Source organism: Primulina tabacum, chromosome 13, assembly GCF_025594145.1.
Source record: "Primulina tabacum isolate GXHZ01 chromosome 13, ASM2559414v2, whole genome shotgun sequence".
NCBI lineage: Eukaryota > Viridiplantae > Streptophyta > Magnoliopsida > Lamiales > Gesneriaceae > Primulina > Primulina tabacum.
Window position 1 is genome coordinate 22520784 of NC_134562.1, and position 72089 is coordinate 22592872.

At 38.3% G+C, this 72089-nt stretch overlaps 2 protein-coding genes and 1 long non-coding RNA gene across 4 annotated transcripts; 2 read left to right on the forward strand and 1 right to left on the reverse strand.

Moving 5' to 3' along the window:
• The first annotated feature begins 11955 nt into the window (after nucleotides 1-11955).
• On the forward strand, nucleotides 11956-14147 carry LOC142523098 (uncharacterized). 2 transcript variants are annotated; one of them, XR_012814580.1, is made up of 4 exons: nucleotides 11956-12504; nucleotides 12604-12725; nucleotides 13882-13965; nucleotides 14075-14147. It is a non-coding gene; the product is annotated as an uncharacterized LOC142523098 (long non-coding RNA). The 2 variants fall into 2 exon arrangements; XR_012814581.1 differs by lacking the exons at nucleotides 11956-12504; nucleotides 12604-12725 and adding an exon at nucleotides 13416-13737.
• Nucleotides 14148-14194: 47 nt separating this feature from the next.
• Nucleotides 14195-28016, reverse strand: LOC142521918 (uncharacterized). The gene is made up of 8 exons (XM_075625092.1): nucleotides 27901-28016; nucleotides 27403-27487; nucleotides 23685-23977; nucleotides 23491-23553; nucleotides 22413-22742; nucleotides 21191-21260; nucleotides 19035-19695; nucleotides 14195-19000 (listed from the first exon to the last, which is right to left on the reverse strand). Exons 1-7 carry the CDS (start codon nucleotides 28014-28016, stop codon nucleotides 19651-19653), a joined length of 1002 nt encoding a protein of 333 aa, XP_075481207.1. The 3' UTR covers nucleotides 14195-19000; nucleotides 19035-19650.
• A 4904-nt stretch (nucleotides 28017-32920) lies between these two features.
• On the forward strand, nucleotides 32921-34015 carry LOC142522988 (inositol-tetrakisphosphate 1-kinase 3-like). The gene is made up of 4 exons (XM_075626615.1): nucleotides 32921-33117; nucleotides 33294-33399; nucleotides 33497-33675; nucleotides 33900-34015. The coding sequence occupies exons 1-4, from the start codon at nucleotides 32985-32987 to the stop codon at nucleotides 33995-33997; spliced, it is 516 nt and encodes a 171-aa protein (XP_075482730.1). The 5' UTR covers nucleotides 32921-32984; the 3' UTR covers nucleotides 33998-34015.
• The last annotated feature ends 38074 nt before the right edge of the window (nucleotides 34016-72089 follow it).

Here is a 72089-nt window from a genome sequence, read left to right on the forward strand (position 1 = left end):
GATCTAGAATCCTTACTGTGGAATCTCTACTCAACCATATCTGGTTTGAATCTTATACTCTCCTGAAAGGAATCTATAATAATTATGTACTTGTTCAGCATATTAATATCAATAATGCAGTCAAATCAGAAAACACAAGTACATCAAAATTTAACTCGATATCATTCTTCTCTTACCGTAGTATAAAATATTTTACAGAAATCTCTGATATTAACATCTCCCCCAAAAGGTAAGGATATCAATACTACAGTATAAACAGACCCAACAGATACAGCATATCTCCATGCAACTTAGTCAAAAATAATCGTAGAGAATGCATTAGTATATATCAATACATATGCAATCTAATCATAAAAGAACAGTACCTGTCACTATATCATCAAGTGCCTCTTGGGTCGGTTCCTCGGTCACTACCACCAGAGGATCCTGGTCCCTGAAATCTTCGGGAATCTCTCTGTGGACAAACTCTAGCAAAGTGCCCTGGCTGTCTACATATATTGCAAATACCAGTCACTCCCTGGCATTGCTCTGTAGGATGTCTTCCTCCACAAGCTCTGCAATATACGCCAGTATAACTCGGGCTGGAAACACTGGAGCTGAATGAACCACTCGGTCCACTTCCCAACTTCTTCGACTGTTTCTTTCGAGCTTTCAGCAAATCTTGCTTTCCACTCGTACTGCCTTTATCAAATCTGAGAGGGAGTTGCTGTGTCGGGAGTTGAATCATATCTAACCTTTCTCGTTGTCGAATCAAACTCACCTCAGCTCTCTTTGCCCTACTCAAAGTATCATCAAAATGGTAAGGTCGGTGCATATTTATCAATGCAACTATCTCCGAATTCAATCCTTTGATGAACTGCTCAGCTACAACTTCATCATTCCCAGCTATCTGAGGAACATAACGCAGTAAAATAGAGAATTTAGCAACATATTCTTAAATATTCAGTTGGCCTTGTTTCAAATTCTCAAATTCTGCTCTTTTGTCCTCCCGGTACGAAACTGAGAAAAATCTTCGATAGAATTCAGCTTTGAAGACTTCCCACGTGATCACAGTACCACGTTGTTCTAATATTCCTTTGATTGTAATCCACCAACTTCTGGCAGCCTCTTGTAACTGGTGGAATACCAGTTTAATTCTCTGTTCATCTGAATAATCAAGTAAATCAAACAATAGTTCTATGTCATCTAACCAATTCTGACACTCTTCAGACATCTCAGTACCCTTTAGAATCGGCGGTTGAAACGACTGAAACTTCTTCACCTGTATTTCTATCGGAGTTTCTGATACATATATCTGATCAGTCGAAGTACCACCCCTTTCTGGAATTCTTCGAGAAGGTACATCTGATTACCAAAACCATTAGTAACCCAAATACTACAAACCTGTTCCATTCTTTCTCGGATCATGATCATGAATCAGATCTGATTCATACTCAATAATACATAATACCAATTCAAATCAGATAATCAGGTACACATGTATTTCTAAGCAGTAAAACATAGTGTCATGCTAGCATACGCAATGTCAATCAACATTAAAATAATTCTCATGCTAGCAATCACATGCAAGGAAATTAAACTCAATCCACCCCACTCATTCTCTTCTATCTCAGTCTAAAGGATCTATCGCTCTGATACCGGCTGCATACTGTAAAAAAGGGAACAACATTGTGAACTATATTGGATTTTACAAAAAAACATAAATAGGAATCATGCAAAGTTAATACCTTATCCAGGTATATCTCAAAAAATCTCTTCTTTGCCATCTCAGGATTAAATCCCTTCAAACTCTTCACAGAAGCAACCCCTCCTAGGAAGTTGGCTTCACCTGAGTGGTATTTGAGAAATCATGCAATCATATATGCAGAAATATACAAGGGGGAGGAGAGAAATAAAGAATATGATAGAGGATGAAAAATAGAAGTACGGAGATAAAAGGAAAAGTAAATGTAGACCAATAACCCCCCAATAATCAATTCTGATTAATTTCATGGATGATTCAGATCAGGTAGAACCTGATACAGTTTGAACTACGGCCTCAAAATTGCTATAACTCCCATGGGCATGGCAGTCGAGTGAACTCAAATCACACAATTTTCAATTTTTAGCTTGTAATTATTTGAAAAATGATAATTTTAGCCTGAAAATACAAATTAAATCATCACCAGTCCCAGTCACATAACTGGTCCCCCGTTCACCCTCAAACTCAGTTCACCCCAAAACTCAGTTCAGGAGACAAATGAATGATAAAGAAAAGGAGGCTCAATCAGCTAGGTTTACCAGAAATTCAATCTCACATTCCATTCATACGTTCTGAAAAAACATCAACATTAAAACCTGCCAAACCAACCCTCCTTAACATGTTGGGACATCGTGTTCTCATACCCAAGACGCACCGGAAGTTTAAAACTTTTGTTCTTGGGCGTCGTGCGTTTAAAACAATACATAGGTTGTTTAAGATTATACCTTCACGTATTAAATGCTGGACAACAAACTATTCCGGTGTTACGCGGAGATAGACTTTCTTGTAACTCCCTACGAATGGATTGTCTCCTTTGATCGCCTAATTAGGTCCACGATCAGATGCTTTGTTCCTCGCTTGGATTGCACTAAAAATCGCAAGCGATTTGTGTGTTGAGATTGCGTAACCGAATTTCCAAAATCTAGAGGCGGCGCCGCGGTGGTGGAAGGAAAACACTTGGCCAAAATTTTCCTTTGATATTGGCCGAGAACTTTTCATCATGGAAAGTTAAATTTTTTTGTTTTGATTAATTCATAATCAATCATTATTCAAGCTAATTAAGTCATTAATCAAAAATAAATTACAAGACTTAATTTGCTTGCAACTCAATATGGCCGTGGGTTTTTTTATCAAGGAAAGGAAGAATTTTTGTTTGCTTTGTGTGCAAAAATTAGGGTATGTATTATGAGTCCTAATAGTGTATATATAGAGTGAGACTCCAAATCAAATTAAGAGTCTCTCTCCCACAAAGACACTAATAATTTCATTCTATTAAAACTCTCATATAATTAATATATAATGTATTTATTAACTTTTAATTTTAATAATATGTGATATAATAATATCATATACACATATTTTAAATCATCATATAAAATAAATATGTATATTAAATTAAATAACCATTATTTAATTTATAAATTAACTCATTGATTAATTTAATTCTAGATTCCTCTAGAACATATAAGAGAATTTGTGCATGTTAGTAATCACCACTAATAGCACAATCAATTTAATAAGTAAATTCCACGTTAACAAAAAAATGATTCCGAACTCATTATAACTCCTATCGACGATCCGTGAGCGCCGATGTACCAAAGATACAAATCTTGTTCATATAATGAAAATCGAAAATTTCGAAGATCAAAATTTCATCTACCAAATTTGGAACTTATCATATATGGCAGTTACCATATTTAGCAGCTGCCAATTTTAGTGAACTCCTTGAGAAAACAGACAGTTCCACTCTCCTTCTTTATTTAGCAATCATGCTAACTTTCTTTTGTTTCATCCTATGGAATCAACTTATAAACTCATTTATAAGCTTCCTGTTTGATCTCCATCAAACTATAGTCGTCAAATTCCAACTCCTTGAAATTTGACTATCTCAACGGGAACACAGAATCCGATACTTGTGTGACCCTCAATGGTTCAGGGATACAGCTAGCTGTGGGTTCACACCTCCGTGTGATTCAAAATAATATTTATTCTTATTCGGGTTTACCCTAGTTAACCTCATTCTTTTCATCAACTTTTTGATCAAGAATGTCATAACTCATTTCTGATTGCATCCATCGGATCATGGTAAGAGCGTCTAGTAGCATCATCCCATGATCCCCTAGGTATTACTGATAATGCCTGCAAGAACCTTCAGTCATGGTTAGCATACAGTACGGTCCCTTCAACACACGTCCTGATCGAATCTGCAACAATTGGTATATCGAGAGTTGCATATGAATTCGACAACGATGAGAATTATCTTTGAGTACTGATAGTGGTATGGCATGTGCATCTAGGAAAACACCTTTCCCTAAAGCATATTTCTTGCTCTGACCAGAAACTCCTTGCACTATTAACTCATCAGATCACATAAGATATCTTCACCCTTAGGCGAACGGTGAATCCTCGACTACAATTCATTTGTTCCTACGTATTTCGAAACTGCACCCAACCTCACCACCTGAAACCGGGACTTATTATTATATAGCTTCCGCATATGTATTGTACTAAAATATGTCAGGGTTTGAAGAAGTTTTATGATGTTTATGATACTACACAGTAGGCTTGTATATGAGAATATGTATTTGCATTACAATATAGTGCATGGTTGTATATGAAAATACAGTTGATGATGTTATATATATGGCATTGCTTGCGATTTTGGTTTAAACAAAAATTTAGGAACATCATGTCAAAATTTTTATAAACCGTCAAAGTGATGCCCTTTTTTGATTTGATTCATACTATAGTTATATCATTCAAACCCTATTTTGATTATGGTAATTATGCTAAGTATAGAGTAAGGGTGTGACACTTTAGAGTGGTATCAGAGCCCAAGGTTCTTCGACAGGGAAAACACTGCAGTTCATCCATACCTGGAGAACTCGACAAGTAAGTATCTTTGTATCCCATAGTTTATGCTAAGTTATGTGTTTCTACGTGATCTATATGTAGGTTAAGATAAAAGACCATGCCACCTAAACGCAAGGTACAAAGAGTCATCTAAGGGCAAGGCCCCAGCAGTCGAAGGTGAGGGCAGTGTGCCACGACCTATAAATGACTTTGCTCAATTGCTCCAACAACGAGTGAAAGTCCATGGGGGGCAGATACAGCAATTACTTGAGATACAACGGACTACTCATGAGCAGGCACACGCACAAGCCATGCTACCCAGACAAGGACCTATTCAAACAGATGTGTGATCGTTTTCGACGTCTGAATCCCCTGGAATTAATGGGAAGCACCGATCTGTCAGTAGCAGAAGAATTGATTAAATCATTGGAATCCATCTTCTCCTACCTACACATGGAAGATGCCGACAAAGTAACTTGTGGCATTTTTTGTTAACAAAACATGCAAGGATTTGGTGGGAGAGTGCAAGGGTGGTATTACCAGCGATACCATTGACGTGGGAAACATTTAAATCCATGTTTTACAACAATTTTTTTAGCAAAGATGTACGAGCCAAGAAAGCCAGTGATTTCCTCAATCTAAAACAAGGAACCATGTCAATGACTGAGTATATACAACAATTCGAGTCTGGAGTCCAATATGTACCATATATTGCACAAGATGACACCAATAAGGGCGAACACTTCATGCGGGGACTTCGCTCTGAAATTAAAAGAGGTGTACGGATGTCGAAAGTTGCTACGTATGGGGAGATAGTTAAAAGTGCACTTATGGCAGAACAGGATGAACAAGACATTGACAGAGACAGGCAACAGCGAAGGCAGCAGTACTTTCAGAAGAACCAAGGAACAGGACAAGGCAAAAAGACCGATAACAGAGGTACTAGACCCGAAGAATCCCGTGACAAAGGTCCCCCTCCATGTAAAGAACAGGACAGACCAGCTTGTCCTAAATGTGGCAAACTTCACGGCGGGGAATGTATGCAAGGTTCCAATGTTTGTTATCGTTGCAAAAAGCCAGGGCATCTCCCTAGGAATTGTCCAGGGAGTTCTGAGAAATTACAAGGACGCCTTTTCTCCATGACTAAAGAGGAAATGGATGCGGATACATCGATGATCACTAGTATGTTCTTGATTTCTGGTATCACTGCTATTGTTTTACTAGATTCAGGAGCCACGCATTCCTTAATTTCGGATTCGTTTGTAAGGAGACTGGGCATTACAGCAAGTACAACAGAGACACAACTCGCCATAGCCTTACCTTCCGGGCAAGAATTACATACATATCAGATTGTGCGAGGCTGTCAAATATATGTCCAAGGCCATCAGATGTATGCTGAATTGATAGTTTTGAAGATGACCGATTTTGATGTGATATTGGGAATGAATTGGCTCTCGAAGTACAGAGTTACTATTGATTGTGGCATAAGATGATCAAGTATGCATAGTAGGAGCTGAACCATTCACAGTAGCAAGTGCAGATATACCCTTACCTCTTCAGATAATCTCTTGTATGAAGGCTTATAAAATATTACAGAAGGGGTGTCAAGGATATTTAGCATTTGTTTTAGTTATTGATCCACCGATTCGTGAATTAAAAGATACAGATGTTGTTTGTGAATTTCTAGAGGTATTTCTCGATGATGTTACAGGCTTACCCCCAGATAGAGAGATCGAATTTGTAGTTGATATTGTGGCAGGAACTCATCCGATCTCAAAAGCTCCTTATTGATTAGCTCCTACAGAAATGAAAGAATTGAAAGAACAATTACAAGAGTTACTTGATAAAGGGTTTATTAGACCGAGCTTTTCACCGTGGGGTGCACCTGTTTTATTTGTGAAGAAAAAAGACGGTACCCTTCGTCTGTGTATTGATTATAGGGAGTTGAACAAGGTGACAATCAAAAATAAATATCCATTCCCCACAATTGATTATTTGTTTGATCAATTACAAGGAGCTGCCATCTTTTCGAAGATTGATTTATGATCAGGCTATCATCAACTAAAAGTGAAATCAGATGATATCCCAAAGACTGCCTTCCAAACCAGGTATGGGCATTATGAATTTCTTGTAATGCCATTTGGACTAACAAATGCACCAGCAGCTTTACGGATTTAATGAACAGAATTTTCAAGACATTTCTAGACAAGTTTGTGATTGTGTTTATAGATGATATTCTCATCTACTCATGAACTGTAGAGGAGCATCGAGAACATCTGGAATTAGTTTTGCAGACTTCGAAGGATAAACATTTATATGCCAAATGGAAGAAATGTGAATTTTGGCTTGAACAAGTAGCATTCTTAGGCCATATTATCTCAAAAGAAAGCATATCAGTGGATCCAAGCAAGATAGAAGCTGTTAATAACTGGCTACGACCTACCACTGTTACCGAGGTACGTAGTTTTCTTGGGTTAGCTGGTTATTACCAGTGGTTTCTAGCGTGATTTTCTAAGATAGCATTGCCTTTGACTGCTTTAACTCGAAAGAATGTGAAATTTGTATGGAACGAAGCATGTGATCGCAGTTCCCAAGAATTGAAAACAATTTGTATGGAACGAAGCACGTGATCGCAGTTTCCAAGAGTTAAAAACAAAATTGACATCAGCACCGGTCCTTGCGATACCAGAAGGACCTCAAGATTTTATGGTATACAGTGATGCTTCGAAACAAGGTTTAGGAGCAATCCTAATGCAGCACGAGAAGGTCATTGCTTATGCATCAAGACAATTGAAGAAATATGAAAAGAAATATCCCACACATGATTTAGAACTTGCAAGAGTGGTATTTGCGTTGAAAATATGGCGTCATTATCTGTATGGCGAACGGTGTGAAATATACACGGACCACAAGAGTTTGAAATATTTATTCACGCAAAAAGAACTGAATATGCGACAACGACGTTGGTTGGAATTAGTAAAAGATTATGATTGTGTTATTAATTATCATCCATGTAAAGCAAATGTTGTTGCAGATGCGTTAAGTCGAAAGTCCGGTTCTATTGCTGCAATGCAATTACAAGAACAAATTTCATGGGATTTATAGAACTTGAAAATTGATGTTATTCCAAAAGGAGCTGCAATCCAATTATCATCTCTCATGGTTCGACCCACACTTGCAGACAAGATCAAGGCCGAACAAAATGCAGATAATGAATTACAACAACTGAAACAGAGAGATGAAAAAAATGAAATTTGAACTTTGAATTGATTAGGGAAGAAATATGGACATATCGAGGGAGACTGTTTGTGCCAAAACAAAGAACGATAAGAACTGACATTCTTATTGATGCTCATGCTACACCCTACTCGATCCATCCAGGAGGCACGAAAATGTACAAAGATTTGAAACCATTATTTTGGTGGCCAGGTATGAAAAAGGACATTGCTCAATTTGTTGCACAATGTCTAACTTGTCAACAGGTCAATGCTGAACATCAAAGACCAGCAGGACTCCTAAAACCACTACCCATTCCTGAGTGGAAATGGGAACACATCACAATGGATTTCATTCTTGGTTTGCCAAGAACACAAAGAAGGTACAATGCTATATGGGTTATTGTGGATCGATTTACAAAATCAGCTCACTTTCTTCCGGTGAAGACCACATACACGATGAATCAATATGCTGAGAATACATTAAAGAGACGGAGAAACTTCATGGCATCCCAGTGTCCATTGTATCTGATAGAGATCACAAATTTACGTCGGCATTTTGGAAGAGTTTACATTATGCTATGGGAACTCGATTGTCATTTAGTACGGAGTTCCATCCTCAAACTGATGGACGATCAGAACGAGTGAATCAGATCTTAGAAGATATGTTGAGGGCCTGTACTATTGACTTTCCAGGTAGTTGGGACAGTAAACTACCGTTGGCTGAGTTTACATATAACAATAGCTATCAGTCAAGCATTGGAATGGCATCATATACTGCATTATATGGTAGAAAATGTCGCTCTCCAGTACATTGGGATGAAGTAGGAGAAAGAAAATTATTAGGCCCTGAATTGGTACAAAAGACAGCCGAATTAGTAACCAAGATCAGAGAAAGAATGCATACTGCCTAGAGCCGACCGAAAAGCTAAGATGATGTGCGACGTCGTCGATTGGAATTTCAGGCTGGTGACCATGTATTTGAAAAGATATCACCATTGAAGGGCATTTTGCGCTTTGGTAAGAAGGGAAAATTGAGTCCAAGATATATCGGTCCATTTGAAATCTTGAAAAGAATAGGAGACATGGCCTACCGAGTTGCTTTACCACCGAACTTATCAAATATTCATAACGTTTGACATGTTTCCTTGCTACGGAAATATTTGGCCAATCCTTCTCACGTTCTTCATTACGAACCATTGGAGGTTGCATCGAATCTCTCGTATGAAGAACGGCCGGTCCAAATCCTCGATAGGAAATCAAAAGTGTTACGAGGCAAGGAAATACCGTTGGTGAAACTATTATGGCGCAATCATGCAATTGAAGAAGCAACTTAGGAGCGAGAAGACGAGATTCAACAGAGATATCCTGAACTATATGGTACGTCAAATTTCGAGGACGAAATTCTTTGAAGGAGGGGAGAATTATAATGCCCGGTTACTCGTACAAATGATAATAATGCGTTTATGTCGTTTATTATGTAGTTATTTAGCTCATTAGATTTCACGTGATGATTGAGGTATCAATATTGAGATTGAACATGATTTTTATATTGTTCATGGTGTATTGAGAATGAATATACGTCTAAATAGTGATGGTAAGATGTGTAGGTAGATATAGTGTAATGAAGTTGGTAGGAAATGAGATGAAAATATGACGGTTTTTACGGGTTTTAGCATAATGATTTGAATATTGATCCAAATTGTGTGAGGCCGCTACCATTAGAAAGCTAAGATATAATGCTACGACTTTCATGTTTTAGGTTTTGTCCGAATCATTGTGGAAGACAAGCCAAAAGTGCCCCGAAGAGTGTCGTGTATACCGGCATTCCCTCACTGACACATTTTAGGAGAATAAGCATAACTTTTTAGTGAGACCTCCAAATGACATGAAACCAATTGGAGATCAAGCCAAGACATAGAGCTACAACTTTCATGTTTATCACTTTCTCAAATTATGAATGGAAGAGCGGTGTCTGGAGCGATCTTTGATGAAGCAGTGCGCAGAGGCAGATCATGTGGCGCCCGATCGCCGGTGCACGAAATTTTCATCTTTTGGGCAGAATGTTCGGTGCCCGAGCGGTAATATATTACCGCCTGAGCGCCGCTGAGTATAAGAAAAGGATAAGTTTCGAAATTTCAAGGCTTCTTCAACATTCCTTCATTTCCTTACAGCATAAGCTCGAAGTAAACCAAGAAACCCTTCCTCCAAAAGCTCTCTTCTTCATTTCTTTCATCATTTTGAAGTGGGAACTTAGTTCTCCATCTCAAGAACTTTATAAGGGTGTAAGTTTTCATCTTTTTTGGTTATTATAAATGTAGAGGAGAAAACTTCACCTAGAATAGACATAGTAATTGAATTATTGATATGTTTGACAGCATAGGAACGAGAAACATCGTCTCAAACCAGTGTTCTTACGCTTGGACTGTAAGTTGGCATGTTTTTGAAGTAATACATGAGTAATATTATAATTTCAAATACTTACCATTGATTATTGCTATATTTACATTGTTAGTATCTTATTGATGAAAACATAGCACCATATTCCATTGTTATGTATTAAATATGTAAGAAACTCGTGAATATTGATGATGGGTGCTATGTTATGAACATGAACATGAAAGGAAAAAGACTGATTTTTACATGATATAGAGCTTGTTGACATCATGGGAGATTTTAAGTTCACCAAACCTATTCGTCAATATATGTTAATGGGGCGTGGGGTTGCCAAAGGTTGCTCCCTGACGTCCAACACAATAGTAGCTATATAATAAAGCAAGCACGGTAGTACAGATCAACTAATGAGGATCAAGTACAAAAATGAACACGAATATATGTCATGATATGACATGGTTTAAAAATTCATTGTTGCTCACGACTTGATATGTATGTTCCTTCTACGCATATTGATACGTATAAGTGCCAACTTATTGAGTTTTATAAACTCACGTAGCTCATGTATTACAGGATCAGGTAGTGAAGATGCATAGGATGCCGGTTCGCCAATGGATGTCTCACCTCGACAAGAACCGGGACTTATTATTATATAGCTTCCGCATATGTATTGTACTAAAATATGTCAGGGTTTGAACAAGTTTTACGATGTTTATGATACTACACAGTATGCTTGTATATGAGAATATGTATTTGCATTACAATATGGTGCATGGTTGTGTATGAAAATACAGTTGATGTTGTATATATGGCATTGCTTGCGATTTTGGTTTAAAAAAATGTAGGAATATCATGTCAAAATTTTTATAAACCGTCAAAGTGATGCCCTTGTTTGATTATGGTACACGGCTTCTTTGCAAAGGTTTTAACACAAATGTTATTTATGCTGAATCTCAGTTGGAATCCACGTAGGAACACCTATCTTCATTCCTCGTATAACATTAGAGGCTCGAGGCGATGATTTTTCAACTATTCCATTTAAGAGGAAACAATTTCCAGTAGTCTATGTTATGCGATGACCATAAACAAAGCACAAGGTCAAACTTTAGATTTCGTTGGTATCTACTTGAAAGAACATGTTTTCTCACACGGTCAGCTTTATATTGCGCTCTCCAGAGCAAAAAGTATAGATCAATTAAAAGTGCTTATCAGGCCACCCGTACCATTGTTTCAAAGCACTGGATATACAAAGAACGTTGTATATCAAAATGTTCTAGCTGCTACAAAGCTTATTTAATATAGGTAAGCCCAAGGAAAATTATCTTTTTTATTTAATATACGTTTATTTTTTTGCATATGTTATAAAAATGTGTCCATGCCACTGTCACATTTCAGATTTGCTTTTTTACTTTTGTCTTCCAGCTTATTATTTGTATCCTTGGAGTTTGCGTTCAGATTTGTCTTTTTTTCTCCTATTACAAAGTCATGCTTTTACTTCATTATTCCAGTCCAGCCAAACGCAAAATTCATTATACTAAAAGCTATGTATCCCCAACAATTTGCCTCAGATCAGCAACAATGTCTACTTACAAATATTTGATTCTTCCCCAAAGCTAACTATTAGAATATCAGTATTGACAGACTTTTCTACTGTTTTCTCGGCATGTTCAGATCTATAGAAGAAAAATGTACTACACTTCGAAAACTGGAACTGGAGACCCAAAGCTGGTTTGTCAAAGTCTTGGTCAAAGACTTGTTTTTGTTGACAAAGAGGTTAATTTATTCATTTCTTTTAGCGTTACTTTTACCATTTCACATTGTTTTACTTACCTCATTAGTATGAACAGAATGAAAGAATGCAAAGCATCATTTAGGACCAAGATGTTGACCAGTTAGACAAGTTACTCGAGCTTTACGACACTTATTATGTGGGGAAATCAAAGATCAGAGAAATAACAGGAAACACCCCTATTCTAGGAACTTCAAAGCATCAAATGATCCTTAGCCGAAGCACTTACATCAGACGTGCAGAGGAACATAAGTATATACCAATTGACCACATTTACCAGCTCACTCCTTTTGCAGAGTTTCCTGAACTGGCAGATGTACCAACTAAGCAAATCAGTTGAGTATTTTAGCAACCTATTTTCCTATGTTTCCCTAACATATGATATACGTTTTCTCACTTTATTGACAAGGTTTTTCCCCATATTTGCTATGTAGTGTTATATATGTATTCCCACCACGTTCTGTTGAAAGAACTAAAAGAAATTTACAAGATTTTGTGATCATCAACAAAGAGTAATCTATTTACTTCTGATCCCGTACTTTGAATTACTGTAATTTAATGTTTATTTCGTGTATATTAGATGTGAAAGCACAATTTCATTACGTAGGCAGGCGAAGAGCTTTGATCCTTACATTAGGGGAAGAATTTTTGCAAACTGAGGCACCCTATTTGACAAAGAATGTTCACATACCTATAGTTTTAGGGATGCGTCTTTCTATAAACACTTTCTACGGTAAAATCATTATTTTATGCTCATGTTTTTGTAAAATAGGTTGATTCTATGTTACACTGCATTATATCAAACTGCAAACATTTTTATTTAACAAAATATTCTGTTATAGGGTTATCCATCGGTACGATACCAAGTAGTACTATTTTATTTGACCTTCCAATCTCACAGGCTGAAGACTTGCGTTTGTGGTAATTCATAACCTCACTTTTTATTCTTCCGTTCTAAACTTTCTGAACTTTTTATTCTTTCCTACATTCAATCTATTAATTCCAGTTGTTTTTTAGCTCAATGATGTGCAACCATTTTATTAACTCCAACTCTCCTTTCATCTTCACCACTCATTAATGAAAAATTCTCTTATTTTTTACAGATATACTATAGTTATCTACTCTTACACTACATTTTAGCAATACTAACAACGAGGAAACTTTTTGATTTATTATTATCTTCAACTAACTTTATGAACAACATATTTTACACTATTACGACTTCCGAACGATAGATATTAGTTCACTAAAATCTAAAACCACCTTTTCCAGAGTTTAATTTTGTTTTCTCCAACAATCTTGGCATTATCACAACTCATATTTGCTCAGCCTACTCTTACTCTACTTTGAATATCATCAAACCAAAGTAGCTTCAATTTAATCTAACCTTTTCATTTGGTAAACTTTTTCCTACTTATTCAGCGTTTTATAGGATACTAAAGGGAAACTCATATTTGTACAACAAAAGTTATCATTGTTCGCCATGAATGTAACTAGCTTTTACTAAAATTCCATCTCTTTATTAATGTTTTTTCTTCATGTCTAACAGAATCTTAATATTGTGGACTTGTCACTCACATACCTCTTTTTTTTTAGGGTAAAAGCTAATAGACAATATGCACACTGTTATTTCTGAAAAATTGTACGAGAAAGCATACCAAAGCGTTGATAGGCCGTTAAATTTCCAGATTCGCAAGATCGGCCAAATCCTTAGCTTAGCCGAAACAGTACTTGTACTTTTATCCGTATATTCTTTTAAATTCCTTTAAATTCCAAGAATTAGTGCTAATACAAAAAACATTTCATTCACAACTTAAGTCTTTCTGGGTAAAAACTGGGCTTAAAATGTCATATTCACAGCAATGTTTGTACCTTTTATAATGTCCAAGTTGTACCAAGTCTTGTGGAGCTGCTTATGGATACGAATTCACTTGCTTTTACTGCAACAATACTTTCTCAGGCCCAATACTGTTGTACATTACCCATTTACCCTACAAACATAAACCATTGACGTAGCTACTGCCTATTACTTTCACTCCAACATATCATTTACTTACATTGTGCCTTATTATATCCGTACAGATTACGATTCCAAGCAGAATTATCTGACGGAACTGGAAACTTGACCGTATATGTGAAATATCGGGAAGCACAAATGTTATTAGGAATGTGTCGTGTTCCCTTGTAACTGAACGGGTCGCTTACTAACTGAAACCTTGGAATCCAGATTCCAAGTTGTTCTATTAGATTTCCTTCCTTGACGACCAATTATAAGAATACGGGTGAGGCTCGATAGAGAGAACCTCGCGATCTCTTAGTACTTGTTTATGCTGGAATATTCTTCCTTCCTTTATTCAACCTTGAATGGGTATAAATACAAAAGAGTCCTAGCTCCCAACCCTAGAGATAACTACCAACCATATCTAAAATTTGAAAGATAACAACCCGATCCTAAATACCAAATCCTATCGAAAACAAATCAAACAGCTAAAAAAAAAGATCCTAATCTTTGGGTTTAAATCGTCCGTGCGTGTGTCTCTTGTAAACCAGATCTTTCGGACGCTTATGTGTTGCTTGGTCTACGGAATTGGTTATGACATCACCCACCCCCTGAGATTGGTGTTTGTCCGCAAACACAAAGGCTGGAAATCGCTCTGAAAATAATGTCACATCTTCCCATGAAGCCTCTGATGGTGACAACCCTTGCCAGTGAATTAACAACTCCGTTCTCCCCTTGTGAACTCGTTGGTCGAGGATAGCTTGAGGAGCAAGTAGCTGCTCGCCCGAGGGGAGAGCTGGTAACGTGGCTTCGTATGTTTCTGCTCCCCGAAAAGGTTTTAAGAATGAAATATGGAAAACGGGGTGCATTTTGGTTGTCTCAGGGAGCTCGAGTTTATAGGCAACCGACCCAATACGTTCCAACACCTTGAAAGGTCCATAGAAACGTGGAGATAACTTCATGTTTGCTCGTGCCGCTAGGCTTAAGTGGCGATACGGTTGGAGTTTTAACAAGACCAGATCATTGATATTGAATTGTAGTTCCCGGTGATTATTGTCATATTGCACCTTCATCCGATTTTGTGCATGCAGTAGCCTGTCTCTGATGTTCCGGAGTACCCTGTCTCGAGACATCAGTGCTTGATCTACCGCTTCGAGGCGAGCTACCCCTTGACAATACGATAAGAGTCCAGGCGGCTGTCTCCCATAGATGACCTCGAACGGGGTGGCACGCAATGAAGAAAGGAAACTTGTATTGTAGCAATACTCCGCCCAAGCGAGCCATTCCCCCCACTTCTACGGGTAGTCGCTAGTAAAACAACGTAAATACATTTCCAAAACTCGGTTAACAGCCTCCGTTTGTCCATCTGATTGAGGGTGGTATAAAGAACTGAAACAAAGTTTGTTTCCTTGCAACCGAAACAGTTCTTTCCAGAATGAGCTAGTGAAAGTGACATCCCGATCGCTGACAATGGATTCGGGTAGGCCATGCAGTTTAAACACATAGTCAAAGAATATGCGGGCCACTGATACAGCGGTATATGGGTGAGTGATTGCAATAAAATGAGCGTACTTTGAGAAGCGGTCCACCACAACGAAGATCACACTTTTTCCATGTGAAGAAGGGAGGCCCTCCACAAAATCCATTGAGATATCTGCCCAAATCTGGTGAGGTACCGGCAGGGGTTGGAGGAGTCCCGCCGGTTGAAGATGTTCAACTTTATTCCGTTGGCAAACCAAACAAGTGGCCACAAAGTCCTTCACCTGGCGTCGCATACCTGCCCAATAGAAGTCGCGATGCACTCGCTGAAATGTTTTTTGATACCCTTCATGGTATGAATTATGCAGGGCTCCAAGAATTCGCGATATCAATGGGGACGTCTTGGGTAAAAATATACGCGAATTATACAGTAAAATGCCTTCAGCATAAGCCCACTTGGGCTGCGTTTGCGCACCTGTATTTTCCTTAATCAGCTGCTGTATTTCGTCCGAGTGGGCGTGTTCTGCTTTAATATTAGCTAGAAAATCCCACGATGGGATGGAGACAGCTGTGACGCACATCGTGGAAGAATCTCGTCGTGACAAGGCGTCTGCTACTGTATTAGAACTCCCAGATTTGTATTCGATGGTGAAATCAAACCCCAATAACTTGCAAAGCCAGCGTTGTTGGGATGGCGTTGCAATCCGTTGTTCTAGTAGGTACTTGAGACTGTAGTGGTCTGTGCGAACGACAAAAGGTTGGCCCCAAAAATATGAGCGCCAATGACGGATTGCCCTTGTTAAACCCATTAGCTCCTTCTCGTAGGCTGGTAATTTTATGTGGTGTTGGGCGAATGAATGACTGAAAAAAGCAATGGGACAGCCGCCTTGCTGAAGTACTGCCCCAGTACCCGAGTCCGAGGCGTCACATTCAACGACAAAGGGCTTGGAAAAATTCGGAAGAGTGAGAACCGGGGTCGTAGTGAGGGCTTTTTTAAGTTTCTCAAATGCTGTGGTAGAATCCGGGGACCACTTGAAGGAATTTTTCCGAAGCAGAGCAGTCAAGGTGCAGCAATCAATCCGTAATCTCTGACAAAACGACGATAATATCCCGTCAACCCAAGAAACCCACGTAAAGCTGTTGGTGAGGTTGGTTGTGGCCAATCTGCGATGGCCTCGATTTTGGACATATCAACCTTAGCCCCTGATTGGGAGATCACATGGCCCAAGTATGCGACTTCCTGTTAAGCAAAGAAACACTTGGAGCGTTTTAAGAACAACTGGTGTTGCTGCAGCGTAGTGAGAACTATATGCAGGTGATGTAAATGACTTTCCCATGTAGGACTATAAATCAGAATGTCGTCAAAAAAGACGAGAACGAATTTCCGTAGATACGCTTGGAACACAAAGTTCATAAGGGCCTTGAATGTGGCGGGGGCGTTGGTGAGGCCGAATGGCATAACCACAAATTCGTAGTGCCCATGGTGCGTTCGGAATGCTGTCAGGGGAATGCTTCCGGGATCCATGCGAAATTGGTGATAGCCTGCGCTTAGATCTAGTTTTGTAAAGAAGGAAGCACCAAATAGCTCATCCAATAATTCCTCGATGATGGGTATAGGAAACTTGTCCTTGACTGTTTTTGCGTTTAGATCCCGGTAGTCGACACAAAACCTCCAAGTTTTATCGGCTTTAGGAACTAGGATGACTGGTGAGGAGAACGGAGATGTACTGTGTCGAATAAACCCCTTGGACAGCATCTCGGTACATTGCCTCTCTATCTCATCCTTCTGGGAGTGTGCATAACGATATGGGCGGACAGCAATGGGCTCGTCCCGTGTTCTAGAATGATCTTGTGACTGAAGTTGCGGAGGGGTGGTAGGCCCGAAGGCTCCGCAAGGACTGTTGAAAATCCTAGGAGGAGGTCGTGTAGCTCTTGATCCCTGCCCTTCTGTAATTGTATGGCAGCGAGGTGGCCACTTGATCTAGGGTGGTCCGTGATGTTTCCTTGTAGAGTAACCTTCTGCCCATGAGACATAAACTGCACACATTTTGGCGAAGTCCCATTGGATGGAACCCAACAGTTTGAGCCAATTGACCTCTAGGATCGCCCCAAAACCTCCCAAGGGAATAATAACAAAATCAATGCAGAATTTATACTCTCCCAATCGTAAAACCACGTTATGACAAACTCCTGCACAAGGAATTCGTCGCCCATTTGCCACCAAGACCCGAAGAGTAGCTTTGGGTTCCATTGAGAGCCCTAGACTCTGAGCTAATGATTTATCCAGGAAGCAATGTGTGCTGCCCGAATCAATTAAGACAAGGAGTGAATTACGTGAGATCGAGCCCTTGATTTGCATGGTTTGTGCCCCCTGTGTACCTGTTAAAGCATGAATTGAAACCGCTGGCTCTTCTTCATCAGTAGGGGTATTTTGGCCATCGTTCTGTATTGCATCATCCACGGCTTCTATCCAGAACAACTTCTTACAGCGATGCCCTGGAAGATATAATTCATCGCAATTATAACACAATCCTTTCGCCTTGCGTTCTTCCATTTCGGCGCGATTTAGTCGCCGGATAAACGGACCTGTTGATTGCTGGGCAGCATTACGGCGAATATGGTTTGTAGGATGGGAGGAACGCGCAACGGAACGTACGTCATATAATCGTGCGAGGCGCATTGCTCTGGGTAAGTCCAGCGGAAGATGGATGAGGACCTCTGCTGCAATACCCTCTTGTAGTCCGCTAATGAAAAGTTCCACTAGCTGATCTTGTGATAGGTTGGTCGTCCTTGCCATTAATTGTTCGAATTTTTTCTGGTAGTCTTCCACGGAACTCGTCTGTCTCAATTTAGAGAGTTCTCCCAATTTAGTGCAGCGTAGGATTGGGCCGAAACGTAAGTGGCATTGCTCCTTGAATTCATTCCACGTCATGTTGGGGCTGTTCTCTTCTACCTTTAGGAACCATAATTGCGCATCCCCCTCCAAATGAAATGCTGCGATCCCTACTCGGTCGTGGATCGGTGTGTTCTGATGTCGGAAGAGAAATTCACAGTGGGTGAGACACCCGAGTGGATCAGCAAGCCCATCATATCGGGGAAGGTCTAGCCGTGTATAGCGCTGTCCGCCGAAAAAATTTTCTCCCCTCTCGGGTCCGCCGCGTCGAGGATCGTTTGAGCCCCTCACGTTACTGTCAACATCATTATTTTGCAGGGATTTTGTTTGAACCGCCGCCAAGGAGAGGGAAAGCTCTTCCAGTTGTTTCCGAAATCCTTGCTGAATCAGGTCCTGTGCCTTCTTGTCCTCTATGTACATTTTCATGAATGCATCCAGTTGTTTCGAAATGGCCGAATCACCCATTACACCCTGCTCTGATACCACTTTGTCGTGTTCCCTTGTAACTAATCGTGTAACGGGTCGCTTACTAACTGAAACCTTGGAATCCAGATTCCAAGTTGTTTTATTAGATTTCCTTCCTTTGACAACCAATTATAAGAATACGGGTGAGGCTCGATAGAGAGAACTTCGCGATCTCTTAGTACTTGTTTATGCTGGAAAATTCTTACTTCCCTTGTTCAACCTTGAATGGGTATAAATACAAAAGAGTCCTAGCTCCCAACCCTAGAGATAACTACCAACCATATCCAAAATTTGAAAAGATAACAACCCAATCCTAAATACCAAATCCTATCGAAAACAAATCAAACAACTAAAAAAAAAAGATCCAAATATTTGGGTTTAAATCGGCCGTGCGTGTGTCTCTTGTAAACCAGATCTTTCGGCCGCTTATGTGTTGCTTGGTCTGCGGAATTGGTTATGACAGAATGACAGGCGAAGAGCTCATTGAAGCAGCCCAAGAGGTATATTCAGTTGCGAACATTTCAATTCAATAAATGACGCATACATCCTTTTAACATTTATTTTCCTCATCTAAAACAAGGAAGAGATTTTAGTCCCAACTCCGTTAATGAAAAATTCAAAGATTGTCAATTTCTTTTCCAAGTTAGGACATCAAGGAATGAAACAAGAGGGAGAATATTCGTGCGAAATACCGTCATAGCTTGTCTTCCATCAGATGAATCATCGTCACTGTCACGCAGTGCAGAGGAAAAGAGCTTGCCTTCACATGTTCAAAAAGAGTTGCTGACCAGCATACCCATGCCTGAATCTCAGGCAAGCACTTCAACCACACATAAAGCGCATATTCCAGCCGCTACGGCTGAGCACCTAGTCAATGCAGGCAGCAAAAGAAGCTTCGACCTCAAATGAGATATAACACAGAAAAGCCCAAAACATGCGAAAATGACTAAGGTACTCATATTGTGTGTACTTTTAAAATTTCTTTGATTGTAATTTCTTAAATATGTTATTATCCAAATGATTTACATGTCCAGGCTCTTCTGAAACATATACACTGGAATGAATAAAAAAAATGGGTTTCTATATAAAATATATCTACTACTTACCTTAGCAAAGAAGCAATCAAATCGATGTCGTGTCTAAAATTTATCAGGAAATGACCTCACCGATCAGGTATGCTAATATACTGGCCGACTTGTATATTTAATTCCATGAAACAGCAAATGGTTCAAGATCAAACATTTAAAGGGGATTTATTTATTCAAGTCCGTGCAATTTCATTTTTTTCCCCAAAATTCTTTTCATTTATGTCCAGAAAATTCCATTTCTTACATCATATTTTCATAGTGTTGAGTAAGACAGCCGATCATGTCCTCACATTTAGAGATAGAAATGATCAAAGTGTGTACCAACTGCGTAAAAGGCCACAAAACGCTAATGCAAGTACATAGACTAATTCCGAGTGAAAAGAGGGTCTTCCAATCCATTTACAATTAGTGTGTGGGAATTATTTTCTTTTAAAAATAGTGAAATGCAAATAATCAAAAGAAGATATTGGTGTTTACAAGGAGTAAAATAAGTGTCACAGTACACGATTTGAAAACGGCGGGAGTGGAAGAAGCCCAAAATCAACCCAAGAAAACATGTAATTCAAATTTTGTCTCACCCCTATAATACAAGAACTTCAAACTAACAAATCTAGATCAAAAACAATTTTTTTTTTATGGCGAAGGATTCTGCAACCGTTATCCTATTTCTCAAATATTATAAATCACCATGTTTCAAATATCTGGGCATGCTATCGTTAGTGTTAACAAGCAGCAACCAGCAGAGATTAATGAACCATTATCTAGTATCTTAATCACAAACACAATACAGACAGGAAATTCATGGAAATGTGACGTGGAAACATATAAAATCAGTATTCACCACAACCAAGGAGTAAATAGCTGATCGCAAAAAAATTCAGATACTGCATAAAAAATTCACCAGAAACGACCTTTCGTGTAACACAGCCCACAAATTTTGGTCTGTAAAGTCACTTTAACTCCATAGTTCAATAGTCAAGAAAAATGACAAAATTCTTCAATAACATAAGAGCAGAGAAGAAAATTTTACATTCCAAAGCCAAGAAGAACTCGTATTTTGTGGAAAATAAGATCCCTATAAAACAGAAGGTCATGGCACCTGTTGAAGTGATTTTTGATAGAGCCTAATCGAAAAATAGAAGGAAAATAATACCTTAACAAGTTTCTTGTTTCATAACATAATATCTTAATGTTACTATCAACATTCTTAACTTACAGAGGTATCAGCTAATGTTTGATCATCATCATTTATCACAACCACTAAAAGAAATTACCTCACCACCATTTGTTCCTTTCCACACACCTGATCGAGTACGATGGTCCTCCCATGCATATTGGCCACTCCTGTTTTGATATAAGTAGCAAACCATAATATTTAATACAGCAAAAAGAAATTCATTCTTTTGGCACAACTACCAAGAGAGGAATACTAATGACAGACATACCCACATGACAATTTAGTACTACTTCTCAAGGATATGAGTGTCATCATTATTTTGAGTCTACATGATTAAATCCCACCATGAAAGCAATCGAAAAGTTTCCAGAATCCTTATTCTATAAATCAATGGAAACAACAGCCTCCAAACATCTTTCTTAAAGTTTAGAAGCTTAACACCATTGCTTGACATTTTGATCAAACAACAGATAACTTCCATTTTATGTCATGGTAATGACCCTTCAAAAAGAATGATTCATAAATAATAATGAGATGGTCACTGTAACACTGATCATAGAACCTCATCACCTTAAGTGGTGAAGGCATTGATATTTTCTTCAAACATGCTTTTTCTTGGATGACTAACTTGTGAAAGTGAGGAACAGACTGGTCATTACCAAGGTTCAGTTTTATACAGAAAACAGCTACCGAATAACTGAATGGATTACTATACGGTGCAGCTCAATTGACATGAGTAACTAACGGATACCAAACAAGATCAACGAGAACATAACATTACCCTACCATGTAAGTGACTGAAGAACAACCTAATTCAACCTCGATTAGCATACTTATTCCATTGATCCCATTTATATAAAACACCGAAAACATTCCAGGTCTAGGAACTAAGTGCCCACAGTTTGTTTTCCCACTTTAGTGGTTCCTGTGTCAGTAGCCTAATCTAGAGAAATAATGGGCTTGGCCACATAATAGATTGAGAATTAAAACCCATGACCCCATGCAGTATTATATCTAAAGCTAAACATGGGGATGATTAGTTGCTGTCTGTAGAGAGGAAAATGAGGGTAAAACAAACATAGATAACATTGAAAGAGAATTGAATTTATTGGAAACTTAAGCACCACAGTTTTCTAACATATTTGGCAGACGACAATCAGTATCATGTTATATCTCACTTTGGCACCATTTATTCTTAAAATTTTATGAGATACCAGTTGTGATTCCAAAAACTACACCACCTACTGCTAATCAGACATGATAAAAACACAGGATTATGTCACTCTTGAAAATATAAATAAAAGGTGTTTTAAGCCTACCTATTCATCCGGCATAGAAACGGTAAATCAAGAACTGTTCCGCTATGACACGCATCTATTATTGCATGAAGCTTAACACCGTGAGGTAGAGGTCTCACAATAGATGTATTAATCTCATCATCTACAATCATACCCTGTGTTTCAAAGTCAAGAGGACACAAGGTTTCATCATATCCATCAACTTCATCTCCATTGTAGTTCCTTTGCCTTGAACCATGGCCAGAATAATGAAACACCAAGGAATCTCCTGGTTGACATCCTTGGAAAAGCCAATACAATGCCATTCGCATATTTTGCTTGTTGGAATTCTGTAGGGATCTCTTTCTTCTTCTGCATTTGGATTGATTATGAAAGACATGAGAGACCTTTTATTCAGAATACGCCATGATAGTCAACTTCCCTTAATTCCATTAAGTGTTGGTTGTTGGAGTAATGTGTTGAGGGTTCTGGCCCTTGAGATTTTATTCCGGAAAATACAGTAACAACTTTGTTAGGGTCTGTAGAGGGTTGAATCAGTTTTGGAAATCCCCATTACAGGCAAGCAATTATATAACAGTTTACGTGACTCCACTAAGTATAAGAAATGAATATGATGAGGGCAGTTGGCGATTTCACAGAATATAAATAAACATTTCGTTAAAAAGGAAATGAAGGGAAAACAGGGAGTAGGAGCAAGAAAACCAACTCTATGTTGTATAGGGGGGTATATCGATTTTGAAAAATTCCCATTGAAGTCGAGCTTTTATACGTCAGTGCGCATAACACCAATAAGCAATCGAACTGAACAAGCTAGATACAGCCGACAGTTTAAAAAAATGTGAAGAAGCATTGTATTAAAAAATTATGAAGGAAGAAGAGGGAAAAGAAGCAAGCAAACCATTAACGAAGTGGCTATGTGAGGCAGCCATGTGGAGCCAAAGTATTGAGGCTCGAACAAAAGAGTATAGGGGGGGAGAATCAGGGAAACATGGGTGCAGAAAGACCAAAGGAAAAGCTTGTCAACAGTGTAAAAAAGAAAGGAACGCAGCAGCCTTGTAATCGAGAAACCGAAAGAAGAGGCAAGACACCAGCAACACACCTGATAAAAATTTTTGTAGGGCTCTGCGTGCTGCAAGGCGGGAGAGACGGAGGCGAAGACAACCTGAGAAGGAGAAGAAGTATGTCAGAGAGAGCCAAGTAAACAAGGGTACAGAAGGAAGAAGAAGGTGGCCGCCCGAAGGAGCCGTAGCGGTGAAAAGAAGGCGCACAAGACAGAGGGGAAAAAAAGCATACCGAAGAGGCGTAAGAACCCCACCAGCTCGCAGAAGCCGAGAGAAGAGAGAGCAGCGGCGATAACTTGGAGTTGGTGAAAGTAGGAAGCAGACAAAAATTGTAGAGGAGAAGAGTTTGGCTGCTGGTAACTGAAGTGGGGGAAGCCAAAATCCAACGAAAGAGGGAGAAGGGGGAGGGGAAAAATGAGGAAATGCATAAAGCTTGTGTAACCGGGGGATGTCAAGGATGAGGTGGAGAGTAGAAAACTGCACACGTGGTTTTGGGTCTCCTAAGCTGTGTCTTGTAATAGACACCTGTATTTGGCATCACCGAGAACCGGAAAGAAACTGGCCCCCTAGTGCAATAGCAAGCTTTAAGTATTAAGAAGATATGTTGATTGAATAATTTATTCATAATACTAACTGCAAAACGCAACAAAAAATTAAATAAACATTAATTTTATTTTTTTAGCAAAGTCTATCGTTTAATATCAATTTTGCCCATTATGATTCGGATTGTTTTAATCCAAATTTTGAAATTAAACCAAAATTTGCGGTTTAAATAGTTTTTCGGTTCTATTTTACTCACCCCTACTATATACATTTAACATCTCAAAAAAAAAAAGTAGAAACAATCTGCCACATGTTGTAGCTGACAATCTTGAGGCATGAGTCGAATTCAAAAAGTTGAATCTCTCACCAATGAATAATGTTAATTTTTTTATAATAATATGTAATATTTAAAATATATGTAATAATATGTAATATTTAAAATATATGTAATAAAATCAAACAACATAAAAAAATTCTCTAAATAATTTTTTAAAAATACATTAACCAAATTTTCAAAGTGTCAATGTTTTTCCTTTTTGTAGAGCCAGACAAATGTATAGATGGCATTTTTTGTAATTATTCCTAAAGAAGTATTAAAAATACATCAAAATTTGTATTAAACTTTATGAATTATGCGATCATCATTTAAATTAGCTCTATATATATAAGACATTGAGATTTTAGGGATTATTTTTACTATATTACAATTAAAAATTTAAATTATTAAATAAATAAAAGGAAAATATGAATATTTAGAAAAATAAAATATTATGTGTTAAATTATACGAAATAAATATGATATGTACAGTTTTAGTTTAATTAATTTAAATATATATTAATATATTATAATATACTAAATGCTATAATCCTAATTATTTCAAGAATAAAAAATCCTTTTTAACTATCACATAACTTCTATTATTTTTTCTAGACTTCTGGTCAGTGGAATTAAGAAACACTTATTTTTTAAAATCAAGCGGTAATCTCATTAAACACAAATATAATATGAACAATCCCATCAAATAGAAATATAATGGGCTTCCTAAAAAAAATTAAAGTTTCGACCTAAATTTGTTTTGTTCCCCAGATATGAGCACTTCAGGGCTGCAAATAGAATAAAACGAACTACCACTACGACTAAACACAAATTTTGGGGCCTGCAAAATTTTGGGCCTAATTACCTCGCCTGAAATCGGGGTCGATTTGTGATGTAATGACCTAAATCTAAATCACGACTTGGTTTGATTTTAGGTGATAGCGTAATAATCCCACCGCATTATGGGAAAAGGAAAAATATCTTAATAAAGAATATCAAAACTCGACAAATCCCTTAAAATTCGGGATACTAATCTCTAAAAATCATAAGTTTTAGGGCTTCACGTTTGTCAGGCTCATGCATATGCTAAATTTTTTGAAACTAATGATAGTTTTTTAAATATTTTTGTAACAGTTTCCATAAGGGCCGCTAGAATAGGAACATTTAAATTAGAGAGTGCGTTATGAAAATTTGAGTAAGTCTATCGTGAGACGGTCTCGTGCTCTATATTTACAAAAAAAAAATATTTTAAAAATAACATTACTTTCTATTGATCAGGTCAGATATACAAACTTATTTCATGAAAAAATCTCACTAGAGTTCTCGTGAAAAAGATGTCAAGTTGTGAAAAAACTATAGTTTGAAATACTGTTTAGTTGTACAGTTGTAGGCTTAAACATAGCTTATATTATTGGATAATCATTTAAATGTTTCACGTGAGTGGTAGTGGGTCAATGTACACTTTTTTTTAAAAAAAAAATCAATCATATTTTTCTGATAAAAATTACAAGTCATTTGTGATAAGAACAGTTGACTTTACTGGAAAATACATGTTGTTAGGCATAAAAAAATTTGATTATTTTATTAAGTTTAACAGCTTTAATCTCTAATACACGATCATTGAAAGAGTTAATTAATATAAAAGTATGGAAAATATTGAAAATGTGTGTATCAGATTTTAAGTATTGTATGCAGGTGTCGTAACACATATCCACAGCATGTCGTGAAATATATTAATTAAAGACATAAATAAACTTTATGAATAAAATAAGACATAATTGATCATCCACAAGTATAACTACTTGTACAGTGCTTTGAGACAAAATATTTACTAGAAAATCGTAAATAGTTTACAAAACCAATATTAGAAAAATTACGAAAAACGTTATTTCTTAACATGTAAATGAAATAAATTGCATCATAAATAAACAAAAACAAAGCCATAGATGCAACAATTGTATCGCAAAAACCTGGAGCCACAAATAATTCTTCAACCAACACTTTACATGAGTGTTATCTTCGAGTATCTCCAACACTTCATGGCAACACTACAAACTTCGTGATTCGATCAAGCAAAATCTTCATTGATGTAATTTTTTGTTCATCCTACGGTGTTTCACTACTCTCCTTCGACTCTAAAAACAAAACCCACAAGAGCAATGATCCCATTTTTATATACTTAATTCCTATATCCTAGAGTTTATTCCTTGTATATAATCCTACACAAATATGGAAATAAAAATTTCATTAGGGAATAAACTTTTTTTTAATAATGGTATAATATCTAGAGATAAACATCAATATTAAAGAAAATTTTATTAGTCTAGAAAGGAAAAACTAATATTTTAATATCCCAATATTAACAACAAGGAAAAATTAATTAAGGAATAAGGTATTTCATTCAATCTCCCCATTTTGGGATCTTTTTACTATTTTTGGGTTTATTGACAAAACATTCAAAAATAATACTATCTTCCGGATATACATTATCTCCTCCGTGTAATAACTCCCTCTAAGTTAGATAGTTTTCTCCCCCTGAATTTAGACATATGAGTGCAGCGTTGTTAAATAGGTGTTGTAACACGTAAACCAGTACATTCAGAAATTTTATAAACAGAACATGATAAATGATCTTATAGGGCTAAAAACTCATAGATAGAAAAATCAAAAAAAACTAAGGAGCTTCTCCAACATTATCTTGATCATGATCAAATAAACTACGGAGTATGTCCAGTAGTATCATGATCATCATCAAGATCAACATCAGACTCAATCCATTTTTGCATCAGCAGCAGCTTCGGCTTCGGCTTCTACTCCCTTTTTTTGTTCAGCTAAGGAATGACACAAACTTCCAACAACAACTCATACTCGGCCACTTGGGCTTAATAGAACTCCATGACCTCTCGTGCAGTCTGAATTTGTTATCGGATAAAATCTATTTGAGCTTGAATATGAGAGGTAGAGAACATAACCTACTTAGAAGGTTTTCCCCCGAAACAGATTTAGCTTCAAATGGTTTGATTCCAAATGCTGAAGCACAAATGTTGCCAACATCCTAGGCAACACTAAGCTCAAACTAGGAAAGATCAACCTTTCTGTTTCCATTGAAATATGCAGGTACAATCTTCAGTTGTTCACCCGCATCAGACAGTTCTTCATCAATATGCTTGAAAATCCTTGGGATTCAAAAATTTCATAGATCAAAGAGGGAAAATATAGATTGGTTGATTTGAAGCCTCCATATGTAAGCTTCAAAACATTATTGAATACTATCTGGCCAAAATTGAAAGTGATACTACCAGTACAAATCATGTAGAGAACAATGGCCTGAGGTTTAATAACCACCGTAGTGTTGGTAGAGGGAGTCCAGTTTTTATTGCGGTCTCGTGCAAAACATAATACAATGAAGTTAAATTTGCTTCAGACATCCATTTGGGATGATCTGGAAACATCTTTGTTATACCTCCAGTGAGAACATCTGTATTGACATTGAAATCAGGTGACTTCCTCGTCTTTTTCTCCAGCAGGGGTGTTTTAGAAGACATTTATGACTTCAGGATTAAAATATAAAATCCTGTCATGGACATACACCCTGCCAAACTTCACTGATATTTCATCTCTAGCACTGGACAGGAGATTGGAGTAAAATTCCAGAACATATCTTCTGGCATAATATGTAGTCGCAGAGCTTACAATAGCCAACATTCCTCATTTTTCGAAGAAAACAGTCAGATTTTGTTGTCCATACCTCCACATCAATATTTTTTGTTCAATAAATTATCTACTGATTTACAGTGGCCACAAAGCTAAAGAAACTTCAGAGTAAAACTTAGTGGAGAACTGGAAAGGGGCTTGCTAAAGCCCATAGGCCTGTGCAGACGTGAGGAATGTATTCTTTCTTTCTCAGGCGGGGCAAAGGCAAGCAATAGCTCGCTGGTCGCTATTACTTCATTCGTTCGTTTCACATCATAGTCCACAAAGTCAATATTATCTTCGGTGTTGATAACATCGGCCTCAACATCGACAGTAGCATCAGCAAAGTCATCAACAGACTCACTTTCTACAACATCATTAACTTCTGACTCATGATCATCAGTATTTTCCTTATACTCAAAATTAGATTCAGAAGAGGAACTGTCAGAAGGGTTAGGATGATTGTCATCAAATTCTTGTAGCATCTCCTCATTGGGCTCCTTATCATCAGAGGTAATTTTTTTGCACCATTTTCTTCTTTTAAGCAAGCAAGAAACTCAGCCAAGGATTGTTCATCGTCAGTAGAATAAACAGGATCACTAGGTCTTGGAACAACCTTTGGTTCTACTTTAGAAGATGTTGAACAGTAGCAGTCAAAGATGTTGTGTTCTTCATAGAAAAACCAGGTTTTGTTCGTGCGAATAACTGAAAATACTCATCATTCGAGTCATCTCCAAAAGATAAATCGGGATCCAAATGGTATGCGGAGGAGGACGACCCTTTCAATTTCTTGGATGGGACAAAGTCAGGGATACCCTGCTTGTCTCTTTGATCTTCTTAGAGGTGGATGAGGAGGAAAAACTCTACTCTACGCCTCGTGATCTTGTGGGTTGTCAAGTTCGATTGCATTGCTTGGTTCTCCAGGGGCAATGGTTTCAATTGGAATAGGATCCTCTTCGACAACAACCTATTGGAAGCTCTCAACAGTCGGTGTTTCTGTGGGTAGTGTTGTCACACTGGTGGAACACCCAAACTCTCTGCCATCTCATTGCGGATATCAAAGGGATCGTACCCACTTCCTGTAATTTAAGATAAAAGATAAGTGATTATAGATGAATAGCTGAGAGATAGAATTAGAGAATGAAATCGCAGTTATCACAAAAAGAATTTTATTATTCGATAGATGAGTTAATCAACAGTAGTAAATTTGTTCAATTATGGTAATCATTTAAAAGCTATGACTTCAAACGGTAACTTTATACAAACCAAACCAAACCAAATTCCCCAATCAAAGTTTAATCTCTCATCAAAACAAATCTGAACCGATGCGATCTTTATTTCAAGAAAACATCCAGGTTTAACGTCGAGTTTATTTAACCCACTAACCATTAAATATCAGGAAAATTCAAAATCAAGAAGATAAGGGTTTTCTTCAAAATGTTATAGGTTAAATGTTGATAACCCACTGAGTAAGAAATGTTCACAAGACAAATAGAGTGCATGTCCTAATTATGCCTCAATTATTATAAAATAAAGAAGTATTAGACGATGATCAAATTGTATTATATTTGTATTTGGTGTTTGCGATACTTCTTTTAAACACTCCCAATTTTGAGTCAAACTTGCATGAACTTTCTTTTGATTAAAAAATTGTAACTTCCACACTGGAATAACAATCTTCAATGGACTCTTTTAGGTAGCTTTTTCCCTTTCTATGTTGACTTATAAGTGATAGCTCTCACATTAGAAGAATGGTATGCATAGGACTCTTCTACCTATCTTTATCCATTTTATTCTAAAATATATAATTTTTTATTTCTCATCTTTTTCTTTTTCTCCGTTTTCCTCAAATTTTCTAAGTAAAATTTTCACATTGGACAAGATCATGAAAAACACAAACATCTTGAACTACTACTCCATTACTTGATTGGAAGTTTGAATACCAACTAAGTGCACGCCATAAAATAGCCACCAGTGTTCATACTTTACACCAAATAGTATGAATAATATATGCAATATGTCTATTATTCAACAAAAGAACATGCATGCAAGGTGTTGTCACACGTGTTGCAACATCCACGACAACACACGTGAGTGATCATTTTACATGCAAGCTGAGAGACTTCTGTAGGTTGAAAATCTTTCGAATCTAAAGTTTTGTAAAAATATCATCCATTTGATTCTCAGTTCTAACAAATTCAATTCAAATTATAAATTTCTCAACCAAATCTTGAATAAAATGATATATAATGTCAATATGTTTTGTTTGAAGGTGTTGCATTGGATTTTTTGAAATATTAATAGCACTTGAGTTCTCACAGTAAATCATCAAGGTCTTACTATGAAAACAATAATTCTCAACCATTTGATTCATCCACATAGGTTGTGAACAACAACTATAAGCTTCCACATATTCAGATTCCGCAGTAGACAAAGACACACAATTTTGTTTTCTACTGTACCATGCCACTAAATTATTTCCCAAGTAGAAATAATCTCCACTTATTTCCTAGGTAGAAACTACCTCCACTTGTACTCTTCTTATCATCTAAGTCACCAGCCCAGACATCGTCACGAAATCACACCACATTTGTATTTCTTTCTTTGGTGTACCACAAACCTAGATCAACAGTCCATGCAATATATCTTAGAATTCGCTTGACAACCTTTTGATGATTGATCCTAGTTTTAGCTTGATATCTAGTACATAAACATACACTGAACAATATATCACGGCAATTAGCACCTAATTAGAGAAGACTACCAAAGATGCTGCGGTACAGAGTGTTTTCCACGCCTTCGGCAACATCATCCTAGATAGCTTTTCACTAGACCCCATGAGAGTTTTCATATGCTTATTGTTCTCATTTGAAAATTTTTGAACCAAATTTTTTGCATACTTGGATTGACACAAAAAGATATCATCAAACAACTGTTTAATTTGAAATCCAAGAAAAAAAACTTAATTCACCTACCATGCTCATTTCAATTTATGAAGACATGCATTCAACAAAATTATCCAGATTCTTTTGTGAAGAAGTATAAAAAATTATATCATCCACATAAACTTGAAAAATCATAATATTAAGTTTATCCTTTGAATAAATGAATTTTTATCAACCTTACCTCGTTTCAAGCAATGTTAAGAAAATAGTCTATCAACCTACCGTACCATGCTCGTGGAGCCTGTTTCGGTCCATACAATACCTTCCTCAGCTTGTAAACATGGTACAAGTGATGTGGATCCTTAAATCCTTTTGATTGACTTAAATAAACTTCTTCATTTAAAATACAAATTAAAACTATAATGAAAATATGTATTGTTTGAGGGTGTTGCATTGGATTTTTTGAAATATTAATAGCACTTGAGTTATCACAGTAAATCATCAAGGTCTTACTATGAAAAACATAATTCTCAACCATTTGATTCATCCACATAAGTTGTGAACAACAACTACCAGCTTCCACATATTCAGATTCAGCAGTAGATAAAGACACACAATTTTTTTTTCTAGTGTACCATGACACTAAATTATTTCCTAGGTAGAAACAATCTCCACTTATTTCCTAGTTAGAAACAACCTCCACTTGTACACTTCTTATCATCTAAGTCACCAGCCCAGACATCATCACTAAATCACACCACATTTGTACTTATTTCTTTGGTGTACCACAAAACTAGATCAAATTTCCATGCAATATAACTTAGAATTCTCTTGACAACCTTTTGATGAGTGATCATAGGTTTAGCTTGATATCTAGTACATAAACATACACTGAACAATATATCAGGGCAACTAGCACTTAATTAGAGAAGACTACCAATGATGCTACGGTACTGAGTGTTGTCCACACCTTTGGCAAAATCATCCTAGATAGCTTTTCACTAGACCACATAGGAGTTTTCATATGCTTAGTGTTCTCATTTGAAAATTTTTGAACCAAATTTTTTGCATACTTGGATGGCACAGAAAGATACCATCAAACAACTGTTTAATTTGAAATCAAAGAAAAAAAACTTAAATCATCTACCATGCTTATTTCAAATTGTGAAGACATGCATTCAACAAAATTATCCAGATTCTTTTGTAAAGACGTACCAAAAATTATATCATCCACATAAACTTGACAAATCATAATATTAACTTTTATCCTTTGAATAAAAGAAGTTTTATAAACCTCACCTCGTTTGAAACAATGTTAAGAAAATAGTCTATCAACCTATCGTACCATGCTCGTGGAGCCTGTTTCAGTCCATACAATGCCTTCTTCAGCTTGTAAACATTGTACAAGTGATGTTGGATCCTTAAATCCTTTTGGTTGACTTACATAAACTTCTTCATTTAAAATACAATTTAAAAACTCACTCTTCACATCCATTTTATACAATTTTATTTTCATATGGCGTGCAATCCCAAGCAATAGTCATACGGATTCAATTCAGGCTACAGATGCAAAAGTTTTATCAAACTCTACCCTCAACTTGTGTGTACTGTTGAGCGACCAACAGTGCCTTGTTTCTAATAACATTATTTGATTCATTAGTTTTGTTCTTAAAAATCCATTTAGTTCAAATTACATTCACATTTTCAGGTCTTGGAACTAAATCTCACGCATCATTGCGGACAAACTGATCAATTTCTTCATCCACAGCATTGACCCAAAATTCATCTTTTAATGCATCAAAAATATTTTTTGGTTCAATATGTGACACAAAGCAAGAGTGTGTTACGTGACAGTATACGGAACTCATGCATACTAAACAAATCATTTTTCGGTAGTCAACTTTATCATTTCTTCTAGTTTGCATGTCCCCATGTACTTCTCCAATGATCTTTGAAGATGGATGATTCTTCTGAATTTTACTGCGAATATCTTTCCCATCATTGATCAAGGTATCATCCTCATGTAAGAAATCTGATTCGTGCTAATGCGCCAGTTTATGGACATTTTCAGAACTAACAAATTTAGCAAAGTAAGATGCAAGTGCCATCAGGTTTCACTTCCATTTTGTATTTAGGAAAAGTTCGCGTTCCTAAACAGTTGGTTATCGAGAAAGATCCATCATCTATTCCAGAGGCAGTGAACAAGGCTTGGCTGAGACTACCTATTGGTACGTTCCTTTGATATTTGCGTGAACTCTAATATCATAATAGTGATGGATAAACTTGGAACTGTTCTCTGGTATGCAGCCATATATACTTTTATGCAACTGAGCAGGACTTAGGAGATCTTGTCATGATTTTATCCTCATTTTGCTATATTGTAATCGGTCTATGGATATTTCAGTGGCAAAGCCGTTGGTTGCCAAGTCACATGAGCTGTCTCTTGCTTACGATGAGTGCTCTCTCCAGAAGTTGGAACCCCCTCTAGTTTTGCAGGAATTCATTAATTCATGGTAGGATTCCATTGTTAATCTCATGTTCAGCAACTTCCCTATGCTTACAATAGAAAATTCATCCATGTTGCACCTCCTCTTTTATTAAATTTGTAGGAGGTGTACTCTTCAAAGTTTATATTGTTGGGGAAGCAGTAAAGGTGGTCAGGCGTTTCTCCTTGCCTGATGTCAGTAAGCGTGAATTATCAAAGAATATGGGTGTTTATCGCTTTCCAAGAGTATCTTGTGCTGCTGCATCTGCCGATGAAGCAGACTTGGATCCTGGTATTGCTGGTGAGCAGTTTTTTTTATGACACAGACTTTTGAGTGCAAACTACTATGTAGAATTACAATTTTAGTGTGAGTGCGGTGGAGTGCGCTTCCTTTACGGCCCATGAAACAAGATTTAATATCCCTTTCAAATGATTGATCATTTGTTGAGTTGAGTTAGGTGATTATTTTTTGGTTGCATTGACATTTGAAAGGATAATCACCTTTTTCTTTACCATCTTTATCAGAGCTTCCTCCAGGTCCGTTACTTGAGAGACTGGCCAGGGAACTACGTCGGCGACTGGTACTCCCAATGCCCTTTGTTATTTCTGTCCATATTGATTGATGCGAACGACAATTTTATTCATTTGCGAAGTGACAAAATCCAGCACGAAAAAAAATTCGTGAATAGTAACATGTGCGTTTGCGCGGAAACCCGCGCCCCTGCATGCGCAGCGCGCAGAAAAGAGAGGCCTGAAAGCTGTTGCGCGAGATTCTATGCACCCGTGCGCGGGTGAAAACACAGAATTTGACGGGCTATTCTTGGTCTTTCGTAACCATTCACACACTTGCAATAATTTAAACTCTAGCCATGAAGAAAAGAGAGGAGGAGCCGAAATCAAACAAAAAAAATTCAGAGAGCAGAAAAGATAGCGAGAACGAAGACCAAGGAACAAAGAACGCGTCTATCGGGGACGGAGACGTGATTCTGATTCGATTCTTCTTCCATTCTTCGTACTTAATTTTAGTCTATTAGTGATGTCGGAAAACATGAATTTTTTTTACTGTTTTTTCGTTATGAACTAATTTCTTTAATATAGAGGACGACGTAGCTTGGTCGAATCTTTATTTTTGAATTGTTGATTTTTATATGCAAAGTTCTTCTTATTTTATTTATATTTTTCCGATTTTATTGCTTCCAATTACTTGATCAATAATTGAATTGTCATATTTGTTAGAGATCTATCACTCGGGAGAGAGGATTTTGAATATGACCCTAAGAAAATATATCGTTGGTCTTTATAGAGCTCGGAAGGCTAATAACTCCAACACATAATTAAAAGAATTATTGTGGAATTGAAATGATTTATTTTTTGATTTTTGATAGAGATATTGAAATTGATTTTAGATAATTGATTCCTAAACATCATTTGGGAAATAAAGTAGAAATAGTTGAGAATTCTTGGCTAGTAAACATGTTGAAATTATAAATATTGATGTCAATGATAATTTAATATAGTGAATACCATGTGAAAACGTACATCTACATTCTTATTCTCACTGATTTGAAAACGTTTGCGAGCTTTCATTAATTTTAATTCATAATTAACAACAAACATTTTTGAGAATTTTCTAAATGAAGTCTGATTATTTAATTGTAGTAGTTAATTTTTTGCACTCCATGTGGGATCGACATCCGTGCTCTACCGAGTACTAAAATCTGACACCGTACACTTACAAGTAGCAAATATTGCAACAAGTTTTTGCATCGTTGCCGGAGAGAGCTCTAATTAATTTTAATATTAATATCTTTACGAATTAGTCTAAACTTTAATTTAGATATTATTTATTTATTCACTTATCCGGTTCTCTGCTGTTGGAGTTTCTGCGAAAAACTAAAAGCCTCGACTCGTTGCTTTTTGAACAAGAAATTGAAAAGACAGCAAGAGCCTTGAGAAAAGCAAGAAGAGAAGAGGTAAAATCAATGGCTGAATACAGAGAGAACGAAAACACACTCCCTCCTATGGTGCTATCAGAGACCATTTCAAATCGGTGATCAACGTCCACTACTCTGGCATAGCCCGCAAACGATAAATGCTAACAATTTCGAGCTAAAGTCAGCACTGATTGACATGGTTCAGCATAAAAAGTTTGGGGGAGCAGCAATTGTAGATCCAATCATTTTTATTAAATTGCTTCTATTAAAAACGGACCTGGAGATTACAGACACAGTAAAATCTAATAATGTTCTTGACGATATTATTAAATTGCTTCTATTTTCATTTTTTTTAGGGATCAAGATAGAGGTTGGCTCCAATCACTGTTGCTAGGGAGCATAATTTCTTGGCAGAAATTGGCTACAAAATTCCTTGCAAAATACTTCCCACCTGCCAAGTTTGCATAGCTGAAGATTGAGATCAGCACCTTCAGGCATAATGAATATGAACAGCTGTGTGAAACTTTGGAACATTACAAGGAACTGCTCAGAAGATGTCCAAACCATGGATACGAAGATTGGGTACAGATTGAGTTGTTATATAATGTGTTGAATTGCCAGACACGGACGACGGTTGATGCAGCCGCTGGTGGTACAATATTTGCGAAATCTCCAGACCAAGCATATAATTTGCTTGAGCAGATGATTATCAGTAGCTACCAGTGGCTCAGTGAGATATCAGGAGTGAAGAAGACGGGCGGGTTGTACGTAGTGGACGCCATCACTTCACTTATTGCACAAGTTTCTGAACTGAATACCCAACTCGCAGCAGTGAATAAAGGACAATATACATATGAAGTAGCAGCTAGAGCTACAAAAGAAGGTCCAAGCATGGAAACATCACATTACGTCAATAATCATGGATATGGCGGCTATGGAGGTAATTATTCTCCTAATCAATATCATCATAGCCTACGTAACCATGAAAATTTTTCGTATGCCAATGAAAATTATGTGTTGAATCCTCTAGGGTCAATGCACAAAAGGTAGAAGGCAAACCATCTCTTGATGATTTAGTCATTACTTTTGTGAGTGAGTCTTCAAAGAGGATGGAGCAGACATATACTACTCTTGACAACCTAGAGACACACATGACCAATGTTGGTGCTTCCATGAAAATCCTTCAGTTGTAGGTTGGGCAGATAACAAGGCAACTCACGTCTCAATCTTCAGGAACAGTACCAAAGATTGCGGACACGAATTTGAGATTAGTGAACGGCATTTTCATATAGCATGAAGAGATTGGAACGGTAGATGGAGAAGAGGAAATTGTTGATCCCACAAAGACCCATCCGGGAGGAAGAGTCAACTCTAAACAAATGCATCCGAGGTAAGAAAAGTAAGAGATACGATTTAAATAAGTGCATTGATATTTTCTTACTTCCATATCCCCACATATTTATACAGTTGAATCCTGAATTTCAAAACAAAAATGGTCTTTAAGATTTCAAGAACCAATAAATTAACATTCAGTCTGCAGATCTGGAGGAAGTGACACTTACCGAAGGAGACGATGAGGAGATACAAAGAAATATTCAACAGAAGCTGCAAGACCCCAGGAAATTTGTTGTACCATGTGCAATAGGGAGCCAAATGGTTGGAAAAGATATTTGTGATTCAGGGGCGAGCGTGAATGTAATGTCAAGTTATTTTTATAAGAAACTTGGACTGAGCAAGATGAAACCCACAAAACTGATTTAACAGTTGGCAGATAAATCTGTCAAGGTACCGTTGGGTTTTGTGGAAGATGTTGAACCCCATATCAATAAACTGAGGCTTTTAGCAGATGTCGTTGTGCTTGACATGGAGAACAGTCAGAATGTTCTTGTAATTCTAGGACGACATTCTTGGCTGCTGCTGGAGCCATCATTGATGTGATGCAAGGAAGGCTGAGTATGGAGTTTGAAGGTCAGAGGGTGGTAATCAAGTCATCCAAGAGATCACATGATCCACCTTAAACAGGAAGAAAAGTCAGGCTGATGACTTAAAAAAAAGCGCTGCATGGGAGGCAACCCAAGAAATTTTATTTTTCTACAATTTTATTTTAGTTACTTATTAATTTTATCTATAATTTTTTTAGTCACATGTTTTAACATCGTTTAAGCTAATAATATTTTAATGATCAGATCTGTGCGATGAGCGGAATACCCCAACGATGAAAGCAAATGATGATAACGACAAGTACTGACGCTCGTAGCCACTAGTATGAATTGTCCTAATTTTTTATTTTTACATACATCAAGGACAATGCATGTTTTAAGTTTGGAGGGCTTTCATTCCTGCTACTTGAATTCTTTCAATCAATTAGTCTAATTTATGATAAAAAAATTATTAATCAATGTCTAGTAGGCCAATGACAAATGGTTGAGTCATGGTGCTTGTGTACAAATTCTTAAAAGTTTACAACCATTTATACACTTTCGCCATGATCATTGATACACCTGATAAAGAGATAAAATTTATTGCATACTATGTATTACCGAATAGACGACATAATTTTGAGACTTTTTGTGATTTTTTTTGTTATGAAAAAAATGTTACAAGCACAGAAGTGATCTAGGGATTCATTGAGTTTCTTTGAGCTTGTTTATATTGTTATAACATATCATTTGAATCCATTTGAGCATGTCAAAAAAGATATGTGCAATTGAATTTATTCAACAAAAAAACGTCATATCATTATTTTGAAGCACATGGTCTGTTTGTACAAGTTGATTAGTGAATGAATGGTAATCTAGAACTTGATTTAACACTCTTTGAGACGAAATACAAATATAAAAGGAAGAATGTATGGTGTGGAGATGGTGAACATGAGAAAAGAAAGTGACAGGAGATGAAAAGAAAAATAATGAAAAAAATCAATTAAAAGTGGAATACGAAAGATGGAAGAGTTGTTGGAAAAAAATTATTTGTTTGTTTGTTTTATCTTATCTTTGATTTCCATACCTTCATTGAAGTCGTGAGCCGTAGCCTAACGATATAAGCTTACAAGACCTATTAACTGAGTCACGCATATCCAATATACTAGTGGAGAAGAGTAGTTAAAGTTAAGCCTATAGACACTTCAAAAGCATTGTCAAAGAATATGGAATTTTACCATTTACACATACATATCTCATGACATCACGTTACACTTTGGTATGATTTTCCTAAATATCTTTTGAACCAAATGTTTAACCAAATTCCTGGTGATCTGTGTGCGTAGATAATTATTTCTGTGGATGATAGTTTGAAACTTGAGTTAAACATTCTATGTTTCTATGAGGTAAAATAGAAGCTTAAGTCTATCGATATGCTGGGTTGGGTAGATGAGATTGGTGATCTACACACACGTGAACTGATAAGTAATGTGTGCATGCATCGAACATGAAAACCTCAGACATGTGATATTTGAGGCCATAGTGATTACGCTATTCCACCGCTTGCATTTTGTTAACTTCAACATTGAATGTATTTTTTACAATGTTCTCGAGACTAGCAAACTTTAAGTTTGGTGGGATTTTGTAAGTGCAAGTTTTGCACTTAAATTACCCAGGAAATTGGCATGAAAGTGTGCAGTTATCAAGCAGATTTATGTGTTTTTTGTTGTTGTTTATGTCGCTGCAGGAATCAAGCATAGGCGCATAACTTGTGACCAATGAGGAACTAAATTTTGAATTGGAAGAATGAAGGCTCGAACTAAAAAGCAAAGGAAGCATTAGCACGAAAAAAATTCATGAACATTATCACGCGCGCGGCTGCGGGGAATCCCATGCCCCTGAGCACGCAGCGTGCAGAAAAAAGAAGCCTGCACGTGGCTGCGCGAGATCCTGTGCACCCGCGAGCGCATGTGAAAAATGCAGAATTTGATGGGATTTCCTTGGGCTTTTGCAAATATTCAAACACTTACAATAATTTAAACACTAGCCACAAAAAAAAGAGGGAAGAGGAGCCGTGATCACGCAATAAAAATTCAGAGAGCGAAAAAGAGAGTGAGAACGAAGAACGAAAAATGAAGAATGAAGTGCGCATCTACCGGGGACGGAGACGCAATTCTGATTCGAATCATCTTCCCTTCTTACTTAATTTTAGTCTATTAGTTATGTCGAAAACGTGAATTTGTTTTATTGTTTTGCGTTAAGATATAATTTCTTTAATCTAGAGGACAACCTAGCTTGGTCGAATCTTTATTTGTGAATTATTGATTGTTGTATGCCAAGTTCTTCTTGTTTTACTTATATTTTCTGGATTTTATTGTTTCTAATTTCTTGATCAATAATTGAATTTTCATATTTATTTGAGATCTATCACTCTGGAGATGAGATTTTGAATAGGACCGTAGGAAAATATATCATTGGTGTTTATAGGGCTCGGAATGCCAATAACTTCAACAAATCTATTAAAAGAATAACTGTGCAATTGAAATTATTTATTATTTGATTTTTGATAGGGATATTGAAATTGAATTTAAATAATTGATTTCTATACACCACTTGGAAAAGGGAGTATAAATAGTTGAGAACTTTTGATTAGTAAATTGAGAACTTTTGGTTAGTAAACGGGTTGAAATTATAAAAATTGATGTTCATGATAATCTAATATAGTGAAGATCAAGGGAAATCGTACTTCTAGATTCTTATTCTCACTTATTTGAAAATGTTTGTGCGCTTTCATTATTTTTAGTTCATAATTAAAAACAAATATTCTAGTGAATTTTCTAAATAAATTCTGATTATTTTAATTGTTGTAATTAATTTTTAATTAAATTGCACTCCATGTTGAATCGACATCTGTGCTCTACCGAGTACTAAAATCTTACACCATACACTTGCGGATAGCAAATATTGGAACACCACAACATGCAGCTGAATATTTTAATTAAACACACAAATAATCTTTAATTATTAAAATAAAATAGAATTAATCATGTATAAGTATAACTATTTGTGCGGTGTCCCAGGGCAAAATATTCTGTAGAAAATCGTAAATAGTTTACAAAACCAATACTAGTGAAACTACGAAAATCGGTCTTCCTTTACAAGTCAAGGAACTAAATTACATCTTAAATATTTAAAAAAAACAAAACTATAGATGCAACAATTGTATCGCCGAAACCCGAAGCCACAAATATCTCTTCAACGAACACTTTACAGGAGTGTTGTGTTCGACTGTCTCTTACACTTCACGGCAACACACAAACAGCGTGAGTCGATAACACAAAATCTTCACTTATGTAATTCTTTGCTCTTCTTGCGGCGTCTCACTGTTTTCATTCTACACTAAAAACCACACCCGCGGCGGCAATAACAATTTCTTTGTATACTTCCAATGCTCTAGAGTTTATTCTTTGTATATAGTCTTACACAAATATGGAAACAAAAATTTTATTGGGGAATAAATTTTTTTGAACAATGATATAATATCTACACATAAACATCAATATTAAAGAAAATTTTATTAGTTTAAAAAGATAAAACTCTCTATTTTAATATCTCAATATTATTAAAAAATTAATAAAAAAAAAATATCCTTATCGATCATCTTTTAAAATATTTCACATGATTAGAATGTATGGTACAGAAAAGGACATATATCGATTCTTCCTCCTATATATAGACACACGACTTGCTTCTCCAATTTCACAAAGGAGATCTTATTGATAGGAAAGGAAAAGAATAAGAGAAAAATGGACAATAAATTTGGATTAAAATCACGCAAAAATATGATTTTGGCAGTACTGACAGTGGGCTTAGCATTTGTTTTTGTCTGCAAGCAGGTGCCGACCACCATGGCGGCGATAGGAGATCCAGCATGTTCCGCGACGACAGCTCAAAATGCTCTCGATATCGTCAGTCTTTGTGTGGTTCCGGTGGCGCCATCTTTAGGTCAGACACCAGATTGCTGCACTGCGGCTAAAAACTTTGACTTTAGCTGCTCATGCAGCCCTGTTGTCGTAAACCTGGTAAAAATGGAGAACCTTATCACATTTAGAGACTTGCTGGCTAAAGCAAATTACTGCAATACAGTTACCGTACGTGAGGGATTGAAATGCCTAGGTAAATTAATCTTTATTTGTTGTATCTAACATTGGAAATATTTGAGTTCTCAACCTATAATAATTTTTTGACAACATTTATTTTTCAGTCTAATATATCTATGTATTCTAATATTTTTTTTCTCCACTGCTATATCAGCCATAAATCTCTTCTCTATGAATGTAAAAATGTGAGGCCTTAGTTTCATTGATTTCATCATTGTGATTTTCAGGTGCTCGAACTCCATGAAAAAGAGAGGAAGTAATCAACAACGAAGAAATATATATATATATATATATATATATATATATATATATATATATATTGATACTCACGGGAAATTTAGGGTCCGATCCACGCAAGCGTCACTAATCCAGACACGGGCTTCAAAATTACCCTGGGCCTGAAATTACAAATAAGACCGTTAGGAGGGGGCTAGGAGGGTGTCCCGGCGTAGCCCCTCCGACGCTCAAGTCAGAGACTGAGGATATATGGGGGGAGCAGCTAAGGGCGCTGCTGAAAACAATATAGTGAATGAATTATCATACGCTCAAACCTGGTATTTATAGGAGAATACCTGGGCTTATCATGGGCCAGTCACCTGTGGGCCTCAGAGATGGGCCGGGAGTTTGGGCCGGATCTTGAAAGGTTCATCCCTGGGGTATCACTAGTCTCCCCCTCCCAAGTCGAACTGAATCGTAGGTTCAAAGTTCGATTAATTGCGTTGTTCTCGGTCTACCGGGTGCGAGTTGTGCATTTTCTTCCAGCCGTTCGTCACTGCCGCACGCTCGCCCCTCGCCGAGTCACACTGCCGCGACGCTGCCCTCGCCCCAACCGCCAGCCTCGCCAGCACGCTGCTACACCCTCGCCAAGCGCCTCTCACCCTCATGCCATGCACGCGCAGCCGCGCACACGCTCGTCCTCGCCGAGCACTCCTGCCGGGCGCCCCTGCCGAGCGCGCCTCGCTCGCCCACCGTGCGCCTGCCACGCTCGCCCCCAGCAGCTCGCCCACCATGCGCCTGCCCCGTCTGCCACGCACACCCACAGCAGCTCGCCCTCACCCCCAGCAGCTCGCCCACCATGCGCCTGCCCCGTCTGCCACGCTCGCCCACGGCAGCTCGCCCTCACCCCCAGCTCGCCCATCGAGCACCTGCCCCGTCTGCCACGCTTGCCCACATCAGCTCTCCCTCACCCCCAGCTCGCCCACCGCGTGCCTGTCCCGTCTGCCACGATCGCCCACAGCAGCTCGCCCACCGTGCGCCTGCCCCGTCTGCCACGATCGCCCACCCCAGCTCGCCCACCGTGCGCTCGCCCCGTCTGCCACGCTCGCCTACAGCAGCTCGCCCACCGTGCGCTCGTGCCTGCTCAGCGGACGTCAGCCCGCCGCCTCGCCCCTCGCCCTCATGCAGCCTCGCCCCCCTAACTCCCCAGCGCGCAGCCTCTCGCCCTAGCACTGCCCTCGTGCTCGCCCAGCCACCACCGCCACACTCGCCCCTCGTAAGCCCCGCCCAAGCATGTTGAGATTTTTATTTCGAAGAGCGACCTGACCGGGCAGGTCGATCCCCGTAATTTTCGCAGCGGCAACATTGTTCGTTAACGACAAACGAAATAAATTTTTCTAACACAGTATGCCCTCGTCGCCCCCATCTTCAAGGTCCTCCACTAAACTTTTGAAGGAAAATAATTTATACTTCCCCGCGCCCTTGAATCCTCTGCTAAAATAGTCCTTAGCAGGAAAAATAAAAACTTCAACCTCCTCACCCTCTAACTCCTCTGCTAAATCGGGCCTTAACATGAAAAATCAAACTCTCACCTCAGCATCTCATAACTCCTCTGCTAAGCCGGACCTTAGCAGGAAAAATAAAAATTCTTCACTCTAACCCTCTAACTCCTCTGCTAGGCGATGCCTTAGCAGGAAAATAAAATTCAACACCTCCACCCCCTAACTCCTCTGCTAGGTGATACCTTAGCATGAAAGTAAAAACTCACCACCTCCACCTTCTAACTCCTCTGCTAGGTGATACCTTAGCAGGAAAATAAAAATTCAACACCTCCACCCTCTGCTCCTTTGCTAGGTGACACCTTAGCAGGAAAATAGAAATTCAACATCTCCACCCTCTAACTCCTCTGCTAGGGGACACCTTAGCAGGAAAATAAAAATTTATCACCTCCACCCTCTGCTCATCTACTAGGCGATGCCTTAGTAGGAAAATAAAAATGTACCACCTCCACCCTCTGCTCCTCTACTAGGTGACACCTCAGCAGGAAAATAGAAATTTACTACCTCCACCCTCTACTCCTCTACTATGCGATGCCTTAGCAGGAAGATAAAAATTTATCACCTCCACCCTCTGCTCTTCTACTAGGTGATGCCTTAGTAGGAAAATAAAATTTTTCTTCCTCACTCTGCTCCTCTACTAGGCGATGCCTTAGCAGGAAAAATCAAACTTCAGCCTCCTCACCCTCTGCTCCTCTGCTAGGCGATGTCTTAGCAAGAAAAATCAAACTTCAGCCTCCTCTCCCTCTGCTCCTCTGCTAGGCGATGCCTTAGCAAGAAAATAAAATTTTTCTCCTACCCATCTCTGCTCCTCTGCTAGGCGATGCCTTAGCAGGAAAAATCAAAATTCAACCTCCTCACCATATTCTCCTCTGTTAGGCGATGCCTTAGCAGGAAAATAAAATCAACACCTCCACCCTCTAACTCCTCGGCTAAGCGATACCTTAGCAGGAAAATAAATGTTCTTCACTCTCACCCTCAAACTCCTCTGCTAAGCCGGGACTTAGCAGGAAAATAAAATTCAACGCGCACAGCCTCTAACTCCTTTGCTAGGCGATGCCTTAGTAGGAAAATAAAATCAACACCTCCATCCTCAAACTCCTCTGCTAAGCCGGGCCTTAGCGGGAAAATAAAATTCAACGCGCACACCCTCTAACTCCTCTGCTAGGCGATGCCTTAGCAGGAAAATAAAATCAACACCTCCACCCTCTAACTCCTCTGCTAAGCGATGCCTTAGCAGGAAAATAAAATCAACACCTCCACCCTCTAACTCCTCTGCTAAGCCGGGCCTTAGCAGGAAAAATCAAACTCTCACCTCATCATCTCATAACTCCTCTGCTAAGCCGGGCCTTAGCAGGAAAATAAAATCAACACATCCACCCTCTAACTCCTCTGCTTAGCCAGGCCTTGCCGGGCCTTTGCAGGAAAATAAAATTCAACGCTCCCACCCTCTAACTCCTCTGCTAGGCGATGCCTCAGCAGGAAAATAAAATCAACACCTCCAACCTAACTCTGCTCCTCTGCTAGGCGAGGCCTTAGCAGGAAAATAAAGATTCCACCTCGTCATCCTCTAACTCCTCTACCAGGTGACGCCTTAGCAGGAAAATAAATATTCTCCACCCTCACCCTCAAACTCCTCTGCTAGGCGACACCTTAGCAGGAAAATAAATATTCTCCACCCTCACCCTCAAACTCCTCTACTAGGCGACACCTTAGCAGGAAATTAAAATTTTTCTTCTCCCCAACTCTGCTCCTCAGCTAGGCGATGCCTTAGCAGGAAAATTTATTTCTCCTCCTCTACTCTGCTCCTCTGCTAGGCGATGCCTTAGCAGGAAAAATTTAAATTTTTCCCCCCCACTCTTCTCCTCTACTAGGCGCAGCCTAAGTAGGTAAAATTTAATTCATATAATCCTCATAATACAAGAACAACCACGAACTTAATATAAGAACTTGGCTTTATTAAATATCAACTGATAACGTAAGACAAATTCAGGAACGAAATACATCAAAAATGAAGTAAAGATATTCTCTAAGATGGTAAGCGTTCCCATGCCTCTTTAAAGCCTTACCCAGCGCATTCTCCAACTTTCCTCTCTGCTCCTCTTGTACCTCCACAGGACAAAGTTACCCACTTAGAAGCTTCTTCGAATGACTCTACAACTGCAAGACTGAGCTCAAGCTTCCATGCGAATGCTCGTGACCTCTCTTTTCTTCTTCCTTCACGATTCTTTCTTAACAATGACGTGCGACTTTTTGGTCCCCGCACAGGACTCCAACTCCTTTTCCCACAGGAAACTTAAGCTTCTGATGATAACTGGAAGCTACTGCTCTAAAATCCTTCAGGGCTGGTCGTCCTAGAATTCCATTATACGCTGACGGGGTATCTACTACAGTGAAGGCTATCATCTTTGTTACCCGCCGAGAATCAGTCCCCAAGGATAGGGGAAGAACAATCTGACCCAAAGACAAGATGATGTGTTTTGCAAACCCATACAGCGGGGTGGATATCGGCTCAAACTCAAATCCTCCCATCTTCATTTGATCCAACGTGCTCTTGAACAAGACGTTCACGAAGCTTCCATTATCAATAAATATTCTCGCCACATCATAATTGGCAATGGTGGTCGTTACCACCAAGGAATCGTTATGTGGAGTCACAACGCCTCGGAAGTCTTCCAGCCCAAAGCTGATGACGGGGTCTTGTGGTAAGTCTGCACCCCTAGATATCTCAAAGTTCTACAACCTTCTCCCATGTGCCTTCCGAGCTCGCCCAGAGTCTCCATCAGTAGCACCCCCCGAGATCATATGAATCATTCCTCTCGTAGGGTGGTTATCCTCATTCATTCTCCTCCTCGGTTCGACGAGCTCCTGAGGGACATCTTGACATCGACCTTCCCCTCTCTGCTCCCCGATCCTCTGATTTATCCATGGAGGGCCTTGACCACGACTAGGGGGTGAGTGAGACCTTTGTCGACTCCTGAATGAGGATCTTTCTCGTCTATCCCGTGAAGGCAATCTAGCACTGCACCCAACCCTTCGTGACTTCTCCCACCTCCTCGCGGGCTCCCTCACCTCCATCACCTCGTCACGACTCCTATCCAGGGGAACATATGATGAGAATTGTCCTCTACTTCTAGTTCTGTCTTCCTCTCTTTCCCCCGCACCCCTCTTCCTTCCTCCTTTCTCCACTCCCTCAACTCTACTTCCTCCGTGCCGGTTCTCCATCCTTCTGTACCGTTAGACATCTTCCAAGTTTACATATTTCTCAGCTCGAGCCAACAGTTCATCATAGCTTGACGGGGGCTTCTTGACCAGCGACTTGAAAAACTCCCCTCCCCTCAATCCTTGTGTGAAGGCACTTATCATGATGTCAGGAGTAGCCGCTGGTATTTCCAGCGCTGCACTGTTGAAACGCTGGACAAATTCTCGTAAAGTTTCATTCTCTTGCTGTTTCATCAAGAACAAGCTCAAATAATTTTTTTGGTGCCTCTTGCTGCTAGCAAATCGGTGCAAGAAGGCAGCTGAGAAGTCTTCAAAAGAACGTATAGAGTTGGGCTGCAAAGTGTTAAACCACTGCTGGGCTGACCTCACCAACGTGCCCAGAAAAACCCTACACCTGACTCCATCAAAATATTGGTGCAACAGAGCCGCATTCTCAAATCTCCCCAAATGCTCTTCGGGGTCGGTATGTCCATCATATTCTCCAACATTCGGTTGTCGGAAACTCGGGGGAAGTCCTTCTTTCAGAATGGCAAGCGAAAAAGGACTTCCTTTCTTGGGGGCCGGCGCTCTACTTCCCACCTGTTGTCTCAACATCTGTATTTCCTTCCACATCTCTCCAATATCTGCATTCCATTCGCTTGGGAGGGGCTGGGTCTCTTTGATTCTGCTCTGCTGGCCCTCAACATTTTCCTCTCGCTCCTGGCGAGTGGCCTGCTCTTCAATGAACACAGATTCTTGGTTCCTCTTCATAGCCTCATCTACTGTCCTAGTGATAAATTGACCCAAATGCTCCAGGGTCAAGTTCCCCACATTTTCATTAGGACGGGGTTGCTCGACCCTGGTCTCTTGATGAGGTTGTTCAGTTTTTGTCTCCTGATGGGGTTGTTCCTGCCTCGCCTCAGCATGAGACTGTTCGGGTCCCCTCTGAGGACGCGATGACGCTGAGTTAACTCTTCTACTCCCTCTCCTCCCTACCATCTCTACGTCTCAACTCAAATTTTCCCACAGACGGCGCCAAGTGATACTCACGGGAAATTTAGGGTCCGATCAACGCAAGCGTCACTAATCTAGACACGGGCTTCAAAATTACCCTGGGCCTGAAATCACAAATAAGACCGTTAGGAGGGGGCCAGGAGGGTGTGTCGGCGTAGCCCCTCCGACGCTCAAGTCAGAGACTGAGGATATATGGGGGGAGCAGCTAAGGGCGCTGCTGAAAACAAAATAGTGAATGAATTATCATACGCTCAAACCTGGTATTTATAGGAGAATACCTGGGCTTGTCATGGGCCAGTCACCTGTGGGCCTCAGAGATAGGCCGGGAGTTTGGGCCGGATCTTGAAAGGTTCATCCCTGGGGTATCATATATATATTATGTGTGTGTATTTGTGTGTGTGAAAATTAAGTTAGATCTGGGATAATTTCTTTTTAAAGGTCTGGGAATAACTAATAAGCAAGAACTGTTGTAATTTCTTGAATACGGTGATGTGTGTAAATGCTTTTTCTCATAATTTGTGTTATCATATGTTGTATATGCAATAATGAATGGCTATTGTGATACTTTTTTGTAGACACTTTTAATTAAATGTTGTTACAAATACTTAATAATGACATTTGTAAAAAATTAATAATGTGTAAAATAAAAAAAAACATATTAGATTAGTTATCCTGACATTTTTAATTGATGTCATTTTTTATATGGAGGGAAACAATTTTTTTTCCCACATCGTAAAAAATCATTAAAAAACTAAAATTTGTCACTATAAATAATTGTGAGAATATTTGGGTTGGATAAATATTAGAGGAGAGAAAATAATTGTTTCCCTCCATATAAAAAATGACATCAATTAAAAATGTCAGGATAACTAATCTAATATGTTTTTTTATTCTCACATTTATTTTATCTATTTTTCCCTCCTCTAATATTTATCCAACCCAAATATTCCCACATTTGTTATTGTCACTATAAATAACATACACGACACTTTTAGTTGTCATTATAAATGATTTTAACTGACATATAAATTTGTCATTATTACTATAATAACAAGGCATGTATAAATGTATTTAAAACATGAGTTTTCCTGACATTTAAAATTGTCATTATATGAATAATTAGTAACACGTATGAAGTTATCATTAATATCTTATAATGGCATTAAAAAATGTTAGGAAGTTTAAGACGACATTGGAATTGAAGGTATTTGTTAGAGGTGTCACTAAAACTTAAATATCATTAAATATTAAATATGGTGACATTTATGAATGTCACCATAAGCATTTATTCTTGTAGTATATCGAGTATATTCTAAATGTTATATTTGCAAAAAAAAAACAGACCACAATTAAATACAACTCTTTAATAATTTTCATCAACAAATAAAGTGTTAGGGACCAACATCTTAATTTCCATTTAACTAGTGTTGGGATCGGGGAGGAACAGATATAGAACTACAATAGCTTGGTTCTTGAAATATTGAATATCGAAAAATTAAACCGAATTGGGTTTTCAAACTAAGCGGAAGTGAAACGTCCCATATTTTTAATTTTAAATATAATAAATACTAGGGAATTTTTTTTATAAATATTTTCTTCTAACATCAAAACAATCAATCATACAAACTAATAACTTAAAACCACAAATGCATAAAAATTCATAAATTGTCAACCACAAAATCGTACATCAATTTTAAAATAGTCTAACGACTAAAATTTAAAATAAAGCATAAAATCTTTAAATAAATAACCATCGAAATCTTTATATTAAAATATTAAATCTTAAGCTAATGCGAAAAAGAAAAGTCTCTCGGGAGTGTATTGTCGGACCTAATCAACTCAAGCGTCATTGCCCCTCAAAATCGTCCTCACCTACGACCATTCTAACCTAGTGAGTCTAATGACTCATCACGTTCTAATCATACGTAGCAAATAATACATATACAAGAACAAGAACCTTTAAAATAAATCTTTTCATAAAATAAGCTGGCGCAAAAACTCGTAAGCATATATCTTTTTCGTAAATCATTTTAGCATATAGCCTCATTAATTGTTTTCTTGTCATATATAATTTTGGGTGAAGTTAGATCCATGAAAATGACTATCCTCTATCCTTTATCATTCATCCTCTGGTCGACTGATCAGTCTATATACACCAAGTACCTGGGGCGGGGCGTCAGCAACTCTCGTCACTGGGCCGTTGTCAAATATTGAAATACGATCGTCGGGCTACCTCTGGGCCTTCTCCCGTAACCGAGTTTGATTATCTTTTATCATTTATCATTCATCCTCTAGTCGACTGATTAGTTTATATACACCGAGTACCTGGGGCGGGGCGTCAGCAACTCTCGTCACTGGGCCGTGGTCAAATATTGAAATACGATCGTCAGACTCTCTCTGGACCTTCACCCGTAAACGGGCTTCTTCTGGGGCCTTTTATTCAAGATATTTCCATTTGTATCATCTATGTCACAGTCGATTCAAAATACTTTTTCCTTTTCTTTTATTTATAAAAATATTGTTTTCTTCCAAACCATAAAATATCAATTTTCGTGTAAATCGTATATCCTTTGCATATATCATAATAAAAATCATATTTTTATCATAAACATTTAATTTATCATTTAGCATGCATTATGATTCTTTGGGACACTTCAGAACTTTCGAACTACCCGGGAAGTAAAATGACCATTTTACCCCCAAACTTCGAACTTCCAAATTTTGATTTTTTTGTACTTTTCTTGACTTGATCCTATCCCTAACTATCATGTAAGCTTAAATTTGACTTCTAATATTTTTCTTAGACGTAAATCGTAGCTAAATCGTGAAGCGTTTTAAACCCGAATTAATTGAAACCTTAATATTTTCTTCCCAAACTTTAAACATAAGCTTTTCATCCCTAAAATACCCTCGTGAACCATGAACTAGCCCTCGTGAACCATGATTAAGACCACATTTTCTCCCCTAACAATTTTTGAAACCTAACCCCTAAATCGAGCCATCACAACAAATCTCTCGAACCATCCTCGAGCCAACTAAGACCAGACCATTCCAAGACCCTCCTGGACCCTACCTGAACCAACCCTGACCAGCCTAGCCAGATCACCACAGCTTCCTCCCTACCAGCCTACACAACCCTAGGGCTCGTGTAACGTCCGAAAAACCAAACCTACGTAAACCACATGCATGCAAAATTATTTAAATTTCCTAATAGTTTTATTTTATTGATTTTAAATGCTTGCATGTTATTTATTAAATGATTAAAGATATGATTGCATGATTAAATGATTATATGACATGATTTCATGAAATTGAAGGATTTTACCCGAATATTTGATAATAGGCAGGGAAAGGAGACCAAGGACGACCAAGAATAGAATAAATATTTTTCACTAAATATTTTCAAGACTTCTAAATATGATTAAAAATGATTTAATTTTTCTAAAAACGTTGGAGTTCGAATTATTTTACGAGTCGAGCTCGATTTTACCCGGGAAGCGATTTTGGGCAAACAATGGACTTTTAAAATATCAAATGCATTATTTATGAAGAATAATTTTTATAAACTTTTATATTTTAATTAAATAAGAGTTATTGGGCCCAATTTATTTAAGTAGGCCTAATTCTCCTAAACATAAAGGCCCAAAACCAAAGCATTAACTTGCAATTATCTATAAATATGTTACCTAGGCTTTCAAAACACGATAATTCACATCTCCATCAGCCGAAAACACACTCTTCACAAACTAGAATTTTCGAAATTAAAGGGAGGAATAAAAGCTAGGATTCTTAGTCGTCCTGTTGTCCAACTTCGCACCCTCGCCAACGATCATTTAATCGAGCTTTATAAATGCAAAGACACATTTTCTAAACTTTTTTAAACATCTTACAAATATAATATGCATGATTTAATTGTTTATGAACGAAAAATATAGGGGTGTGATAACTTTTACAGTAGAACGTTTACTTTAAAAAATACGATGTTTTTACGCTTATATGAAAAATGTTATGATTTCCAACGAGTACGCTGCCAATACAAGATGAAATATGGTTAAAATATGATAAAATTAAAGTAAAATAATTCTGGGAACCGAAGGTATAGCATAGGATAGGAACCAATGGTTTGTGTACTTGTTTGTGGTCTAGGTGGCTCGATAATTTGCATGGGTTGTTGGGGCTCGTCCAGGGCTGGTTCAGAGGCAGTGTTGGTCTCGGTTTAGGGCTGGATTGGGTCCTAGGGCAGCTAGGGTTCAAGGGAGTGGCTAGGGAAGAGTCCTAGTGAACTAGGACTCTCCCCCCAAGCATGCTCGCGGCTGGTGTGTTTTGGGAGAGAGTGCAGCATGGCTAGGGGCTGGCCAAGCTGGTCAAGTAGGGTTTAGGGTAGAGGGGTAGGGTTCGGAACATGGTCTAGTGTGGCTGGGTTTGGGGATGGCTTGGGGAAATGTGAGAGAGCAACCTGCGCGCAGCCTTGTTTCTTCTTGCAGCAGGCTTGCAGCGCCTCGTGCGTGGGTTCAGGGGCTTGGGTTTGGCTTGGTTGGGTCTGGGCGTGGTCTAGGGTCGGTGAGGGTCAGGTGGGTTCGGTGGTGGCTCGCGTAGAAGAGTCCTAAGTTTGCTAGGAGTCTTGGGCGTGAGTAGCATCTTGTGCGCATCCAAGGGTCTTCTGTCCAGGAGAGTTTTCATGAGTTAGGGTCAGGTTATTTGGGTCAGGGCTTTTCAGGAGGGTGCCTAGGTGGGTTGGCTAGGATCTGGCTTGAGGTGGCTCGGTGGAATATGGAGATGGCTCGGTAGGTTCTAATAAGGGTCATATTTCGAATTTAATGAACTCAAATTGGAAGCATGGGTCCACGGGAGTGGTTTATGGCTCACAAGGGTAGATTATGTATTAAAAAGGTTATGTTTAAAATTTGAGAAGAAAATATTAACTTTTGAATTTATTCGAGAATTAAACGACTAACGAATAGTGAATTAATGAAATAATCGAAATTCTCGAATTAAGATAAATAAACTAATAAAAAATTAGATTTAAACTTAAATAATTATTTGGGATAATCCCATGTCATTAAACGTAAGAAAAAGATAAAATTGAGAAATATTACAAAACAATCATTTTACACTTGGGTAATACGTAAAAGCTTGGCAGCGTTCTGAAGGATCATAACGCATGTTAAATGATATTTTATGATTTAAAATGAAGATTTTTATGAAAATATGATATTTTATGATTTATGGTAAAGCTGTGCAATTTTTACTGCTTAAAATGCTATTTTTTAAAAATTATGTTATTTTGTGTTTTTAATAGAAAAAGAAAAATATTTTGAGGGATGTGAATTGACTGTGACAAACAATATATGCTATGTGGGGGATCCGTTTTAAGAAAAAAACGGTGAACTTACTATATTTTGGGGATGTCCTGAGGGACAAGGTTCCAGAGGGACCCCGTGTACTGGAAAAGGCCCCAGAGGGCCCCGACGAGCGTATTTTCACAGTAGAGCCTAGTGCCCACTCCCATGGACCATGTGGAGCTGAAGACTGATCAGTCGACAAAAGGATAAAGGCTAGTCACTTTCGAGGATCAAAATTCACCAAAATGATAAAGGATTGAAAGCTTTACGATTAAAAAGATTCTACGATATACAATTTAATTATGCTGACAATGATTTTAAATGGTTTATTTATGTTTAGAAGCTATTTTATATAAAAGTATGATTTTCAATGCATGTGAATATATATGTAATATTTTCTATTCATGTTTAGAACATGCTGAGTCATTAGACTCACTAGGTTTGAATGATGTAGGATTTGATGATATTATGGGAGGCGCTGACGATTGAGTGGATCGGGTGCTGCAGTACACTCCCGAGGCACCTTTATGTTTCCGCACGAGCTTGTTAAATAAAATATTTAAAGGATTATTGTTAATGATTTATTAGAGATATTTTTATGCTTTATTTCATTGTTAGTTGATCTTTTTAATTGTCGACGTATGAATTTTTGGTTAGTTGACGATTTAGAGATTTATTTTATGCACTTGAGATTTCAAATGTTAAGTTATTTTGGTCAATGAAAATGTTAATTTAGTTTGAATGGTGATTTTCGAAGGTTATGTTTAAAAAAAAAGTAGAGGACGTTTCAGTTGGTATCAGGGCAAAGGTTTTCCTCAAAGGGTTGTGTACTGTCACTCCGAGAAGCCCAAGAAGTCACGCCTCAAATATGTGAGTTTTTACTTCTTTATGTTTTATATGCTAAATTTTTTTAAATGCTTTTATGATACATGATATAAATGTTAGTTGCATGTTGCATGAAAATTTTTAGTGCATGTTTGTTACGAGGTTTGGACGACGTATACAGATAAGCCTCCTAGAAGGATTTTGTGTAGAACTGATGAGGTCAGACATGAGCAGGAGATTTCACAGCCTCCACCTAATCAAGATGCTAGTGCCCGTGTACTAGCCGATATGGCACGTTTACTAGAGTAACACGTAAGAAATGGAGCGAGGGTTAGATCGAATGCTACATATGAGGGTTTTAGGAGGATGAACCCCAAGGATTTTCATGGCACCATTGATCCATTAGTTTTGGATTCAATCTTTAGAGGTGATTTTTCGTTATATGGATATGGCGGATGTTGACCAGGTTCGCTGTACCATCTATCTGCTGAAGGACGACGCTTCCTTTTGGTGGGAGGGAGCATAGCGAGGAGAGAATTTGGCGAATTTGACTTGGGAAGAATTTAAGAGGGTGTTCTATGATAAATATTTCATTGCTGATGTTTGTTCTAGTTTTAAGAGAGAGTTCATGAGTCCCCGTCAGGGGGATTGGTCTGTTGTCGAGTTTGTACAGAAGTTTGATAGGGGCAGTCACTTTGTGCCCTTGATTGCGAATGATGCTGCTAAAAAGTTATGAAACTTCCTAGATGGGTTGAGGCCGACTATCCGTCGTGATGTGATGCTTGGCGATCCTACTGATTATACTACTGCCGCCGTCAAAGCTTTTAGAGCCGTGCAGTCACTTAAATAGATAGGTTGGGAGATGCAACGAAAGAAGAATCGTGCTCAGCAAGCTAGTCAGTATAATAAAAATCCTTATACAGGACCACCTAAGCAACCAGAATCACCAAAATCACAAGGACAATCACCTAGAGGAAACTTCCCGAAGAATGATGAGAAACCACTGTGCAAGGAGTTCAATCGTCAACATTATGGCAAGTGTAGGTGGGGCACTTACAAATGCTTCAAATGTGGAGAGTTGGGACACGGCTAGGGATTGCCTAAAGCTCGAGCAACCCACTGTTGGAAGGGTCTATGTGATGCAAGCTGAGGAGGCTGAGGTAGAGCCGGCACAACACTGATTTTCGAGGTAACCTAGTTGTTTAACATTTTACGATGCTTTTACTTCATGACATGTTAAAATGGGTTAAGGGAATTGATTGGGTTAATGAAGAGCTTAGAGAAGAATAGGGTGCATGCCTTACTTGAGGTGGATTTAGGAGTCAACATTGAGAAATTTTGGGATAGAATTACAATTATCGAGATTTGAGAGTTAAGTTTGAGGCGGATTAGGGGATACAAGTTTTTCAACTATCAAAGACAAGGCAAATTTCGAGGACGAAATTCTTTTAAGGGGGGAGATTTGTTGAAAGGTGATCGGTTACGGTGCCCGGTTGCGCAACTGAAGTATTGAAAAAAAAATTTTCAACAAGAAAACCAAACCGAACACCACACAAGATGTGTATCAAATAACAATAAAACAAAAAATATGTCATACATAGAGTGTTTAAAATGTCTTACTTATCAATCACAAGGATTGATTATTGGCTCCAACCAAGTTGTTACAACAACCAAGTTGTTCCAAGTTGTAACAACTTGGCTCTTGAATGGTTGATCCTCTACAGGCTTTCCTTGCTCTTGGACTCCTTCCTTCAAATTAGGTCCACCACCAACAAGCTAAATCCACCTTACACTTGCACTAGAAAACGTAAGACATTTTTCTCTGAGAAAGGTGTGCTATTCTCAACAATTGAAGAAGAAAAAATATGAAGGGAATTCAAGGAAATTTCGGCCCTTGCTTGTTGGAGGAGAGAAGGGAAGATTTTCTTGGTTGTGGAAAAAGTTAAAGTGTAAAGTTGCATGTGCATGCCATGCCATTAACTCAAAAGTTGCCTCCAATCCTTCACCTTCCAAGCATGCAATTTGTTTGGGCTTGTAACAATTACAAGGCCCATGGGCTTTTATTTAAATATCTCAAACACATTTGAAAGCATTTAAACTATACTTGATTTTACTCAAGTCCACTAGTTTAATAATTATTTCTAATTGGGCTCTACAAGACCCAATGTTATTTAATTAATTCAACACTCTAATTAATTTTATTATTTGGACTCTACTAGGTCCACTAATATTTAATTAATTCAAAATTTGAATTAATTTAATTTAGTCCATAATAATGTTTATGAAAATCACAATTTTCGAATACATTATTTATTTGGCCAACTTTTAATTTAGGAACATTTCAACAAATTAAAAGTTGCATTCCTCTTATAGGAGTCACACTTCTAATTTTCCTCGCGCTTATAAACTCCTTCATAAGCCGTTCAACACATTGAACTATTTTTTTTCTCAACGGGATCTAGAAAGTTAGCACTTGTGTGACCCTTAATGGTTCATTGATACAACTAGCAGTGGGTTCACATCTCTATGTGATTCAGGCTAAACATGTCCTTATTTGAGCACACCCCAATTGCTTCATTCTTACTTATCAACTCCTTGATAATAAGAACGTCAGAATTCAAGTCTGATAGTACCCAACAAATCATGTTAAACGTCTAGCGGCATCGCTTACATGATTCCCTAGGTATCAAATGATAGTGCCTGCAAGAACCATTCTATTATGGTTAACGTACAGTACGGTCACTTCATCTCATATATCCCGACCGATTCGACAACTATTGGTATATCGAGAGCTGTCAAAGAATCGATACTATGTGTCATGTCATAGTTGCATCGATGGTGTAATCTATTAAAACCCTTTCACAATTACCACCATACTCTGATCAGATATTTCATACTACATATACATGAGATCACATGGGATATCCATACCCGAAGGTAAGCGGTGAATCCCCGGCTACAATGCATCGACAAATATATGTTTCGACAAAACAACTAACCTTGCCACCTTATGACTCCATGAGAGTCGGTAAACAAGTCAAAGTGCAATGCTAGCATATAGAGTCTCAATGTTGTCCCGGGTCATAAGGCCTAATGCTGTACAACCTTAAACTAGGACGTTTCCACTCGATAAGTGAGAACCACTTGGAAAGTCCTTTATGGAGGGTTGTTCAGTGCAGCCCTACAAGGAGCACCTATCTGCATGCTCGGATATCACAATGTCCCCTACCAATGAAACATAGTACTCACATCGCAGATATTAGTCTCAAACTCGAGCGGCATTTATCCTTCTTAGCGGCGGCTGAATCGACTAGGAACTGTTTAGAATATACAGTATTCCAAATATGAGATTAATGATACTCATCATATGAGCATCTCATAGTCTTTCTACTATTTGTATATTCAAGGACTTTATCTATGCAACAAGTATGAGTATACAGATAAAGATGTGCTATAACAATAATTTCAAATATTATTAAAATAAAGATTATTTATACATAGAGTTTCAACATGAACCCTTGGCGAACACTTGGCTCGACGGGTACCTACTCTAACAATCTCCCACTTGCACTAGAGCCAACTACCCATATGCTTCAAGCCCATTGATTTGCTATGCTTCTCGAATAATGGTCTATGTAAAGGTTTAGTTAGTGGATCAGAAACATTATCTGCGGAGCCGACTTTGTCAATCTACACTTCTCCTCTTTCCACAATTTCTCGGAGGATGTGGTATTTTCTTAATACATGTTTGGATTTCTGATGAGACCTTAGCTCTTTTGCTTGAGCTATAGCTCCCGTGTTGTCAAAAAACACCGAGGCATGAGCAACTCCATTAAGAATGACACCCAACCCTTGAACGAAATTCGTTATCCAAACAGCTTCTTTTGCTGCAGCTGATGCAGCAATGTATTCGGCCTCAGTGGTGGAATCCGCATTACTGTCTTTCTTGGAACTCTCCCAAGAGACAGCAACACCATTGAGCATGAATATGAACCCAGAGGATGACTTCGAGTTATCGATATCGCTTCCAATTTCAGTTCTCCACCCCCATAGACCAAGAACAGCTTATTGGTCCTTCTCAAATACTTGAGAATGTCTTTCACAGCTTTCCAGTGTGGAAGATCAGAGTTCGATTGATATCTAATCACTACACTTAGTGCAAAAGCCACGTCAAGGACATGTAGATATCATCCCATACATGATTCTACCAATTGCAGATGCATAAGGAATGCGTGTTATCGCCGCTTTCTCTGCATCAGTCTTGGGAGACATAGATTTGGATAGGGACACGCCATGACACATTGGTAGATGTCCTCTCTTGAACTCATCCATCGAGAACCGCTTAACGATGGTATCAATGTATGTGGACTAGGTGAGACCAAGCAATCTTCCCAATCTATCTTTATGGATCTGTATTCCCAATACAAAAGATGCTTCACTCAAGTCCTGCATCGAGAACTTAGTCGCGAACCATATTTTAGTTGATTACAACATCCCTACATCATTCTCAATGAGCAGAATGTCATCAACATAAAGTACTAGGAATGTCACAACACTCCCACTAACCTTCTTATACACACAGGGTTCCTAAGGATTTTTAGTAAAACCAAACTCTTTGATTATACTGTCAAATATGAGGTTCCAACTCCTAGATTCTTGTTTTAGACCATAAATAGATTTCTGAAGTTTGCATACCATATGCTCACTTCTGACAGATGTAAACCCTTCAGGTTGAGACATGTAAATCTCTTCCTTCATATCCCCATTAAGAAAGGCTGTTTTGACATCCATCTGTCATATCTCATAGTTATACAATGCAGCTATGACTAGCAATATCCTTATAGACTTGAACATTGCAATTGGAGAAAAGGTTTCCTCAAAGTCAACTCCTTGTCTTCGAGTTCTATCATCTCCCATTTTTTATCCAATATAAGTTCTTTTCCCAAAAAGGTTGCATTCCTAGAAACAAATACCTTTGTTTCTTGGGATGATAGAAATAATATCCAACTGAATTCCATGGATATCCCACAAAGTAACATAAAATGGATCGACTATCCAATTTATCTCCTACTATCTGCTTCACATAAGCATGGCATCCCCATATTTTAATATAAGAATATTTGAAAGGCTTACCCATCCATATATCATATGATGTCTTATCAACTGCATTTGAACGGATATTGTTCAACAATAGTGCCGCTGTCTCAAGCGCATATCCTCAAAAAGATGGCAGCAACTCCTGAACCCCATCATAGACCGAACCATGTCCATCAAAGTCCGGTTACGATGCTCCGAAACACCATTCAACTGTGGTGTAGCAGACGGAGTCCACTGCGAGAGAATCTCATTCTCCCTAAGATACTCTTGGAACTCGGCACTCAAGTACTCACCACCTCGATCCGATCGAAGTGACTTGATGCTTCATCCCAACTGTTTCCTTACTTCACTTCTGAATTCTTTGAACCTTTCAAAGGCTTCAGATTTGTATTTAATCAAATACACATACCCATACCTTGAAAAGTCATCGGTAAAGATGATGAAGTAGGCATATCCATGCTTAGTGGAGATGCTAAGCGGACCGCACACATCGGTATGGATCAAATCCAATAACCTTTTGGCTCGCTCCACATGCCCCTTAAAGGGAATTTCAGGTGATCTTTCCTTTCAGACATGATTCACAAGCCGTGAGAGAATTAATATCAAACATATCAAACATTCTCACTCCCACTAGCTTGTTCATCCTTCTTAAAGAAATATGTCCTAATCGAGCACGCCATAATTGTTCCGAATTTAGAGTATCTTGTTTTTGCTTATTTTTTGTTGTTATTGCTTGGACATTATTTAGTGGAATATCTTTCAATTTTAAGTTATAGAGATCGTTTTCAAGTTCTCCAGTACCAATTAAACATTCATTCTTGTAAATGTTGCAAACATCTTTGCTAAATAAACAAGAATATACATCTTTATCAAGCATAGAAATGGAAACAATATTTTTCACCAACTCAGGTACAAACAAAACATCTCTCAAAATAACTTAAAATCATTGTTCAACAATAAGTAAAAATCTCCTACGGCCTTTACAGCAACTCTTGCTCCATTGCCCATCCTCAAGAAGGTCTCACCTTCTCTTAGTCTCCTACTTCTTACCATCACCTGCAAATCATTACAGAGATGTGAGCCACAGCCGGTATCCAATACCCAAGAAGTACAGTTAATTGAAATGTTTACTTCAATATAGAACATACCGTTTCCAGAACCCTTCTGGGCAAGATATTCTCTACAGTTACGCCTACAATGTTCAGGCTTCTTGCAGTGATGACATATATCAGCAGTCTTGTCAGCCTTAACTGGTGTGGCTGCCACAGCGGGACTCGGAGATTGCCTCTTCAAGGGCATGTTCTTCTTGGGACGTTGGAAAGAACGATTCTTTCCCTTCCCATGTGGACCAGTCTTCGTACCAGATGAAGAACCCACATAAAGAACCGACTTCTCTTTCTTGATGGTGGCTTCAAACGTAACAAGATAATTCACCAACTCCTCAAGGGTAGGCTCTAGCTTGTTCATGTTGAAATTCACCACAAAAGGATCAAATGAGCTAGGCAGTGACAAGAGCAACACGTCGGTGGTCAACTCCGAAGGCAACGTAAGATCCATGCCAATGAGCTTGTCTACGAGCCCAATCAAATTTAGGCCATGCTCGTGGACCGAGGTCCGATCTCGCATGCGTTAAGTGATTAGCTCCTTGACGGTAGCATGCTTAAAAGGCTGAGTTTGCTCACCAAAGAGCTCCTTGAGATGCAAATGAATGTTAGCGGCACTCTTTTCATCCTCAAAACGCCTCTGCTACTCATCATTCATAGAAGCCTGCATATAACACTTAGCTCGCAAGTCATGGTCACTCCAATCCTTGTAAGTCTGCAATTCCTCAGGAGTGCAGCTAGTCTGAGCCTCAACAGGGGGCAACTCAGTAAGTGTATGCGCTATCCTTTTCGAATTCAAGACGATTTTCAGATTTCTTAGCCAATTGAGGTAATTAGGTCCACTTAATACGTGTTTGTCGAGTATTGCAAATATCGGATTACGAATCGAAGACATTGTCAAAATTGTACTGAAAAGTAAAACAGATAAATGTTAAGACTATTTTAAAATATTTATTAAGATATAAAGTATGGACTTTTACTTCATACTAGTTACTATGCACACGCGATGCGTGTGTGTACAATCTTTTTTTATCATTATCGATGAACTAAAGTGAAATTTGAAAAATTATGGAGGGACTAAATTGATATTTGAACTGTTGAAATAAAAAAATAAAAATAAAAGTGTTTGTTGAAATTGAAAAAAAAAACAAAAAACAAAATTGTAATATTAATATCATATAATAGTAAAATTAGAAGATTGTGTGTTGAAATTGAAAAACAAAAAACAAAAAACAAAAAATGTATTATTAGTATCATATAAGGGTAAAATTGGAAGAAAAAGTTGGTGTCCTCTCTAGGTAGTTATTATCATATCCTCACACTTAATAATATAGTATAGATATTTTTGCTCCCACTGTTTTGACATTTTTCACTACCCTCTAGTGAAAACGGAAAACTCCTTTCCTCAATAGATACGTAAGATCCAATTAGCAAATTATGATCCCGAATAATATCAGCCAATCATAATTCCTAAAAGGTAGTTTTCATTTGCATCTCCATGCAACCCTTTACGTAAACTTTTGTCTCACGTTTGATTAGGACCCAATAATATGACGTCGTTCATCTTTACGTGTCAATCTTTACCCATCGATATTGAACCTTAATGGACGGTCGCCATGAGTTCCCTCAATAATATGAGCCGAAATCATGGGAGTTCCACGTAGTTCACATCACCATGTCAATGGATGTCACAGCTTTCAGGTGTTCAGGGCTCCCCCAATAATATGAGCCGAGCCCTGAGCACGGGTAACGTTCATCATGCATCCATTGTTGATGAAAGACATGAAAATTATAAACACCTTTATAATTCTTTTTTTTGGGCTTGATATTAATTTTGAATCTTATTCAAAATGAGGGTTTTTAATTTTGAAAGGTCTCATCATTAATTTTGTTAAAAAGTTCGCCTTGTTTGATCGTATGTTTGCCGGATTCATGTCACTTTATTATTATCATAATAATAACTCACATACTCATTATTTATAACATATCATGCATATATTATAAACAGTAAACAAAACAAAGATGATCAATCGCCCCAAAAACTAATGGCCCGTCTGAGCCAAACACGGGCCTAGGTCCAATCCTGGGAAAATGCATGGGATGCAAATGCAACTTTTACATAAGCCTTTAATATTTACATGTCTTCGATCTTCATAATCATCAAGGCCTTCATCTTCCAATCTTGATCTTCCACTATACTAATATTTACAAATAAATATCCATGGAAAATAGGGATACATCTCATGGGGTGGGAACGAGCCATAAACCAAGCCCACTTATAAATTGATAATTATTACAATCATTCAACACAAAATATCCCAACATAAACCTAGCAAATTGGGCTTGGGCTTTGATCATCCTTCATGCATAATATCACATATCATACACCATCAATTAATTATCACAATAATCAATTGATCCAATATTATATATCTTGACCCAATCACTAACCGTCACTTTTATAAACTAAATCAACAAAGTAAAAAAAACTCCTTTGTTTACTTTCTAATTAATTTATTTATAACCGAATTTTTTCTAAATCACAATTTACTATAAATAATTAAAGTCCAACTTCAATTATTTATTTTGTGAGAAAATATATGCAAATTTTGTGGATTTAAACTTAAGGGCCCAACAAGTCATTTTTCACCAAAAATATTTCGGCCCATTTAAATTTCACAAATTATGTTAGCCATCTAATAGCCCAACTAATCAAGGCCCATGACACTTTGATATTCCAAAACACTTTTGGAAATCCTACTCTTCGTCGCCGTCGCCGGAGATTCATCGTCGGATTCCGGACAACATGCACAATTTTTTTAAAAAAATTTTAAAAGAGGGGCTGTTCGGGCAGCCTTGGGCTGCCCTTGCTGCTCGTTTCCGGCAGCCCCTCGGGCAGCCCAAGCTGCTCGAAATGGTCAGCAACTTGCTGCCCAAAAACGTCCCTTGTAATGGCTTGATTCGATGCAAAAATTTATTTCATGCGGTTAGAAATGGTTCTCAATATAATATAATGTATTTGCTACACAAAAATTGTAACCATAGCTCATGATACCACTTGAAAGGGGATCAGTTACGGTGCCCGGTTGCGCAACGGAAGTTTTGAAAAATTGTTTTTCAACAAGAAAACAAAACCGAGCACCACACAAGATGTGTAGCAAATAACAATAAAACACAAAATATGTCATAAATAGAGTGTTTAAAATGTCTTACCTATCAATCACAATGTGGGGACCCGGACGCTAATCATGTTCTTAATCATCATTGGGACAATTTAATCGATTATAATAAACAGGGTCTAATTTTTTTTTTAAAATACAGCAATAAATGCGGAACGTAATGGAATACATTCTAATATGCATGTCAGTATTAAAGTACAAGTCTTGTACTATATACAATCATTCAAACTAAGGTTTAACAACTAAATATCAAGTGTCCAAACCCTATCTCTAATCATGGTCCGTAGTCTCCACTCTAATCACGATCTCTCTTCATTTCCTCGACCCCGTTCCTGTCCCACCTGTTGCCATGCACACATACAAACACGACAACATCCGTATAACTCCGGTGAGAAATATATCCCAGTATAAATCAACGAAACATGCAATCATATAAACAATGTAAAAGCATGTAACAGATATCAGTAACATGTATCAAAATCTGAAACATAACCAATATAAAATCGTCAATCAGACTCCTGACTCCACGTCTCAGACTAGAATCAATCCTAGTCTAGGGATCCCGGTTTCCAGACGTTGGTATTCCATATCGAATATCAGTAATAGAAGAAACTCCAATTTTATTCAACATCGATATAACCAAATATCCGGTGTCTTGACCTATCCGTCACAGACTTTGGCACTTTCGCCAAATCACTATCCTGTGACAATGTGCAATGTGCCAGTGACGATTCCATAACTATTTGACACCTATATCACAAGATCACTCGTCTAATACTCGTCTAATAATGATTTCTATAAATCAATAGAACAAGCATATCAATTCAAATCAATGCACACAATACCAATTAGTATGTGATTTAGGGAAACTCAAGTATATCATACTCGAGTCGTTCTCCCGGTACCACATTGACTTATACCTTTCTTTCGTTGGGGTTCGACTCTGATCTGTCTTCGAATCCTTCGATATATCAATCTGGAAGGACATTCCCAATAGGCATAATATCAATATACAATCTTAAATAAATACTGGATATAATCAGAACTCAATCAAATTATGTTTCAACGGCATAACGGCATAAACTCAATATACCCAGCAATACAATATTAATCAGATATCAATCCCCAACATCTCATAATCAATAACAGTACAAATCCGATATCGAATCTCAATCAATTAAACTCTGAAATTCATAATAATTCCATACGGTATCCGTTCTTCGATCCGGTTTCGATTATACGATGTCTAACATATCAGAAACACCATATATGAATCACTTCTGATTCCCTCAATATCATAATTTCAAAACATAATAGAAATCAATAAAAATTACGTCCAGTTGAAGCTCTCGTCGCTAGGAACACGGTATTGAAGTCGGATTGAAAATCAGACGGATGGATCGAAATATAAAGGCGTAAGGATTTTCAACAACTTTTCTGAAGCATTTCTCGATTCTTGTTTGTTCATCTGAAAGAAGAATGAACTTGTTATATATATATATATCATGCATGTCAAGGGCAAATGGCTCATCCTAAGTGCAACACGTCTCGCGCATATGCGCGACCTCAATCGACGCATATGCGCGAGACCTACTGGTCTCGGCAATGATCTTCTCGGTAGCTCGCGCATGTTCGCGCACCATCTCCGTGCATATGCACGAGGTACTTCACAACTCTCGGGCACCCTCGCGCACATGCGCGGATCCAGGTCACACATATGTGCGAGGTTCTCTGCCTGCCTCGCGCATATGCGCCCTGTTCGGTCGCGCATATTCGCGAGGTGTTCTGTCCTCGCACATATTTCGATCTTCTTTTCGGCTATCTCGGTTTGATCCGTTCCGTCTATAACCACATCAATTTGTCAACAAATCATATCGGATTACAGTAATCAAAATCTCGGGCATTACATTTCTCCTCCCCTAAGATACGATTTCGTCCCCGAAATCAAAGGCAATCAAATCATATCAGAAAGAAATGTATAACAGAAGCTGAATAGAAAACTCACATCAGTGAAATAACTTTGGGAATCTCTGTCTCATATCTGATTCAGTCTCCCAGGTAGCTTCTTTAATGCCATGACGACTCCACTGAATCTTCACAAGCGGAATAGTTTTCGTTCTGAGCTGTTTTTCCTGGCGATCGAGAATCTGAATCGGCTTTTCAAAATAGCTCAATGTCTCGTCAAGTTCGGCCTCGGCTGGCTGAATAACATGTGAAGCATCAGGCAGGTATTTCCGCAATAATGATACATGAAAGACATCATGTATCCTAGATAGAGAAGGCGGTAAGGCGAGTCGATAGGCACGATCTCCTATCTTCTCGAGAATCTCATATGGCCCAATATATCGTGGAGACAGCTTCCCTTTCTTGCCAAATCTGACAACTCCCTTGAAAGGTGAAATCTTCAAAAATACTCGGTCTCCTGCATCAAATACCAACGGTCGTCGTCTGATGTTGGCATATTTGGCTTGTCTATCTTGAGCTGCCTTCATTCTCTTCTAAATCAGCTTCACTTTCTCATTCATATCTCTGATCATGTCAGGTCCAATCTCAGGAACCTCAGAGATATCATCTCAATACAGATGGGATCTGCACTTCTTTCCGTACAACGCTTTAAATGGTGCCATTTCAATACTCGTCTGATAGCTGTTGTTGTACGAGAACTCACAAAGAGGTAATGCATCTTGCCAATTACTGCTAAAATAAAGCACTACAGCTCTCAGCATATCTTCCAATGTCTGGATAGTACGCTCTGATTGTCCGTCGGTCTGGGGATGATATGCGGTACTCAGATGTAATTTCGTACCTAGAGCCTGCTGCAAACTCTGCCAGAAGTGCGAAGTAAACCAAGGATCACGGTCTGAAACAATCGACTTCGGCACTCCGTGCAATCTGAACACTTCTCTGACATAAATATCGTCCATCTGGTCATGTCTATATGTCATCTTGTATGGAATAAAGCATGCAGATTTGGTCAATCGATCAATCACGATCCAAATCGCATCACAACCTCTGGAGGATCTCGGTAACTGCATAACAAAATCCATGGAAATGTGATCCAATTTTCATTCAGGAATAGACAAACTCTGTAACAGTCCTCCTGGTTTCTTCCTCTCGGCTTTCACCTGTTGGTAATTTAGACATTTGGAAACAAATGTAGCAATATCAGCTTTCATCTGTTTTCACCAAAACTGTCTTTTCAAGTCATTGTACATCTTTCTGCCACCAGGATGAATGCTAAAACGACTGCTGTACGCTTATGCCAATATCCGCTGTCTCACATCTGAAACATTCGGCACAAAAATACGGTTATTCACATACAAAACACTTTCATGAACCTGATATTCTGATTGATGTCCTGCTCTGACAATAACAATCGAATTCTGCACATTCTGATCAACTTTCTGTGCCTCATTGATTCTCAATATCAGTTCTGGTTCAGCTCGAATAGTATATAATCTCATCGGTCTATAATCTGTCTCAAATACCAATCCAGACAAACAACAATCTTCTATCAAATTCGAAACACCAATCGTCGATAAGGATAAAGAACATACCTTTCGACTTAGTGCATCAGCTGCTGCATTGGACTTTTCCGGATAATATTTGATTTCACAATCGAAATCTTTCAGTAAATCAAGCCATCTTCGCTGTCTCATATTCAACTCTGACTGTGAAAAGAGATATTTCAGGCTTTTATGATCAGAATAGATCTCGAACTTCTCACCGCACAGGTAGTGTCGCCATATCTTCAAAGCAAATACAATGGCAGCCAATTCAAGATCATGAATTGGGTAACGAGTCTCATGTAGCTTCAGCTGTCTCGAGGCATAAGCAATAATGCCCTCGCTGCATCAAAACACAACCCAATCCTCGGTTAGATGCGTCACAATAAACCACAAAATCACAAGTACCTGATGGAATAGTCAATATCGGTGCACTGGTCAGTCTTTTCTGCAGTTCAAGAAAACTAGACTCACAGTCTTCAGATCATACAAACGGAGCATTCTTCTGAGTCAACTGAGTAATAGGCTTGGCAATACTCGAAAAGTCTTTAATAAATCGTCGGCAATAACCTGCCAAACCCATAAAACTGCGTATCTCTGGCACAGAAGTCGGTCTAGGCCAACTGATCACAGCCTCAACCTTACTAGGATCAACAGAAATCCCGTCTCCAGATATAATGTGACCCAAGAATATAACCTGTCTCAACCAAAACTCGCATTTCGACAGTTTAGCATACAGTTTCTCAGCCCTCAAAATTTTCAACACAGTTCTCAAATGCTCGGCATGTTCAATCATATTCTTCGAATAAATCAAAATATGATCAATGAAGATAATAACAAAATCATCAAGATACCTCTGGAATACTTGGTTCATCAATCCCATGAATACAGCCGGTGCATTCGTGAAACCAAATGGCATGACAATAAATTCATAATGTCCATACCTGGTTCTAAATGCGGTCTTCGAGATATAAGAATCTCTGACTCTCAGCTGATGGTATCTTGGAATATACAGATGAACCCTGCAACTGATCAAAAAAATCATCAATACGAGGCAAAGGGTATTTGTTCTTTACCGTAGCCTTGTTCAGTTGCCGGTAATCAATACAGAGTCTCATAGAACCGTCTTTTTTCCTCACAAATAGTACTGGAGCACCCCAAGGAGACACGCTCGGTCTGATATACCCCTTGGCTAGTAAATCCTCCAACCGTTCTTTCAATTCTTTCAATTATATCGGTGCCATTCTGTACAGAGCTCTAGAAATCGGAACTGTACCTGGCATCAACTCAATACTGAAGTCTATCTCTCGAATCGGAGGCAATCCATGAATTTCATCTGGGAAGACATCAGCAAACTCACACACCACTGGCAAATCCGCCAATGATGGACTCGATTTCAGTAAATCCACTGAATAGACAAGGAATCCATCCGCTCCTTTTTGCAATAATCGAGTCATATTTATAGCAGATATTAAATGAATTCTGGCTCGAGAACCCTTACCGTAAAACTTCCACTCATCAGCCATTTCAGGTCTGAATCTCACAATCATGTGGAAACAATCAACAGTAGCTCTGTACTTGGTCAACATATCGATACCGATAATACAATCAAAATCAGACAACCCAAGCACAATACAGTCTAACTCAATCTCATGTCCATCATACTGCAGTATACAAGATTTAACAGATTTCACTGATATCAAACCTGTCCCCAACGGAGAAGAGACAGACACTACCGCAGATAATGACTCAATAGGCAATGCATGACTCAATGCAAATCGCTCAGATATAAATTAATGCGATGCACCAGTATCTATCAATACATATGCAGGATAACCAGAAATAAAACAGTTACCTGCCACAACATCGTCTGGTGCATCCAGAGCCTGCTCCTCAGTCAAAGCGAACACTCTGGCCTGCTGTCTAGGAGGCTGGCTAACTGTCTGGCTTCCTCCTGGCCTCGGCTGTGTCTGGGCTGGTGCTGGCTGGAAGGAGTGGACTGCAAATGGTGGTCGTCTACCAGTCTGAGTTACTGATCCAGATGACTCGGCACCCTGTAATCTCTGAGTATCTCTCTGGGGACAAACTCGAGCAAAATGTCCCTGCTGTCTACAAATACGGCAAGTGCCAAACACTCCTCGGCACTGCTCTGTGGAATGCTTCCGTCCACAAGTGCTGCAATAAGGTCCTGTATAACTCTGGCCCTGACTGGTTTGTCTCGAACCACTAGAACTGGATGAACTGCTTCCAGATCTCTTGAACTGTTTCCCTTTAGCTTTCAGGAAATCTTTCTTTCCACCACTGCTGCTGCCACTCTCAAATCGGGGAGGTGGTTGCCGTGGTCTCGGTGCTGAAGGCACAAACAAAGCTCCCTTCTGTCTCATCAGACCAGCTTCGGCTCCCTTGGCTCTATTCAAGGCATCAGTAAAATTATTCGGTCGCCCCGTATTCACTAGTGTAAATATTTCAGGATTCAGGCCATTAATAAACTGATCCGCAACGGCTTCGTCGTTTTCAGCCACATGTGGAGCAAATCTCAACAAGGTAGAGAACTTGGACACATACTCTTCAATGTTCAGCTGACCCTGTTTAAATTTGCAAACTCTGCTCCCTTGTCCTTTCTATACGACACTGGAAAGAATATTTGATAAAACTCAGCTTTAAATACATTCCAAGTAATAGTCGTACCTCGATGCTCCAACGCTCTCTTTGTTGTAATCCACCAGTTCTTTGCAACGTCATGAAATTGGTGCTCAATCAGTTTCACTCTTCGCTCATCGGTGTAATCCAAGGACACAAACAGCATCTCAATGTCATCTAGCCAGCTCTCACAATCCACAGAAGTCTCAGTACCTTTCAAAGTCGGTGGATGGAACGACTGAAATCTCTTCAGCAATGTTTCCATCGGTGTTGCTGTCACATCCATTGGAGGATTCGAAGTACTACCCTATTCTGGTATTCTTCGAGGAGGCATATCTGATTACCAAAAGGGTTAGCAACCAAATACAACAAATCTGTTTCAGTCCTCCTCCGATCATTTTACAGCTGATCAAGAATCGGTTCTGATTCATTCTCAATAACACATGTTTCTAAATCAAGTCAGATAAACAGATAAACATGCATTATAAAGCAGTAGAACATGCTAGCAATCAAAAGCAGGAAAGAAAACTCAATCTACCCCGCTCCCTAGCTTCTATCTCAATCTAAAGGATCTATCGCTCTGATACCACCTGTTGTGGGGACCCGGACGCTAATTATGTTCTTAATCATCATTGGGAAAATTTAATCGATTATAATAAACAGGGTCTAAATTTTTTTTAAATACAGTATTAAATGCGGAACGTAATGGAATACATTCTAATATACATGTCAGTATTAAAGTACAAGTCTTGTACTATATACAATCATTCAAACTAAGGTTTAACAACTAAATATCAAGTGTCCAAACCCTATCTCTAATTATGGTCCGTAGTCTCCACTCTAATCACGATCTCTCTTCATTTCCTCGACCCCGTTCCTGTCCCACCTGTTGCCATGCACACATACAAACACGACAACAGCCGGATAACTCCGGTGAGAAATATATCTCAGTATAAATCAACGAAACATCCAATCATATAAACAATGTAAAAGCATGTAACAGATATCAGTAACATGTATCAAAATCTGAAACATAACCAATATAAAATCGTCAATCAGGCTCGTGACTCCACGTCTCAGACTAGACTCAATCCTAGTCTAGGGATCCCGGTTTCCAGACGTTGGTATTCCATATCCGAATATCAGTAATAGAAGAAACTCCAATTCTATTCAACATCGATATAACCAAATATCCGGTGTCTTGAACTATCCGTCACAGACTTTGGCACTTTCGCCAAATCACTATCCTGTGACAATGTGCAATGTGCCAGTAAAGATTCCATCACTATCTGACACCTATGTCACAAGATCACTCGTCTAATACTCGTCTAATAATGCTTTCTATAAATCAATAGAACAAGCATATCAATTCAAATCAATGCACACAATAACAATTAGTATGTGATTTAGGGAAACTCAAGTATATCATACTCGAGTCGTTCTCCCGGCGCATATGCGCGACCTCAACCGGCGCATATACGCGAGACCTACTGGTCTCGGCAATGATCTTCTCGGCAGCTCGCGCATATGCGCGCACCATCTCCGCGCATAGGCGCGAGGTACTTCACAACTCTCGGGCACCCTCGCGCACATGCGCGGATCCAGGTCGTGCATATGCGCGAGGTTCTCTGCCTGCCTCGCGCATATGCGCCCTGTCCGGTCACGCATATGCGCGAGGTGTTCTGTCCTCGCACATATTTCGATCTTCTTTTCGGCTATCCCGGTGTTATCCGTTCCGTCTATAACCACATCAATTTGTCAACAAATCATATCGGATTACAGTAATCAAAATCTCGGGCATTACACACAAGGATTGATTATTGGCTCCAACCAAGTTGTAAACAACTTGGCTCTTGAATGGTTGACCCTCTACAAGCTTTCCTTTATCTTGGACTCCTTCCTTTCAAATTAGGTCCACCACCAACAAGCTAAATCTACCTTACACTTGTACTAGAAAATATAAGGTATTTTTCTTTGAGAAGGGTGTGCTATCCTCAAAAATTGAAGAAGCAAAAATATGAAGGGAATTCAAGAAAATTTCGACCCTTGCATGTTGGAGGAGAGAAGGGAAGACTTTTCTTGGTTGTGTAAAAAGTTAAAGTGTAAAGTTGCATGTGCATGCCATGCCATTAACTTAAAAGTTGCCTCCAAGCCTTCACCTTCCAAGCATGCAATTTGTTTGGGCTTGTAACAATTACAAGGTCCATGGACTTTTATTTAAATATCTCAAACACATTTGAGAGCATTTAAACTTTAGTTGATTTTACTCAAGTCAACTAGTTTAATAATTATTTGTAATTGGGCTCTACAATGCCCAATGTTATTTAATTAATTCAACACTTGAATTAATTTTATTATTTGTACTCTACTAGGTTCACTAGTGTTTAATTAATTCAACACTTGAATTAATTTAATTTAATCCATAATAATGTTTATGAAAATCACAATTTTCAAATACATTATTTATTTGGACCAAATTTTAATTTAGGAACACTTCAACAAATTAAAAGTCATACTCACCTTATAGAAGTCATACTTCTAATTTTTCTTGTGCTTATAAAGGAGTTTATAAGCAGTTCAAAACATTAAACTAATTTTTTTCTCAACGGGATCTAGAATGATAGCACTTGTCTGACCCTCAATGGTTCATTGATACGACTAGTAGTGGGTTCACATCTCTATGTGATTCGGGACTAAACATGTCCTTATATGAGCATACCCCAATTGCTTCATTCTTACTTATCAACTCCTTGATAATAAGAACGTCAGAACTCAAGTCTGATAGTACCCAACAAATCATGTTAAACGCCTAGCGGCATCGCTTACATGATTCCCTAGTTATCAAATGATAGTTCCTGCAAGAACCATTCTATTATGGTTAGCGTATAGTACGGTCCATTCATCTCATATATCCCAACCGATTCGACAACTATTGGTATATCAAGAGCTGTCAAAACACGATAATTCACTTCTCCATCAGCCGAAGACACACCCTTCACACACTAGGATTTTAAAAATTAAGG

Bases quoted from the DNA above. Each gene is read 5' to 3' on its own strand.
- LOC142522988 (XM_075626615.1), top strand. From the start codon at position 32,985: ATGCAAGTGCCATCAGGTTTCACTTCCATTTTGTATTTAGGAAAAGTT. The intron at 33,118-33,293 runs GTACGTTCCTTT...TGGATATTTCAG, and splicing joins TTGGCTGAGACTACCTATTG to TGGCAAAGCCGTTGGTTGCC. The intron at 33,400-33,496 runs ATGGTAGGATTC...TATTAAATTTGT, and splicing joins TTGCAGGAATTCATTAATTC to AGGAGGTGTACTCTTCAAAG.
- LOC142521918 (XM_075625092.1), bottom strand. From the start codon at position 28,016: ATGTTGGCTATTGTAAGCTCTGCGACTACATATTATGCCAGAAGATAT. The intron at 21,261-22,412 runs GTAGGCTTAAAA...ATATCAAAACAG, and splicing joins TTTCTATGCCGGATGAATAG to GAGTGGCCAATATGCATGGG. The intron at 19,696-21,190 runs GTAATTTCTTTT...TGCATTGACTAG, and splicing joins AAGGAACAAATGGTGGTGAG to GTGCTCAGCCGTAGCGGCTG.